The 72,089-nt window shown below is 41.3% G+C and overlaps 1 protein-coding gene across 4 annotated transcripts; it reads left to right on the forward strand.

Annotated features, from left to right (window-relative positions):
- The first annotated feature begins 6,960 nt into the window (after nt 1–6,960).
- Nucleotides 6,961–57,490, forward strand: BDNF (brain derived neurotrophic factor). 4 transcript variants are annotated; one of them, XM_050955506.1, is made up of 2 exons: nt 6,961–7,071; nt 53,153–57,490. In XM_050955506.1, the coding sequence occupies exons 1-2, from the start codon at nt 7,069–7,071 to the stop codon at nt 53,912–53,914; spliced, it is 765 nt and encodes a 254-aa protein (XP_050811463.1). In that variant the 5' UTR covers nt 6,961–7,068; the 3' UTR covers nt 53,915–57,490. The 4 variants fall into 4 exon arrangements, with proteins under 4 accessions (XP_050811463.1, XP_050811465.1, XP_050811464.1 ...); XM_050955508.1 differs by lacking the exon at nt 6,961–7,071 and adding an exon at nt 7,965–8,145; XM_050955507.1 differs by lacking the exon at nt 6,961–7,071 and adding an exon at nt 27,934–28,209.
- The last annotated feature ends 14,599 nt before the right edge of the window (nt 57,491–72,089 follow it).

A 72,089-nucleotide genomic window follows, 5' to 3' on the forward strand; every position in this document is an offset into this window, starting at 1 on the left:
TAATCAAGTTGCAATAGTAACAGATTACTGCTGTCATGTTTCTTTTTTCCCCAGGTTCTGATTTCTCTGCCTGTCTCTGGTTTTATTCTAGTAAGAGATACCTACTGGCTCATTTTGCTCAGGTCATCTAGGAGAACTTACATGGGCCAATAGTTTCCATTACATTTAGCTCTTCTCTTGTCTTTTACAGCTAAACGAAATGATATGGTCTGAACTCCACTGGAGTCAGTGAAGTTACACCAGGACAAAATGTGGCCTGTTATTTAAACTGCATCATAGAAGTCTGCCATCTGAATAACAAAAAAATAGTTTAATCAACAGCTTTATAATGGCTGGTAGGCAAATAAATATTTGATATAAAAGTATCAGGCCAGCTCCTAAACCCTCACTCAGATCCCTTTGTGCTTCAGGAGCAATTCAAAGGAACCTGAAGCCAGTCATAGGTGGGCAGCTGAGGATTCCCCTACTATGAGCAAATTCTCAGCTGATGCTAAGCCAGCAGAGTCGCTTTATACCAACTGCTCTCCCTCTCACTCTAGCATATAGGGCTAGATCTGGAGTGCAACAAGCCTAAGCCAACAGAGCAATCCCTAAGAGACTGTCCCAACCAATCTAGGTTAAAGTGGCCCTGAGGCTACTCTGACATTTGCCAGTGGCTATTTTGGCCCCCGGGCAGTCCCAGCATTAGGAGAATTGGAAAGGTAGCCTAACATGAGCCATCTTTGTGTGTCCCCTGCCCAGCTGTGCCAAGTGTCAGCATGAGCTTGGCAGCGGAGAGCAATCAGACCATACAAAATAAAATTTTAAATGAATCATGGAACATATCTCACTTCCATTCTGACACTGAACTCCCTCTTACACCAAGTCCAGCTGAGACTGGCTCAAGCTAAGATCCTGGTTCTGTATTGCTTGCTGAAAGTTTTGTCTGGAGAAGGATTACAGAAACAGGCACAAAATACAGCGATTATAAAGTCTTCCTGAAATAGCTGAAGATATATTTTGTTTTTAAATAACAGAACCTAACTTCTCTTCAAACTATGAGTTAATTGTGAGTCCATTAAAAGGTGTTCTCTATGTAACCCAAACTGTCAAAGTAACAAGTGCAGTGCGTGAGGCTTGCTAAATACATAATATTTCCTGATATTCAGGGAGACTACAAGAAAACAGAAACATTCTGGTGCTTTGAAGGAAGACTATGCCTTGGTGGGAAGGATAGCTAGTTTCTGAGTGGGATTAGGACTCCTGTCTATTTTCATGTTCATGGTACAAAGATGGAATGTAAACGAGACTGGTTTTAAGGCTGGTACAAAAAAGAGAAACTACATCAGGGATAAAAGAGGAGCTAGAGAATAAAGAGCATAGTAAAGATGAACACAACAGCACAGGATAGACTATGGGGAAAGGCATCATTGAACAAAATCCTGTATGGTGTTGGGCAACTACCCTTATAGTGGAATAGGATACAGAGAACTTAGTCCTCAGAACAGGGCAAGATTCCAAATCTATTACTGAAAAGAAACTAGGTTACCACCCTAATTGGGGCACTGTGACTCCAAGAGGACGTGGTCTTCTACCTTAGATACCTGTCAGGCTCTGACTGTGTGGTGCACATTGAAGAACACACACACGCACACACACAGCTTTACCAAAATGTTAACGTTTTTAATCTTTCAAAATATGTGTTCAGTTTAATCAAAGGTTTAGAAATGGTCTAATTGTGAGATTTAAAGCTGAAAATGTGAAAGCATGAAGATTCTTTATGTATTTGGAGTTACAAGTGAGATCAAATCAGCACTCTAATGGGACTGTAGTTATAACCTTCACTGTGAAAATCTACCTCCCCCTGCCAAACTCTACCCGTTTCAGCCCCAAGATCCTTGTCTTGGTCCAAAAGTGCTACAAAGAAGATCTCTGTTAGCTATCAGCTATAGAATGACACTTTATGTTCTTTCTAAGCTGCAACCAGCCAACAGAGGGTAATATTCTCTCACACACAGAAATAAGTGTCAAAGCCTGCTCCCAAAGAAGTCAATGGCAAAAACAAACTCCCATTGACAAAAATAGGAGCAAAATTGGGCCTATAACTGCAGCTTAAATCAGTCGGAGCATGATTTTGCCCCAAACTATCCACAACAAAAATGAGTATCTTTGCTTTATTACAGTCTAGTCTCTTGTGATAGCTGCACACGAGTTTTAAAGGAGAAATAACTGTTCGGAAAGTTGAAGAATTAGCAACAAGCTACTTTTGAGCTAGAGGGAGACAAAGAAGGGTTGGCCAATTTCAGACTGTTAAATCAGAGGAATTTCTAGAGACAAATAATTCAAAAACAACTGGAAGTTTCCTCATCTTTGAAGAAACATTTTCTTTTGCCTTCAAAGTAAATGTGGCAATTCTCAGGTGAAACTAATTTTCTAAACCAAAGAGACGCAAAAATAGGGCTTTCTAATAAGGGTAGCGTTTTCCTCATTAACTCTGGAAATGTTGCTGCATATGTGAAGGATGAAAACAAGGAAGGACAGCAGTTTCAAGGAGGTATATGTATGAGCAACTGGATAAAATAAAGAGAAAATTGTCACTGAATAAGAGGAGAAATTGGTAAGATAAATTAGATCAAGGGGAATTGAGGGAACCCTCATAGCATGGGATATTTAAATTTAAGCTAGACAAATACTAGAAGAAGTGCTGCATGGAACAATATTTCATCAGCATGGGGGACTGGATAAATGTTCAGTGATAGCTGTTTTCTATGTTGAATCTGTGCAATCAAGCAATGTAACTGTAAAGTACTCTTTCCTGGCAAATATGTCATTAGTCTGCTGGCTTCTAGAAAGTCCTCAGATAAAACCTTTGTTGCAGGGAACTTTCTTAACTTTCTATCAGTGATTCACCTATACCATTTTAACATTTTGAGATAAAGTTGATCTGACCCATATGCCTTACTGATTTCCAGTCACCTGTTCTAATGTGGCCTGAAATTTCTTCACTATCTTTCCTGTGGTAGAAAATGTGTATGTCACAACAATTTTGGCCAATATATGTCCTGTGAACACTAAAGCAAGGAATTTATTGCAATTTTTTGTATTCTCTTGCCTTCTTCCTCCTCCTCCTCTTCCTCCATCACTAAATAATTCCTGTTGCCTCTTACAAGCATTATTGATTCCATCAATGACCTTTTGCTCTTTTATATACTTGAGCAGCATTCTCATTACTGCCTTGATTGTTCTGTGTGATCTGTCCTAATTCTTGGGGGCTGACAGGATTGAAACATTGTAGACCAAATCCTGCCTTCAATTACCCCATGCCTAATTTGGCCCAGAGAGAAAAGACCACACTCTCTGCTAGTGTAGATCAACAGATCTCCATTGAAGTCAATGGGACTATGTTGACTTACCATAAATAAAGGCCTGGCTCAGAAACTTTTCTAGATAGCTTTCTAAATGAGTATGTGTGTGTGTTTGTGGCAGCATACCTTATTAGTTTGCCTCAGGAAATAAAAAAGTCAATGGCTGAAAAAAACAAGAATATCCAAATACATTCACTCTATGGATTCTTACTGAAAGAGTTGACACTTGGGGTTTTAGTCTATGCTCTAAGGCCGTGTTGGTTTCATCTGTCCCACTCATGGGGCAGGTTTTCTTTCCTTCTCTGCTAATTAGGAATTCTCTCACTTTTAACTTTACTAAACTGATAGAATCATGTGATCCTGACATTCCAAATGACTAAGACCTTAAAGAGGAAATGAGGCTACCTACCCATTGATGAGATGAGAACTGAGAACTGAATAGATGGTCGGAAAATGTTGTAGGTGCAATGTGTCCTTACCAGTGGTGTGGCTGGAGCTTGCTTAAATGAGAGACTGGATTTCTAGAGCTGGGAAGTGAGTGGGAAATGGAAAGAATTGCTAAAACTAATACTAATAATATTAATAAAACTAAAACTAATACTAATAAAATCCTCCACCAAAGGGCATGGAGAAATTTATCATGTATCTATAGTTGGGCTAGAACTTTTAGGCCTATACATAGTTGCATGTAATCAAAAATAAGACGTCTTGTGTTTTCATCTCAAATGTAGAAACTACTGAATCAAGATTCCATGGTCTAAAGATATTCTCTTAGTAAACTGAACATCAACACATTCAGTACAATACATCAATTTTCGAAAACTGAAGCTCCCTATCAAATAATCAACACTGCTTATCTTTGAAATATGGCTTGGATTTTTGAAAAATAAATGTTTGGCACTTCAGAGTATTTTATGGGTGAGGTTTACAAGGCAAATGAGAGACGTGGGTATAGTCATAAATTGACCATAGTTTAATACCAACACAAGATTTTATGCATAATTTCTTCTAGCTGCATACTATGTAAAAATCATAATTGGCTCTTAAAGAAGAAGCTCAACAATGCTATTCTGGACAACTTTGCTAGAGACCCCTGTAGTTTTTCCACAACATCTTGTACCCAGAACAATGGAGGAGGGAAGATGCCAGCTGTACCAGTCTTAGGGCAGCATCTGCTGGTTATTCCACGGATCAACATAAATGGATGTCATGGAAGATGCTGTATGCTTTGTCTTCCAGACAAAGGTAACTGTTGAATCAATGACTTTCAGAGCTGGGTTGGGGATGGAGGGAGGCACAGAAACAACCAAACAGAATTCATATAACATCCCATGATGATAAATGGGAGGGGGAGGCCCAATGAACCTTAGATCAAATTAACACCTCTGCATCTTGCATTTGGATATTATTAGAGAATAACAGCCATAAACTTAGAGAGACTGTCTATGGATCTCCAACTTAGTCTGATCAGACTGTAGTTTAACTCCAGTACTCCTCCAAATATAGAGAAATATTCACTCAAGCTATCATTTTTAGGAAGACATATATATTTAAAAGGGGTTGTATTTCCCATGCTTTTTGAGAGCTAGGATGGATTGGAAATTACCAAATAAATAAGAAAACAGCTATGGCAGGAAAAATAATGAAACTTTAACACATGCAAGCCTTTGTAGAAATGATAGTTGGGATTTATTTTCTACAGGGAAGAAATTGCACTTTGATCAAGCTGCTATAAAGAGTAATTCATAGCCTTGTATTGTATATGATAATATAATGTAACAAGGTTTCTTTCCTTAAATAAATAAATAAAAATGAAACATAAAAGACAACAAATTTTCTGTTCTGTGTATCCTGGTGTGAATCAAGATGAATATGTAGTTTACTAATCAAGTTAGCTTTGGTTAAAGAGATGTAACAATTTGGTTGTACAGTGGGCACTGGTTGACATGGCAGGCATTGACAGTCACCACAATCTGCAGCTGGATTCCTTTTGCAGTACCAGAGTGACCAATGGCATCATAGTGGAAGTTATGTATTTTTTAGGACCCAATGAGTGAAAAATGAGAAGAAAAGAAACCTATCACCATTTCTGCTGAATTAATAGAATTCCTTAGATTCATGCCAGACACTATGCTGTTCTTAAACTATAGGGGTTTGTCCTGGCATACCTTCATGATGACTTTTTAAATTAATCTAAGGTATCTATCTCTGTGGGGGGGGGTGTTACATGGAGCAGTGTGAAAGTACCTTGGCATGTATCCACCACATCAGCTGCAATATACATCACTGGAACTGTATCTACGATTGTGTCTTAAGCAACTCTCCATCAGTGAATCCACCTTAGCATTTGGGGAGGGGTGTATTCATTTCAAGTTACTATTCCTGTCGCTTTAAAACTATATTAATGTCATCTATTAGCTTGGATGCTTTTCTACCTTTCTACCTTCTGACTAAAGCTTTTGTAATCTAGCGCTCATTCTGTTCTGAGACAGATAGCCACCAGCCATCCGTGTTCAGACTCAACATGCTTAGTAACCCTTATTTCAAACAATACACATAACTGGATTAACTAAATTGCAGTTAATCAATTTACGGGAAGAGGAGACACTGAATGATGCGAACATGTTTCTCTGGGTAATTCCACGGAGCTAGCTCCGAGCGCCAATTGGGTTATTTCACAGCACAAGACGCCAAGTTGGCTATACCAGTGTCGTTACTCACATTTAAAGCCATTACAGTATCCTAGATGCAGCGATAACTTCATTCAAACTCAGTCACTAGACGGAGGCTGAATTCCCCATACTTTTGGCTGTAACTTTTTTTTTTAATTAAGAAAGCTAAAACACTCAAGATCAAGGAAGAATGTTTCTAGATCAGTTGAAAAACAAATCTAAACCCCCGCCCCCCATGCTAAAGTCCTGTAGTCAGAGGTGTCTTATCCAGACGTTCCCAAGGAACATCAGACGCAGATCTTGTTTCACAAAGCCGTGTCAAAAGGAGAGTAGGAAAGAGAAGTTTATTCAGAAGTTCTGCTTTTGTAAATTACAATGGTTTCCAAGTGATCTAGTCTTGACAACTGTACATATTCCTCTTTTGGCTATACTCTGCGGGAACTAGTATGCAACAAGTCCCTGGAGTGCTTTCCGTATTAGCTAGAGTGAACGTGACATTAAAAAGCCAAATGTTTCCTTACCTGTCACCGATGCAAATCTCCAGAGCCAGCTCATCTTGCACAGCCCCAGATGCGAGCCAGGAGGTTGTAGGAAAGTGATCTGGAGGCTGAGTTTGTTGTATAGAGAGTGTCCAGAAAAGACTTTCCTCGGGAACTTTCTGTCAAACTCCCAATTTACTGGGAGGCGGTGAGAGTCACGTTTTATACCATGTTAGTTTGTAATCATTGGTAACCTCTCTCATTCATTAAAATCACGTAAGAACTCAAAGGGAAACGTGTCTCTGAGCTAAGGCGTTTGCGTAAATCTTTAGGTTTTTAAAAATCCCTGCCAGTTGCATTCTGTCTTCTGTAGTCACCAAGGTGGTGGAGAGTTTAAGCTTGCGGATATTGCAAAGGGTTATTAAATTCATAAGTCACACCAAGTGGTGGGCGATCCACTGAGCAAAGCAGAAGTTCTCACATGATGACTTCAAACAAGACACATTACCTTCCAGCATCTGTTGGAGAGACTGGATTTTAAGGCACTTCTGTCTCCAGGACAGCAAAGAAACAATGGTGAGTACCAATAAAAAATCTCTTTCTATAACTGCAAAAAATGTTTGATATGTTGCTTAACAACAGTATCTAATCTCATGGCTCAGCTTTCTAGTACCTAATAAGCCAAAGAATACAGCCCACTGAGGCCAGATGAATTCTGTTTTAGACAGTATAACTTTAATTGAAATGCTCTTTGATTTAAGACTGCGATGCAAAGACTGCGTATAACAAACTTGGAGCTGGGGACCTGGAATATCTGAGTGTTCAGTGCTGATGGCTCTGTCAAGTTCTGTCGTTCACTTTTTCTATGTGGGCATAGAGTCTGATATATGTGTGGCATATGTGGGTATTTCCTTGACATTTGTATGCACCATTGGTAGTGGGTTAATACAAGGAAATATAATGGCTACAAGAAGCAGCATCCCAATATTAAGAACCCTGGGTCTATCTACAGATGCTGGGGGGAAGGGGAGGAGAAAGAAGCCCATAAGTGAATATAACCGATAAGGAAATTGGAGATTCTCTTTCAAAGCAAAGGGTCCAGTCAACATGTGATCATCTATTAACAGGAGGGTTTTGGCAAGGCAATATTCACGTGACAACGCGTGGGAAATGAAAGGAACTGTCTAAAGCGGTATCAAGTGTCACTTAATTAAAGTATAGGTTTTAGCCCTTTTCCTCCTGGAGCACCCTGTGCAGTCTTGGGAGCGCTGGGGGGAGAGGGGGTTCGATCAGTACCTTGGACAGGGGCAGTGGGTTAGGCAGAGGTGGGAGCACCCCAGGTATCTGCCTCAATCCGGAGTGAATCCTGTAGCCCTTAAAAGGCGGCTATCCCTGAACATCAGCTCACACTAAAAGATCAGGCTGAAGGAGACACTCTCGTTTAGGAAGCTGATCGCACTTGTAACCAAGCCCCAGTTCTGTCGCCTCTTTGGAGCTGGCTGAAGTTGAATTCCTAGCGGTGCAGGCTGGAATAGGGGGCAAAAAGAGTCTTGCAAGCTCCGGGGGTTGGTATAACGGTGTCAACTTTGGGAAATGCAAGTGTTTATCTCCAAGATCTAGCCACTGCTTGTGGTGTTAGCTGTGACTAAGGTAAGCACAGGGGTGCTAACCCCCTAGCAACAACACCTCTAGCTGCTGTCTATTATGTGGGGATTGTTTCCTGCTCTTTGCCTAGTTTTGTTACCTTTGTTGCTGACCTGTGTGTGGAAAGGAATAGAAAAGGTAGGAGAATCTTTGTGAGATTTCACTGAGACTTAAGTTAACTTATATCTGATTAAATCTAAGAATCTCTTCTCTCTCTCTCTCTCTCTCTCTCTCTCTCTCTCTCTCTGTGCATGCTTTAAAGATTAAACTGATCTTTAGATAATGAGATGCCGCTGATTTGTAGATAGAGATGCAACTGATTTTAGCTGGAGATGTAACTGATCTTTAGCTACATAGAAATTAACTGATTTCTAGATAGATCACTGATGCAGCTATGTGTGTTACATATGATAGTATGCAAGAACTGTGCATGTCGCTTCTAATGTTGCTAAATCAAGATCTGTGTCTACTTTGCTATAATTAAACTGGGAGCTTCTGAAATTAACAACACTGAAGCCTTAACGCAAAAAAAACAATCGGAGACCATTCTGGTGAGCCTTCTGCTCATCTCTCGCTCTTTTTTCCCCCCTTCAATCCTTCCTACGTAGAAATGTAGCTAATAATATTTAGTCTCCGGGCTAAAAATAAGCTCTGGAAAGTCAGCAGTTTGGAAAAGCAGCAGCAGCAGTAGCAGAAGCTTCTCGCAGGTAGCGAGGCTCCCGGGGTCTCTGGCTCTTTAAGGGGGCTGTTCTCTCTCTCACACACACACAGAGTTTATTTGTCTTTCCCCCTCTCGAGCTTCCACCAGCACTTGCCGGAGCGGAGTGGGTGTCATTCCACCAGCGCACGGGGATCGGCTCGGAGGAGACTCGCTTTCCCTGCCTTCTCTCCCCCTAGCCCAGTTTCAAGTCAGTGTGCCCCACTTGGTGCAAAGGGAGTCCCGTTGGTCGGGGCTGAGAGGGTAGATCCTCGGGGGTGGCGTAGGGAGGGAGGCAGTGCAGCTGGGGAGAGAGGGGTGCAATGCCCCCCGCCTCCCCCGGAGGATCGAGGTTCTACACATCCAGTAGGTGTGCAATGGCTTTAAATGGGGAGGCAGAGCCTCGCTCGGTGGAAACCTCTCGCCTCGGCTTCCCCCGCGCGGTTGCAGTGCAGGCTCGAGGCGCTGGGCCCTGGGAGCCGGGGGCGGACTGGCGGGCGGGGAGGGGGGGGTCTCCGGGAGTCACGAATCCGCTGCGCTGCGCGGACGCTGGCGCCCTCCCCAGCCGGAGCAGAGGCGGCTGCCCGGGCCCTGCCCCAGGGGCCGATCCGCTCTCCCCTGCAGAGCGGTGATTCCCCTTTGTTCTCGGGGCACCTGCGGGCTCCGGCTAGGTGTGAGCCCACGGGCGGGCCCGCTCTCCCCGTCCGCCCCTCCCCGGGGACTAGACGATTTCCTGCCCCCTCCGGCAGCACCGCGCTCACGTAGCTCGGGGAAGAAGGGAGCAGCCCGCACAGGCTGGACGATTTCACAACAGGGTGTGGTTACAACAAACAAACACACACACACTGCAAGGGCAGGGAGGCACGGGGCGCCCAGGTCGGCACGCACACGGGGGGGTGACAGTGATGGACACCCTCCACCCCCCCAGGAGCCCTGCAGGGATCGAGCCAGCGAGCCCTGCGGGAAATGACTCCTCTCCTCTCTCCGCCGTGTTGGAGGGGGGATTTCTGCTTCAGCTGATGCAATCCCAAAGCGTGCGGCGAAGGAACTCCGAGGCACCAGCATCACCGCCACCTCCCACCTGCCCAGATGGTGCTGCTTTAAATACGGATCTGCAGGGCTTGCAAGCTTAAAGAGGAGACTCATGACGGAGGGGGAGCCATTAAAGGCGCAGCGCTCCCTTTCCTTTCCCTCTACCTCTGACTGCCTCCCAAAATCTAATTCACACGCAGGGAAGAGGAGTAAATATTGTGACACTCCGCACTGCCTGGATTGATATGAAAAAAATCAGCTGTCAGTCTAAATTGCAGAGTTCACTTGCCTAGTGTGCTGCAAATCCCTGCCTCAGACTAATACAGTTGCTAAGGTTTCCAGTGAATGCACCGTTAAGGGAGGTATTATCCAGTTAGTGTAGTTGCCAATTTATCTGACAGTTGAACCGAGAAAATTGTAGGGCTGCTGCGGTGTTCTGGGAGGAAGGAAATGTTTTACTCCATCAGGAGACATAGTTCGCCGTTCTTGATGCGATGAACCTCAGGCTAATCCAAAGCAGTGTCATATAACTCTTCACTCAACATCTCTTGTCGCTTGTGATACGGGGACTTGATAAACAACCTCCCTGGAAAAGTACTGTCTACATATTACACCGACTGTTCAATACTGACACCGAATTCAGCAAATAAAGCTAAAATGGAAATAGGTTGTTCTAATATACATAAGAAAACAACCAGAGTTTAAATGGTTAAAACACACACACACACACACACACACACACACACACACACACACACACACACACACACACACACACACACCTCACTTCCATCTCAGAAAACAAATACAGCAATCACCTCAGATGTCAGGCATATTATTGTTTATTACATTTTCAGTCATTAAAGTCTAATAATCTAGCTCCCCTACTGGAGAAACACTTATGAGAATCCTGGACTTGGTTGTAGAGGAGTTAGTCAAAATCTCCATGTTCTTCCATAGCATAATGACACAGGGAACTGGCTGCTGAGGTTACTATGCAGGTTGTGAGTTGAGGATGGGCAAGTGGGGAGATTTGTTGTGATCTGCATGTTTTTCCCCATTTCCTGCACTTACTTCTGAAACTTAACCTTACTTGGAATGCCAGTCAACCCAAAATAAGAAGCGTTTATTAACCAAACACAAGAAGGTGGGAAACCAGACAAGAAGAGATCAATATCAAAACTGTTCTCTCTTTATCAACTGTTTTTAATGAACTCCCCTAATTTGCAATTTCCTTGAACGTAAAATCATCATCAACCCCCGTTCCCAACTCGAGTTTTTCTTTTGTCACCCAGGGATTGATCTACTATATGATATACTATATGAACACCTCTATTATTAATTAGTTGCTGTGTTTCTTGCTAAAACTCATCTAATTCCAAAAATAAATGATTCTTTCATATGTTATGTTGCCACGGAGTTTCTATTGATATGCTTCTTCTACTCGATGGATAATTTTATTTATCTCCATCTATTTTAACTGTACAACTGTTACTTCTAGCTCTTGAATGTTCTTTTTCCCCACATTTCTCTCTTGCTCTCCCTCTCTCTTCTTTTAGCAAATTCTACCCATTCCTGGTAAAGATCAGTGGGCATGGGATATCTAACAAACAGGACTGGGCCAAATTCAGATACCCTTGCTCCCATTGGGCAATATATTACTCTGCAAGTAGGTTTCTCACTCCGTATTGGTTCCAAATGCCCTTCCATCTTGTGGCAGCCCCATCATCACACATACTGAGAAGGCATCGTGGGCAAATGGACACCAGACCTTATATGACTGGACATGCCACATGTCTCTGGGACAGGCTCTGACTAATACCAGTGCAGTGCAAAAAACATGAACAACGTCTGTGACTTCCTACACCCACATGCCAGAGAGATACCTTGCAGTGACTGCTCTGCTTAACTGAAAATATCTCTGAGAAATTCTCTTGCAAATGTATCACCAGAAAAATATACTATCCAGCATGGAATACACATAAAAACTGCCCACCCATTTTCATTATTTCACAAATGTGTGATGCGTGCTTGTGAGTGTCAGCATTAACATTTCCATCTGTTTCTGTATTGTTTCTATTCTTAGTTGATATATATTGGGCGTAGGTGTCTGAAAAGGATTTTTCCCCTCTCTGGGTTTCATGAAAGAATAAATGAGAGCCAAGTGCTAAAATAAATTTATTTGTGAATTTGACTAGGGCAATGTGAAATAGAAAAGATTCTAGACTGAACCTGTGAATTAATAGGAGTCTGCATAAGTAAAGACCTCAGGGTTTGGGGCCTTTATGTTCTGCTAGGAAGTCCTCTGCTGAGCTCACTGATATAAAGGGTAAATAAGTTAGAAATACTATTCCTATGCCTGACTTTCTTACACTTGCAGAATGTGCAGTATCAGTTACTAATATTTTGGCCTCCTTCTGCGCTTGCGATTTTCGGGCACAGTTTTGCAAACCATTTATGCACATGACCAACTTTCTTTGTCTGCTTAGTCCCACTCAGCTCCTTAGGGCAATCTCTATGGGACTACTTGCAGGAATAAAGCTACCACATGTTTGTGTGTTTGTAAGATTAGGCCCTTAGCTGCATATATCTTTTCAAATCTTCAGTTGTCCATGTACTCATAACTTCAGCAAGCAGAAGACTCTACATACTATATATAACTTAAACTCTGTATGGGTCTTCCTCTGTGGCAAAATTGAACATGGCTCTGTTGCCACTAAAGTTAATAGAAGTTTTGCAATTGTCTGCAACAGGAGTACAGCCTGATCCCATTGACTGTATATTGCAATTTCTATGTCCACTTGAACATAGTAGCAAAGGACAGAATCTTCTAGGTTACTTGGGAAAAACTCCTCTTATTGACGTCACTGACAGACATAGGCCTGATTCTCACTTTTGAGCTATAGCTGGGCTCCCCTGCTTCCCAAGACAGCTAGGGGTCATTTCTGTCTGTGGCAGACCTTAAAGCAGCCTCCTGGCTGCTTCTTTGAATAGGGCTGATTTCTTATGGTCCCACACTGGCTGACAATCACCCTAATGCAGTGCACTCTGGCTGTGCCCCTTCCAAGCACAATACACTTGCTGTGTGCCAGGGGCTAAAAGAAATTTCTGTAGAACTAGCTTTATGGTAACTGTTGGGCTCCCCGCATTTCGTGAAGCTTTATAGCCCCTTTGTGCCCCTGGAGCATTAGTGTGGGACATTAGCAAAGGGGCATTAATGGCATAGGATCTTTCCCTGTGAATTTGCATTTATAATTCCTCCCCAGCCCCCCTCACCCATTCTCCTCCCCCACATTTTATGTGGTTGTTGGAGAGGTCCAGTCTTGCTGACTTTCTTCAGACATAGCACACACAAACAGAATTTAACAAGCTGGATATTTAAGCCATATATTGTAGCCTCCAAGTTATTTTGACATTCAATAAGAAGGCTTAAGTAACATGTTCATTAAGTTATAACTTTCTCACTAGTTTGCCATTTAAAATCCTTATTGAATGTACCACATGTGGAAAGAATGAATTCCCTCTTGAAACAGTTAGTAGACTACAAACATCTGAAGTGAACGCATTGGTTAGTGATGCTGGAAATACAGAGACTTTTAAAGACACAGATCTAACTATGATTGTAAAAAAATAATGGTTCATTTTTGGAAGGAGCAGGGAGTCTGTATCAACTACAACATTCATATGTTTTGTGCCACAAAGGAGGTCTAATTATGCAAGTTGTTTCCTTTTTAAAATAGAAGGCATTATATCTTGAAATTCACTGTGTGTTATGAATAATGCATTAAACAGCCATGGCACTAGATAATTAGATGGACCAACTAAGAGGAATATGAAAGGGGACTGGTAGCCCAAGAATTACAGGTGTGTTGATATTTTGAGATCCAGGAAACACTAAAGATCTGGCCTTAGCTGCCTTAGCCTCATGAAGATAATTATGAGGAAATGTGGGTGGAGAAACCTAGATGATTGCAGCTGTTCAGAACACAATTGGCACAGAGGCCCACATTGGACATGATTACCCTTTGATGAGGCAGTTATTGACTTTTTACAGATGCCATAGTTAAAATGATGTCTTAAGTTTATTGGATGACAGGCTTCTGTCTAGAAAGCTGTCGTTGTCGTTACAATAAATGTCAAAATACATGCTGAAGTATTCAAGAAACCTTTAAATGTTGGTTCCCTCCATCAAGAGTTGAATAGCAAATGACCTCTAAAGTCACCATAAATGTGAATATATCTGAGAATGTACCTTTGTTACAGAGCCCCTGTGCAATGTGAACCTGTGCAGTTTGTAAGAAGTTTGTTTGGGCTGCTTTAAAGGAAGAATGGAAGGAAAGGCAGGCAGTATGGTCACAGGACTGGGCATGATAATATCTCAGTATATTGCTACTTGAACTGCTGTTGACCCTGGGCACATCACAGCATCTCTGTGTGCCTCTGTTTCCCCATCAACAGTCCCCATAACAATACTTCCCCTCCTTTGCAAAGCATTTTCATATATAAGTTGAGAAGTGATACATGAGCCAAGTATCTGTCAGATTCTTTTTTTAAATGAGGATTTATTAAGAAACATTCATGAATGTTGAGATTGGTGACACTGGAAACTTATATCATCTAGTCACAGAGCAAGTAGGATGTAACAATGTAGGTTTATTTATTACCTTCTCTAGTGTGTTGCCCTAATATTATAAAGCTTTGGGAACTTCAGCATATCCACATCAGACCCGATCCTGCATACAGATGTCTATGTGGAATTATTCCTTGCACATCCTGTTAAAACAATACTCTGGAACACTGTCCAATGTGCAAGCAAGTGGAGCAGTGGCTAGTAAATATTCTTACTTGTGCTAGTCTAGGATCACTTACCCCTTACCCAACTCTTATCCAGCCCCTCCCTGCTGAGGAGGGATTGGCTCAACCCTACTTATGCCACATACATAGTGGGCATGCAAAACCTGAACTGTTACTCCACTCTCATAACAGGAATAAACTGCCCCTTAGGCAGTTACTTCTGTTGAGGATCTGGTGTCAGGGTGTAATGTACCTGAAGATATACAAGTACATTATAGCTGCAGAACTTGAAGCCTGTCTCAACCAGTCCTGTGGGTTAGAGCTTTTTGTCTAATATTTATAAAGTTTGTTATGCTTAGCTTGTTATGTGCTACAGTTTCCTTTCCAGCACCCAGTAAATATCCTTTACCAAATGGTGTGGGAGGGTGGGGGAATCCCAGGTGTGCAGTTACAACAAAACACTCAGAAAAAAATAAATTTACAACAAAACATGTTCACCTGCTACATTCCCACAATGTAACAGTTAACTATTGGTGCAAATGTACCTCATGCATGCATAGTGCATAATATCTCCCTTTGCCTGGGAAGTTTTCCCAATTTCTTCCACAGACAATTACACTGTTTCCATTTTAGAGTCTTTTTTTAAAGAAGGCCAAAGTCTGCATGCAAAAATTCAATAACAATTTATATCCTATATTTGTGTGTGCAATTAATACAACTGTATGTGCAAATGGCTTGTTACACATCTCAATAAGAATGAATCTGATTTCTGCGTATAATCAGTTATAGTTTACATCTGTGCTTGCATTTGTGTACACAGCCCATGGACTTACAGACTTCTTTGCAAATTTGGCCCTTAAAGTTGAGGATTAGAGCTGGTCAGGAAATGGTTATTTTTTGCCAAAAGATTTTAAATTTCAAAGTTATTTTTGTTTAGAAGAGCTCAAAACAGACCCATTATTCATTTTTTAAATATTTTTCCATATCTCTATTGAAAACATTATAGAAAATGCTATAAAAATGTTGACAACCAAATGTTATCAAATTTTCAAAATAAAATACTACAAACCTGTTAAATGAAGAATGTCATATTTAAATAATATTAATTAAAAAGTATTTAATTAAAAAAACACAGCTGTTTGTTTGAAAAATCTGACCAGCTCTATTGAGAAGGTGATGCTAGGCTGAGATAAATTCTAGCACTGGTATTTTCCTGTGGATGTAAGGCTGACCAGATCTCTCAACTAGCCTTCATTTCAAGGGATGTCACTCATTGTAGTCCAGGGGATACCTGTGTTACACACACGATGTCCCCTCATTTTTAATTGTTGAAAATTAATTACATCTGAAATAATGAAACCAAGGTTACAGAAAGAGTCATTCATACCAAAGGAATGCACCCTACAGCATTTTATGTTTTCTTCATAAATAATTTTGTGCCCCTCATTTTGGGTCTTTGTCACATTGTGTGTACATTTGGGCCATGGCGTGGTGAGAGAGATGAGCCCAGCCATGAATCTCTGTCTGTCGCCTCCTTTTCCCCTCCCACTCCATATCAAATCCATTTGTTTCTTATCCCTCAATAGTTGCCTTACACACAATAGTTCTTCCCAATCCCCAGTTACGTCTGATATGCAGTGACAATAGCACTTTCAACCCACCATCTGCTTTTCTGTTCTCCAATCCTTACACTTACCTAGTCTCAATCATCAATCTCGCACCCATGGACATTTTCCAGAAGCCTCATGGCTTATCTTGGTGGTAGCAGAGCTCTCTCCTAGATTATCATTCTCTTAAATGTACAGAGGTTTCCCCCAAACTACTGTTCTTGGCACCAAATAATCATTCTGTGCTACTCTTTCCCACCTACCTTCCTACTGAAGATTTCGTGCAGGGCTCACAAACATGTATCAAACAGCTCTAAAATTTTAGTGAGCCTATAAGACATGAAGAGAAGACCAAGCCTCGATTTTTGAGGCGTAGCTAGAAAAATGTGTTTGATACAGCCAGCATTGTGCATGCATTTAGCTGTAGACCTTTATCTTAGAGGATGGGAAGAAAATGGGATCCAGTTTGAGGCATGGAACTCAGGGCATCAAGAAAACTAAAGGAGGTGAACATTACCAAATTTCTTTTCTTCTAGGTTCATACCAATCTCTGACAATATGAAATTGGCAAGCCAGCCTGACAGAGAGTAATAGGAATGTGATGATATGCCTCCCTGCCCACAAGTGGCTATTTCACCAGATGCTATTTCTGTATGAGAGCTGCCTGGCACATTGATTAACAGAATAACTTCTTGGCTTTCTTCTGCCAGTGCTGTTCACATGGTGATTGTGTGTTACGCCTATTCCCTCTTGAAAACTGGAGGTCAGCTAGAGTTCAGTACATGTTCCCTTAGGAAACTATTGGGGATGCTACAGCCACAAAGCAGAAACTCTTTCAGCTCAGTTTGCCCATGTTTCCTGATCCTTCAGGGTCACTGTCTCAAGCTAGGCTTCCCAAATTGTTTTTGCAGGCCAAAATGGCAACAATGTGTCCATGCTCAGCAACTGCAAGGTTCTACAGTCAACTTGATGATAACTTTTGAATGCTATGCTACGTTTGATGGCAGCAATTTAACACCCTCCCTCCCATTACAGATCTGCCCATTGTCTCCAATAGAGTTTAAAATATTGTCACCTGAATGACGTGTCTCGCAGACAGAAAGAAAAAGAGGGGGGAGCAGGAAGGAATAGGGTGCTAGCACTGGGGGAATGGGGAACAATGATGTGTGGTGAAGGGAACAAACAGAACCCTGGACAAGTAATGGATGTGGGAATGAGGAGACACAAAGAGCTTCAACAAGGATGGGGAAGAGGGAAATGAGGCAGAACACAGACACCCTGGCATGTGAGTGGGGACAAGTATATGGAGGAGGGTGATGTACAGAGCTCTTGACATGGGGATGAAAGGAGAAATAGGGAGGTAAGGGGGAATCTAGGGCACGCAGAGTTGCTGGCATGGGGAGAAGTTGGAATGGGAGATAAATAGAACCCCTGACATGAGGAAGGAAGGGAGTAGGGGATTGCAGAGTCCCTGAAAGATGGGAATGTGAAGGTGGCACACAAGTGTCTTGTGGGATGGAATGGAGGAATGCAAAGAGCCCCTGGTGCATGCAATGCACTCGGCCTACAGAAGCAACAGAGTGTGCAAAATTTCTAATAGCCTTAATTCAAACTTTGGAATGCAAATCAGCCCATTCTTAAACTTCTTCTAGAAAGAGGCTGCCTAATCTCTAGTACAAAGAATGACAAAAAACAAAAATAGCACAACAAAAAATACCCTCCGTGCAGCTACAAATATTCCTTAACCTTACAGTTTATAGTCCCAGAACACAGACACCAGCATTGCTGTGAAACAATCCAGCTGTGAGGTAGAAGCACCATGCAAATGACTACACCCAGCACTTCATACACCTAATGCAGCAGTAAGGTGTAGATTATAAACTGGAACAGGACTTACCTAGGCCACAACCACTGATGAGCTTGTTTCACTCCACTAATTTTCATAAGTGCCATTGCAACTTGGCATGACAGAGAGTGTGATACAACCCAAGCAGAACACAGGTATAGATGCTAAAAGAAGGGACATCATTCCAAAATATGACTTTCCGCACATAGTGAAAAGAGTGCCATATACTCATAAGCATTCCCAAACCTTTCACATTTCCGTACACTAGTATTACTACAAACAAGCTTTGGGTGGGAAGAGCATTTTGACTATTTGCAAGTTATTTAATTCGGGTGCCATTGGGAGATGGAGATGGGGTAAAGCAGGGTAATTAAGAGGATTTTTATGGATGGGAACACCGGGATGTGACCAGCAAACTGACAGTATTTAAAATAGGCCCTCACCCACAGAGGCCCTCATCTTGCAGTCAATACATGAGGAGTCCCACTGATGTTAAAAAGAATCCTGGTGTGAGGGAAAAGCTGAGAATTGGGCCCAATATAAGGTGAACAAACCCCCAACAAGTAAAAAGTCAATGTTTTTTTGGTAACTGTACTATCCAGGTCTTTGATGATGTATGAGTCTCTTGTGCAATTCAATAGCAAATAACTTGGTGAGAGCAGTTGTCTGCATTTTTATGAGTCAAAGCTTCTTCTGGGCTATCAATAAACAGTATCCAAAAATTCATGGGCCAAATTTGGCTGGTGCAGCAGCTACTTATACCAAGTCTATCTTTTAACCAGCGAGTATATTTTTTCTCATAAATAAGTCACATTTGTTACAACTTTACTTTATTGATATTTAAATTAGACCCTCTTCACAATGCTCTTTCTTTAAATTAATAAAATCATTAACAAAGTGTGAAGAGCATGCAAGTTAGGGCTCCTAAGAACAGTACTTCCAGCTCTCTCGAGTAATATTTATTGACAGTTAAACTTCCTAAAAGAAAAAAATGGTGCAATTTTATTTTTAATTGCATAAAATTAAGAGCCTCTAGTTAGGAAACTAATTGAAAATATACCTTTAAATTATATTAGTTCTCATTTACTTTATTTGACATTGACATAACTACTTATAAGGTGCTTATTTAACACAGCTATTAAACATTAATAACAAGAAGCAATAGTCAAAATGTCATAATTTACATATGAAGAGATTTCCCTCAGTGCAACTCCTATCTAAAAATGACATAGTCTGAGAGTCAAAGTAACATGTTCTGTTGCAATGAGTTTTGCAACAAAACTATTTTTTTTTAATATTTAAAATCCAATGAAAAAATGTTGAATATTTAACATTCTGTATCCTTTTTTATTTTAATTCCCATCACAGAAGAGATCTTTAGGCCTCATCAATGTGCTCTAGGTACAGTATCAGAGTATATTATTCATATTATGAGATGTAACCCAAATTAGTAAACTGAAGGGGAAAAAGCTATACATGCCTAGAAGGGTAAAGGCTCATGCTTAGAAAATACAGCATGGCAAAGCAATGAACGGAAATAAAAATACATCCATAATTGTCTACAGTCTCTGTAGAAGAAAGTAATGTTTAAAATAAAATTCTCAGTTCTGCCTCAATTTACACCCCATGCATCCCTGTTGACTTCAGTGGTGGTTACATTAATGTAACTATGGACACAATGAGGACAGTGTATTGCATATAGCAAAAAAAAATTATAGCTAAAAAGAAAGCAAAAGCTAACAAAAATCACAAATGCAATACGAGGAAAGAGTATAAAACCAAAACCCAGTTCTTGAAGGCATTCACATTACAGCAGTATAACAACAGAACGGAAAAGAAACGGTGTCCATGGAATAACCGTACAAGATATTATTTACAAATTTGCACTTCCTGGGTATTAATCCTTGAACCAGCAAACAAAATGCTTGGTCCAATGTCCCCTCAAGTCAATGGGTGCATTTCTAGTCTCTTCTGTGGGCTTTGGATCACACCCCAAACTCAGACTAAAAGAGGTATGGTTAACTGAAGTTGCACTGAAATGCACATCAGGGCTGAAGAAGGGAATCCTCCCCTTCATCAGATGTTCCAGGGCCAGGGTAACTGTTGCAAGTTTCAGATGGGCATGGGATTATGAGGAGTAGCATAATAGATGTGCTTTAAAGCCTTGGTTCTGTGTGGAGTGGTGGTCATGTGGTTCCATACTACATGTAAGCACACTGGCCACCCCTGATTGGCAGATCACATGCTTACTTCCCCCTTACACATACTCATCGCCCTGCTGAGAACTAATACAGAAGGCACTTCCATGGTGCAGCTTCCTCCTGTGAGGCTCTCCATGGTGAAAAAATGCATAGTTTAGGCCTTGCACACCCAAGCAGGGCATGTCAGGGTTTGGTGCACAGAAGTGAACAGGTTTCATCCAGGAAATGGTATACAGCACAGGGAAAATTATTTTAAAATATATCTTAACAAACATATATTGGTTTTTAAATAGAAATCATATGGTAGTTACATCTGAGAGTTGCTGATTGGGGTCTACAACCTGCATTAGCAGAGGGGTGGGCTAGACTACATCTAACACATCTTTTCATTTCTGATTTCTATTAATCTAATCTAGCTCAAGGAATATACTTGTCATGAAGTGCCACATCCAGAGAGTTATTTGGTGGCCCATACAATTAATTTATGCACTAAAGTTTGAAAGTTTGAAGCATGATATATTCAAGCTTGTGGGGGGTGGGGGGAACTAATGAGAGCTTCACAATTACAATTAATAAAACAATGAATTATACAAATTGCTCTCCCAGTGCAAAGCTGCCCATAAATCAATTTACCCAGAGAATCTCCCCAGTATCCTCACTAGGCATAGTGTTGCCATAGTGGCTCCTACACCAACTACCCCACTCCTTGGCCAGCACTGGAGGTGTAGCTGGAGGAAAGAGGTTATAGATAGACTATCCCCTACCTCCCAGCTAACACCAGCTGCTGCAAGGACCCCATGGAACCCTACAAGGATATGGATACCCATTGCAGAGACATTGGCATCCTTCTGGCTGTGGTAACATGCACCAGGGAATGGACTGACACAAAACATACCAAGGATCAGGAGTAGGGGTGGGAATGCATAGACCATTTACAGTCATCTGTGCACACACAGCATCCCCTCACGTGTACCAAGTATTCTTCAGCCTCAGTTGAGGGCTCAACTCATTTTATCAAGAAGAAAAAGTTAAAAAGATTGGAAGACTGACACCTGTCTCTCTGTTGAGCTCAAATGACGAATGTTTTAAGTCTACATACACAGTGGTGCCAGTTATTCAGTTAATGCTAGATTTACAATCCCAAATATTTGATAAAATGAAAGACAGCAAACAAAAGTGTTTTAAGGACTATCTTGGTCCTATCCACAACTCATTCAATAAAGGTCCGTCTCACCACAAGCCATAGGTATTGAATGAGAAGAACAAGGTGTGGTTTGGGGTTAGTTTCTAGTACAATATTTAATTTGTCTCAATGCATTGACATTTATGTTCCAAAACTAAACCATCTTCCACAGTTTTTCAGATGTTTCATTTTCTGACACTTGAACATGAACAATGTTCTTCATGTGCAGAAGTACCTCTCTGATGAGCTATTTGAATATGCTATTCAAAAAAACACTGACTAGTTAAAACTGAAAGGACTGTGCATCATAGATGTACCTGTGCTTTAAAGAGGTGAGCCAAACCCCTGGAATTCATTAGAAAAAAAGATCAAGACTCATTGCTGTGCATGGTATTGGATGCCTCAGTCTGGAAATGGTGAAAGGAAGGATTATTGGAAATAATTATAATAGCTGACAGCTATACACGCTTTTCATTCTCAAGAATCTTAAGATGCTGTATAAACATTTACATGTACAGGAATCCCCTAACTCACTTCTGAGCCTGGAATGTGGCAGCTGTTTAAAAGTGCACAGCAGCAGTATAAAACTAATGGCATGACATCCTACATAGGAAAATCTAGTGGCAAATTCTGCTCTCAGACACACACATCGATGCTACCCCTCACACACATAACCCCAACTCTGACCCCCCTTAATATCAATGGGACTCCCACACCTGCAGGATGTGTGTGTTTGTTTTTTAAATACAAATAACATTAGCCCGTAGAAGAGTTTTCTAAGGTCTGTTACAGATGTTTCATCCAATGGTTTGCAGCGTTATTTTTAAGATATCAAAAAGACAAACTATGAGTAGATGATTAACTGGTTAAGTTTTGGTAAGAAACATACATGCTGCAGGGGCTGACTAGATGCTTGGTTTAGTTTATTATACTGCTATAATCTGATCCTTTTAAAAATTAAAAATAATTCATTATAACACGTCTAATTGAAATACTCTGAACACTTACAGGAAAGGGGAGATGAGTCAATCCCAACACCTTTCACCCTCACGTGCAGCAGCAGTTTTCTGATCTCCCTTAACCATAGAGCTCCAATAGCAGGATTCATCTCTGAAGTACGTCTCTCTCTGTCTAGCTAATCTACCTGACTATGGCTCATGTTTCCCCAGCCCTGAGGAATCACATACAGCCTCTTTTGGAGGGGGGAGGGAGAGGGATTTTCTTTTTTCTTTACCGTGTCTGCAACTGCTTTTGATTCTCCTTTTTGTTATTTCATCCACTCTTCCCCATCATCGCCAAGAGCTATGCATTCAGGACCTCTCTTTGTTAGTCATGAGAGTCATGCAGTGAACATTAGAATTGCTCAGGTACTGCACAGTAGTCACCGGATACTCCGATGCACAACCCAGGCCTGGTCCACACTACAGCGTTAAATCGATTTAAACAGCGTTAAATCGATTTAATGCTGTACCCATCCACACTACAAGGCACTTAAAATCGATTTTAAGGGGTCTTAAAATCGATTTCTGTACTCCTGCTCAACGAGAGGAGTAACCCTAAAATCAATATTACTATATCGATTTAGGGTTAGTGTGGACGGAAATCGAAGTTATTGGTCCCATTCTTTTACTGAGCTACCCAGAGTGCACCGCTCCGGAAATCAATGGTAGCCTGGGACCATGGACGCACACTACCGAAGTAATGTGCCCTAATGTGGACGCGTAAAATCGATTTTATAAAACCTGTTTTATAAAATCGATTTTATTAATTTCGATTTTACTCTGTAGTGTGGACGTGGCCCCAGATACTTTGCTCTCTGCTCAGACACTAACTTTTTAATGCCTGCAAGAGCACATGAGAGTAATGCAGTGACACCGATTAAACTAATTCCCATTTTCTATGTGTACTGTGAGTGCAAGACAGGTATAGATACAACTTTGAATTTTCCTTCTGGAGGGGGCTTACTGTATATCCTCCTTTCTCTGTGCATTGCCATTCGAGTGTTGTGCTGCTATATTCAGTTGTGGCCTTTGTTCCTGCTCTTCTGCTGACTCCCAGTCCTTGCCTCCTAAATCATGCCTTCCTTATCTTGCATTACGCTGTACTGGTGTCTTTGACTGTTGTCCTCTCATGTCAATCCTTGTACAGAGCAGATGCAGTACTACAAAACTACTCTAACTTCAGTAGTACAGTACCGCAGGAGTCAATACAGACAATATATTTATTATATTGGATACCGTGCCAGTACTTTCTGCATATTGTAAAGTGATTTCATGCCCTCCTTAGAAGTTACCAAGTACATTCTTGCAATTGCCTAAGCAGTAAATTAGATTATTTTAAAATACCAAAAAGGAGACCAAGAAACCTTTATATACACGCTGGACCACATTCTAATCCAGACCCTGGCCACTTTCCACACTTTTAACAGGGCAGCTACTGATGCCTCTGCCATGGCAATCTCTAGTTGGCATAGAGCTGGTACAGCCAACTTTATGCTTCTTTCTCCTGGCATCCCAGCCATATAGGATGTGCCGAAAATGTGAACAGAGCACAACAATCCCTGGCTACTGTAATGGATCCCAGAGATACTTACAAGCTGGCACTAAGCAGCACTAACTTGCCTTACCTACCAAACCAACTCCCAGAAGCCCCAGGGGCGGAGAAATGCAAATATGGCATGCTGCCAACTCTCCCCACCCTTGTTTTCTATACTGAGTACAGCTTGGTCATTTCATTTGCATGAAGTCTGGTTGCTCAGAATTTATATAGCTAAAACAAATGTAGGCTCAGTCCTGCAGGGTGCTGTGCATGTGCAAAGTGCAAAATAAGGGCGCTTAGAACCCTCTCAAGCTTTCAGGATCAAGCTCTGGAACCCTAAATTGCTGCATTTTCTGTGCACTGATTGACACGTAGTCATACAACAGAGTCAATATTCAGTCATTCGATGACAAATGTGGCTTGTCTGCGAACTCAAACTATGTCTACAGCCCATTGTGATTTTTAGCATCACTTGAGTTGATTTTGATCAACTTTCCATTCCTTTATTCTGAAAAAAAGTAGCAAAGATAGGTAACTAGGAGACGTGAATAAACATAATTAAACATAAAATACTTGTAGTGATATTAGTACTGACCTTAGCCAATTAAAATTATTAATAGAAAAAAATACTCTGGTGTCAAAACCTGAGTACATTGCCATCATTCTCATTTGTATAATCAGGATTAGTTTATGTTTCCTGACAACAAGGAGAGATGGAAATCCAAATGGTTGCTTCTTGACCTTTTGCTCTTTGAAAAACAGGTTGGGAGAATGTTACGCTAATAAAACAGATGGTATAAAGATAGCAAGAAAAGTTTTGTTACAAAAAAAGACTCAAAAACCTACTGTGTTGGTTAAATACAGAATTTTTGGAAAAAGATTATTCCTTTTAAATATTGGAGTTTTTCTACTTCCGTTAGCATTGTGAAGGGGAAGTTTAAGAACCCTGCAAACTACTGTATCATATAATTACAGTCTTTTAGGGTTTGGTCCTGATAGATCAATCAGTTTAATTCAGAACCCCAGCAGAGACAGAAACCAGAAGTGCATGCTTCTGCTTCTTCTATGTGGTATCTACTGCATCATTAGTGCCTATGGTATAGTTTAAATTTAAGTCAGCAAGACAGCATTGATCTTTGCAATCTCCTGTTGCTGCAGGGATAAATCAACATTACATTGATTGACAACCCTTATTTGTACTTTCTTTCTCTTTTGTTGAATTAAAAAAAGAGTTTATATCATGTACACAAAAAACCAGTTCAATTATTTAGGGGGCAAAAGACTGGCAGTTTCAAAATAAACTTTGTATCTGTTGATGTGCCATGATAATGATTCCAAGAGCCTTGGAGAACACTAAGAGATGGCAAATTGATTGAAAGTGAAATTTATCTGATATGGAAATAATTTCTTATCGCTTTGTTCCTTTCCATACAGCCTGCCTTTTTGCTTTTTGTTTGAAATACCCTCTGTATGCTGTTGCCTGTAAAACCCCACTAGGGAAAAATGTATTCACCTAACACTGTTAGGTTATGAGACATCATTTTTCAGATGATAGTGAGGTGAGAATGCAATAAGAGCGTTCTTTATGGGTTCACCTGGGAGTCAGTGGGAAATCTCAGGAGGTATAATCCTTGCAATAGGAATTTTGTAGGCAGTAGGCTATATATCTCATAAAGCTGACAGAACATCTAAGAATGATGGCTAGATTTGCCAATGGGACTGCCTTTGTATTCTGAGTGTTGTTTCAAAAAAAATCTAATAAATTATGGCCCGATCCTTTCATGCTTGCTCATGCAAAGCTCACTTTGAAGGCAATGTCAAAGCCTGGAAAATCAGGAACATAGATTGTATGGTAAACTTTAATATTGAAACCCAGATGAAGCATTATTTTCATTTCCCCATCGGGCCTCCAAAGGCTGGCTGGTAATGATCCCCAAGGGGCTGGTTATGCTAGATAAGCATTGTCAGAGCACAGTGGTACTCTGACCATGCCTTGTCCCCCAGGTATGTCCCTACACCATGGCAGAAGGCTGAGCGGGGGTGGGAGAGCTGCCTGGAGATTCCCGCATGCAGGAGAATCCTCGGATGCCTGGTTAAATCAACTTTATGGTCCTTTTTCACCACCAGAGCACAGTTCAAATTAATTTATCATGATTAATGATCCCATGGTTTTTAAATGGTTGTAACATGGTTCATTACCCAGGTTAAAAACACTGGTCCTACCTATAAAGACAAGGCTAAAACATGTTATAACAGCTGGGAATCTATAGTGTCCTATCAAACCAGCTCCACAACATAGAAAAATTGCTGTGCAGATGAGCCCTTGAACTGTTTTCAAAAATTGCTTGACTTAACATAGTTTAGCCCCTCAATGTTAATGTAGGGCAGTCAACATTTTCACAAATGTATCCCTGCTACCACCACCACTTCCAGACAACAGTTAATAGATGCTTCAGTGTCCCTAACCTAAGATTCTTGATACTGTTCATGTGCACGTGTATTGCATTTAAAGGAAGGGATCTCACTGTAGAAATAAAATAGATGAATTAAATTATCACTAATATAACCTTTCAATAGCCTGCTGCCATTATATTTGAATGGTAGATCATTCAGATTTGTTGCTCTGAATGTGCAGTATAAAAGAATGGGTGTCCTGTTCAAACCATTATTAAAAACAACTAAGTATGAATGTCCCTAATTGCAGGAGACAACCATACTAGTGTGGTTATATTTGTAAATGTGAATGGTCCCATAAAAGTGTGATCAAAATTAAAAAATAAAGTAAATGTGTTAACTGATGACTAATTTAAACAAGTTCCAATAGAAGGTCACCTGTGCAATCCTCTTGTCTGCAGATTCTGCCCTCAGTTATACCTGTGTAACACCACTGAGAAAAATATGGTTGTACAAGTGTGGCAGAGATATCCTTGAGGACAGAAATGAAGGGTGGGTTTGTACAGGTGTGGATGAGGGCAGTATTTGACCAGTGAAATTGGTATTATTGATGATTATATACCAGACGGAAAGAACAGAGCATGATTTTTAGAGCCCAGGCTGAGTTTGCAGGGCTGGCAGTTTGAAAGGCCATCCTTTTTATTTGTAGGCTGAGTTAGTCTGATCTGGAAATCATTGAGACAGTAAATGTGGAACCCTTTTCAGTATGCTACTAGATTTTTAGCCAAACCACATTTAAAAAAAAGTCCAAGAAGTCTTGTAATGTGGTACTTTACTAAGGTTTTTTAAACAATTTTAAAAGCCGTAGCAGGGAAATAAACTAAGTTAACCACATGTAAGCCATGTTGGTCCTCTTAACATACATCAAACATTGTTTTATGTAGAAGGCCTTAGGTATCCTCAAATTTCAAAAGCCTGGAATAGTCATGACTTTTCTGATCTAATAAATGCAGGTGTTTCATAGTAAAGACGCACAGATTGTCCGAAGGCAAAAATGACTTACATATCTTTGTTAAAGCAAAACCTTGCAGTGCAGGCTAAGAGCCTGAGCCTACTGAAGTTAATGGGACTTTTGTCATTGACTGCAGTGAAAACAGGTTCAGGCCTTAAGGTTTAAGGTATTTGCCTCATGAGAGAGATGATGATCTTCCCTTTGAAAATAAACTAACTCACCCTGTGCCTGTTTTGGGGGAAATGGGAGCAACTAAAGTGAGACCATCATAAACATGTGTAAAGCACTGAAACGAAACCCTGTTAATAAAAGATGCATCATTCTCAATGCATGGTATTTTGATTCTTGTAATCCATGCAGTAGTGTGTCTATTAGAGCCAGCCAGGGTATCATATGACATACACGTCAAGAGTGTAGAGCAAGCGCTAGTGTGGCTTCCCACCCACACTCCCATTCAGAGCGCTAGAGGTCTGATGAAGCTTGAGCTAACCCTAGCGAGCGAGCGAGCATGAAATCTTTCTGTCTTTACCAAGATCAAATGGAGCTATTCGGTCAGGGGATGCCATTATTACCTCCACTATGCAATTTCCACTATCAATAATTTAATCTATTTGCTGCATAAACAGAAGGGGAAACCAGCAAGACAGATTTTTGAAGGGGGAAGAAAACCATCCCCCAAACCAGACCCAATTTGGGAGTTTCGTCAGAGGTCTCACATGCAGCGCTATCGATATTGACTTGTACAAGTAGCCACTAAAAACAAAAGGTGGGTTTTGGATTTCTGTCTGTTGTTATGCCTCAGAGAAAGTCTTTAGGCTGTCTAGATTGTGCAAATATGCCCCTGCGTGCCTCCAGAAAGTGACTAGCGTAACGTTATCTGGAGCGTTCATTAATAAAAAATGCTTGTTATTATCTTGATTGCATTCTTAAAAGCAAACTATGAAGGGGTCAGTGAGGGAGCTATATTTAAATAGATCTGGTTTGTTTAACATACTGACAAGTAAACTAATATTCTCCCGCTTTTAAGAGATTTAAGTGCAGGCGCAGGCTCCTGGTGGGTTTTATTTTTATGTAATTCTTCGTTGTCGTTACTCGATTTCTCAGCGTTTCTTTAGTGAAGTCAAACAGGACTTTTGCCTTGTAGCGGGGACATAGAAGTTGCAAGCTAAGAAGCTGGCAGTAGAGCTGCATGAGCAGCTGGGAAAACCAAAGTGTGTGAATCAGAATAATAACCGGGGGAGGGAAATTCTGGGTGTTCCCCCCCCCCCCGGTATTAACTGATAGGAGAGTGTGTTCCTCAGGAGCGTAGAATAAAGGGGTAGGGGGCTGTTGATCAGACCCCTTCAGGGCAAGAAGTTTAGGGAGAGGGTGGTTGAGAGCGAGGGGCTGGCGGTGCTCTGCTGAGTGAGGGGCTTGTCCCACTAGGTTGCGATGGAAGGGAAAAGGCGCGCGGTTCCTTTAAGCCAAGCAACCCGGCGCTGGTGTCTCGGGCTTGCTGAAGCTGCTTGCTGGAGACAGTTTGACCAATAGAAGCCCAAACGGAGATCTAAATAATTCCTGAGTGAGAAGAAGCCAAGGCAGAGGCGTGTGTGAGAGGCTCCTGCACCAGCCAGAGGGGAGGGGGGGGGGGATCTGAGCCTCACAACAACTCTGCTGCCCTCCCACCCTTCATAAAGCTTTGATGAGACACTTGAGCTGCCTCCTGTGTTGCTGGGGCTGCAGGAGGCGGCTGGTGGGACTGGGCGGCTGGGAGAGGATGTGACTTTCCGGAGGGACCCGAGCAGGCTTTGTGTGGACAACAAGGTACGAGGCGTCTCCTGGCCCGAACTAACTAACTCCTCCGCCAGCGCGGCCGGCTGGCCGGGAAAGTTGAGTGTCAGGGGCTGGGCACGGGCGGGGGGCAGCCAGGGCAACTTCTGGCTGGGCTTCCCCTTCCCCTGAGCCAGCTCCTGGCGCAGCGTGAGCCCGGGGAAGGGGAGCGGAGGGGATCCCGTGCAGAGGGGAGTACCTGGAGGGGGGGAGGATGGGCAGCAAGGGGGACTGAGGGCGCGGCTAGGGGGGATCTAAAGCTGGGGGAAGAGGAGACGGGAGTCCAGGGCTCTGGGAAGCCGCAGGGCTGTGGGGTCCGGAGCTGGGCGGCCATGAGGGGAGCGGGTGGGGGATCCGAGCCAGGGCTGCGGAGCAAGGTTTAGTTAGGGGGTCCTGGGACTGGGGGTCCTTCTCTCCTCCCCGCTCAGGAGCCCCCCAGCCGCCTTTGTTCCCTGCAGGATCAGCTGGGCTGGGGAGCGCCCCGCCGGCGCGCGTAGACACCTGTCTGCCCCGTGCGCCCGGCAGTGACTGGCAGGTAACAGGCAGCGCCCCTGCGCTTGCTGGGAGGTGGGGGTGCGCGGTTCCCAGCCTGTCCCCTGCCCTGCCCCCACGGGATGAAATCTCCTCTCCCAGCGGCTGCTTGGAGCTAGGTCCCGAGCAAAGGGGGACCCGAAAAGACCCCGTCGCTCCAACCCCTGGGAGAGCCGGACTGGCATGTGGCACAGAGCCCCGTGCGCTGCAATGGAGACGGGAATTGCGCAGGCAGGCTGGCTGGGTGGGGGTGGACTGGGGACAGGGATTCCCCTGCACAAAAGCGCTGCTCCCCGGGGGCGCAGCCACGGGCAGGCTCAGTGACCCAGCCTGCAGTAGCGCGGCGGCAGGGGCTGAGGCAATGAGCCTGTGACGGGGCGGCGGCGGCAGCCACCCCGCAGTTCAGGCTGCAATACAAACAGCCCTGTGAACACACACTGTACGTGCGCTGCTGCGAAGGCTGGGAGCTAGCGAGCGAGGAGAGTTTTGATGGGAAATGTGGCCCTCTGCCGGCCGGTAGTTGAACAGCAGCTTGCAGCCGAAGGAAGCGGGGAGTGAGGCTGGCTGTCACCACCTATCTCAATTCCCTGCTGGAGACTGGAAGATCTTCCATGGATCTTCGCGAGCTACGAGCCCCTTCAGCCCGCTTGTATTTTACTAAAGCGTCGTAGTTAGCAAACGATGCACCCCTAATGAACGAGGGACGTATAGCTGCATCTGGACAGCAGGAGTGAGATGTGCAGAGTATGAAAGATCTGTCAATATTGTTAACTTAGGTGTATGATCTTAACTGAACTTGCTGTGAGGTCTTTCCCCCAGTCGGTATCTGCAATAACTAGTGAACACTTTCTGAGGAGAGTAAAGGCACGTACTTGGACAGGAATAAAGGCAAAGTGGATTTCTAAGTGTCAGAGTAATCTTCCCAGTACTGTATCTCTTTCAGCAATAATAGTTTGCTGGTTACACTGATGTAATTCTGTGAACTAGAGTTGTATTGCTAAACACTGTTTACAGTAGAACATACTGCAGGAAAAGCTGTAAAACAGCGTAGTAAATACATTTGTATTCAAACTTTTTAAATATTTTCTTCATTGTTAAAATTTGATACTTTGCATTCTCACCTTCAGGACTGGTTTTTTATACAGCCATAAAAGTAATGCATGAGTTCTCATTGTTTGCTTTATGCAACATTAGATTTCCTCCAGATTTAATTAAGGTTATTAGGCTATGACATGGACAGCTTCAAGCTATGATAGCTGTAAGGAATTAAGCAGTGCAGTTTTGGCAGTGGGCATACACAAGTGTATGTGTAACATATTGCCTGAAATTATAAATGGAGTGTTTGAGTATAAGGAGAAGAAACTCATTGACCGCAGCTCTGAGTAATGTATCTATACTATCAGCTGAGGTACAGTAAGTGAATGGAAAGATACACTTGTTGAAATGTAACCTTTACTGGAATTTAAAACATGTTGGTTTCCATAACTGGAATTCCAATGCCATAAAGTCTTTGTCCTTTTCATCAACTTTGTGTAAAACTGAAGAAAGAATATGAAAGTGTTCAGTAAATAATTAAACTGATTATACACTGTGCATTCAATGAAGAAGAGAACTCTTCAGAGTGTAAAAGTTTCTGACTTTGAGTAAATTAGGTAATAGCTGTGTGTTCTTTCTTTTAAGTATTGGGAAGAGGGTAAAATAATCGTGGTTTTTTTTCCTGTCTTCGTTTTAATTTCATGGCTAGATTGAAAATAGTTCTCTTTCCTCTGAAAAGGAATTAGCATTAAATGGTAAGTGGTTTTGGATGGTCAGAACTGAATTAATCATTTGGAATATCCTACTGATTTTCTTTTAAATATAATTTTACAAGATTAAAAGAGTAATGTGTTATAATCATGGACATCATTCTTTTTAATTCCGGAGATGCTATTAGTGTCTTCACTTGAACATTAAAGTTTTTTACAATGTACATTTTACTTTCACTTTATTATAGGTTGCTGTTTTGAGGTTATTACCATTGTGAGATCAATAGTCATTACTTATTTATGCTTCTAGTAACTGAGTTTTAATGTATGCAGGGAATCTATCCTGGGGATATAGTCTCCTCAGCAAGTATTTGTGTATCTGTAATTCATGGTTTGATAAAAATACATATACATGAAAAATCTATGGTATTTCATATATATCCACACATACGGGGGCAGGCTGTGAACCTCTTGCTTATACACATGAACAGTTAGTCATCCAGCTAGTCCCACTGATTTGGGGTGGATAGTTGTTCACCAGCTTGAGTAAGAAGTTTGTAATCTGGTCCTTTATTTGTATGTGTTTAATCAGTCACCTCACAGTAAAAGGTCATAATATTGATTTAGGGCCACTTTCTCATCCCTTAATCACATTGAGTAGTAGTTTAGTTCTTGAATAGTCTGACTGGAATCCATGGATCTACTTGCAGAGTAAGATACCACTTAATGTGAGTATGGGTATCAAAACCGACCCCATAGCATTTGCATTACTATGGGCCCAGTGGTGGCCTAGTTTGTGTAGCTGTGCATGATGTAAGTGGGTATAAGGCTCCCTGCAGCCATGTGCTAGTTATTCGAACCATGGGTAGATGTAATGCCTCTGTGAAGACTGTCTCCTTCTGCACGTCTCCTCCCACTGCACGTGTGGTGCTTTAGCTGTGCAGATAGACCAGATGCAAGATACCTGTCCCGCAGACTATGGAGGAACCTGTGAGGCACATTGAGACTCTCTTCTGGTCCATTCTTGGGGCAGCACAATAGCATGCTGCCCCTTACTCTGGTCTCAGGGCAAAGCCACAACTTGGCCTCAAATACAAAATCACTTGAAAAGTGCTAATAGTCACTGTTAGTTAACACGCCCAAGAAGAGCCTTTCTACAAGGCTCCATAACATGAACCAATTTTCTGGCATAATACTACCACCTACCACTTAATGTTCAACTTCACTGAACCACAACTGGGAAAACCCTTTTATAAATATTATGCCTTCTGTTCAGACCCACAGTATTCTTTGCTTTCTAACACTGCAGAGAGGATGCTGTCATTATAAGGCGGTAATTTCAGCTTAAAGCAAGCTGTAAGGATCAACAACATTTTAATTCTTATCTGAATAACCCTGCTGGAATAGGGGAGTCGGGTAGAGGGGTGAAGGGGAGGGCAAGAAGTGTATATTGTATTTTGTAAGGAGATGAGGAGGCTAAACTGAAAAGGCTGGCTCTCATCAATATACTTTCAAACATAAAACACATTAGTTTATATGTTGCCACAGGAGGACTGCACGACCCAGCTGAAAACACAGTACAGAGTTACATTTTTAAAATTCATCTTTCTAATGTGCAGTCAAGACACACATAGGAAAATAAACATCCAATAAATCTTTTTTAAAGTCGCACACATAATGAAGATCCAGAGCTGAAAGTAGCCTGCAGTTTTAACTTATTATCTCTACAGTACTTTCTCACTATAAACAATAGAACATAATAGCTGAAGAAGTGGAAGAAGTTGCACTGCTAGCTCAGTTAATAGGTCCTCAAGGGTGCACATAGAAAAGCAGAAGTCAAGGAGAAGTTATGGGCAGAAGAATCTCAAATTTTGTGTGTGTAAACCTGAGAGTGGATATCAGTGAGCTTTCACACTGCTATAGTGAGTACACTACTGCTTTAAAAATAAAAGGCCCTCGAATTTAAGTATCTGCCTTATAGATTTATATAAATGGCTGAAATGTAGTTTTAAGCATGTGTCGTCTGCCTACAGTGAAAATCTCATGTTATGCACTGTGTGGGGTAGTGGAGGCTCTGATGTAAGCAGATATATCCTTTTAGTAGAGTAATTATTAACTTGTCTTGACTTGTTTTCAAATGATTGTTATGCACACTCCTAAGTGCAGAATTGCTGTTTAATTGAAAGGCTCTCTCAATTATCTCTTAAATCAGTTCATATGCTGGCACTCTCTGTGATATCAAACAGTGAACTGCATTTTAAATAGGTGTTTTTAAAAATAGTTAAAGTTGAGTACTAACTTTTTAATTAATTTTTTTAAATATTACTGAAATGAGAATTAGTGGAATAAATTACAGTCTCTGGTTCCAAAAAAGGAAAAAGGCGAGTAGTATCCCCTTGATGCCTCTTATCGCAGTGAACAAGCAGTACAGGTGTGTTTTTAAACAAGCTGACTGGTGTGCAGCTAGAACTGAGACTGACAGCTGGTAAGCTGTGACCACGTGTGTTATCATGCTGACCACTATTGTCTCATTGTTGTCTTGTGCTCCCCTATCTGACTGTTTCCATCTGTCTCTTGTCTCAGAGCTGGATTTGTAAACTCTTTGGGGTAGGGTGCTGATTTTTTTGTACTGTGTTTGTACAGCACCTAGCACTATGGGATCCTGGCCATGATTGGACTCCTAGATGCTGCCACAGTAATAATGTACATTAACTACACAGTGTATTCAAACAACGTGCTCTTATACTGACTAAATTGTGTAATTGATGATGTTGCCAGATTAAATCCTTATGCCACTTGGAGGCAGACTTCTTTAAATACTAGAAGAGACAGCATCAGAGGGAAGAAAATACTTTAGTTTTTAGACTAGACAAGTGTGTTTATAGGGCAGCTGTTCTGTTGGAATACCACGTAGCATTATTTTATGTTAGGCACGTATTGCTATAATTTTAGGTCCTGATCCTTCAAACATGTATGTGGGTAACTATGCTCAAATGAGAAGTCTCACTGACATCTCTGCAAATATTCACATGAGTAAATGTATGCAAAAGTGTGTTTGCTGGTTCAGGGTCTTAATTTTTCACTTTCTTCACAATATTGGGGCAGATCCTCAGCTGGTGTAAAATAGCTGCATTGATTTCAGCTGAGCCAGATTGATTTAAACTAGCTGAGGATCTGCTAACATATTGAAGATCTGATTACATTAACCACATATTTGCTAGTCATGCTATATCAATTTTGTTAAACTATGTGTGTAAAATAAAAGAGTCCTAATTTCAGTCACAGTATTAATTCCAATTCTTTATAAATCACTCAAGTATACAAAGTGAAAAGGAAGGGAGGAGAAAACAAGTTGTTTTTGTTTTGTAGTATAAACAAAGGATTTGCTAGGATGATACTAAGTAGATGAATTGTAATCCCTTAGTTACTGTGATATTACCAGTTCCAAAATGTCCCATTCCTGCATAATCTAGGCATCACTAATTGTCTGAAGATGAGTTCCATTGGGCAACTAGGAAAAGCAAAAGAAGACTTCATGTAATAACTTTTCATTCGCTTGTGACAGCTGTCATCATGCTGCAGTAGTTGTATATTTACTTCATTAGGAATGTAGTATCTTTCCATGAAGTAATTCTCTTTTCAACTAGTTAATTAAGACTTTGTAATTTCCTACCATGGTAATTGCACACAGAATTGAAAGCATGACAATCCATATGATTTTTTTTTCCTGCTAAGTCCTCTAAAATGCTTGAAATTTAATGGCTCTTTATTCCATAAAGGTGCCTTAATTTTGGGTCCATTAAATCTATTTGCCTTTTTCTGTATACTCTGACAGCAAAATGCAGAAATCATATTACTTACTTTCATACTGTATTATAAATTTAAAGAAAAATAGGGATGTTGCTTTAATTTCAGAGTAGAATAATTACAAGAGGTAATTCTAGGGGTGAAAAAGAATACTTATTGCTAAATTCTAGAGAAGTATTTGGAGATCTGAGTAGCTCAAAATCTGAACTACTACCGCCACCTAGAGATAAATTCCCACATTTGCCAGATATGCCAACAACTTTTTGTGCGTGCAGCTCTTGAAAACTGAAATTAGTGATGAGGATATTAATCTTGACTGCTCTGAGTAGACAGAAACTAGGTTTAGCGGTGCATGGTGTCTTTGCTTTTAAAATATTTACATATTAATGTTGTGTCTATGACTTTTCTGATGAGGCAGATAACTAATCTTCACACAGTCCTCTTTATGCGGTGTAAACAAATAAACAAGAAGGATCACTTTCAGTAAATCAGATGCCTACTTAACTTTGTATTATTACTAGGGAAATATTTGCAAATTAAATTTCTCTGGGTTTGTTACAGGGGTCATTAAGACTTGATTGCATGTTCAAAGCATGCGCCAAATATATGATTGCAAAATCCCTTTAAGGATTTGATTTTTCGTTTATGTGAAAATTCATTTAAAATAATTTTATTGCGCATAAAAGTTTTTTTTTAATAGGAACTTTAAGAATTTTTTGAGGCCGTGACTCTGCACTGAAGTAAATTGCAAACCTCCCATTGATTTGAAAGTGGCTGAAATTCTGAACCCAGTCTTTAAATACAGTATTGAAGTTGAACTGGGGGAGGGATATACAGATGTCTGTTTACCTCCTCCATACATTGGACAATGAAGAGTGGATTTTTCCATTCTATGTGTGGCTGGCTCAAAGAAACCCAGAATAAAGGAGGGCAATCATAATTTCCCCTCTTAAATGTTTCATATTTCCTTCTGGCTGGTGGAAATTATAGTAGTTGCCTTCCATTTGGGAGTATGTGCTTCCCTGGTACAGCCATCAGGAGTTGTTTATACAAAATATTAGAGTATCTTTCTGCACTCCCTACCTCCTAGAACCCATATAATCTTTTTTCTGAATATTTCTCCCTGACCACACATAGAAGACTGGTTTCAGAGACTTAGAAGTAGACTTAAGATAGCCAATATACAGCCATTAAGCTAGGGTTTTCAAAGATGTCTAAGAGATTGAGGCTTCCAACTCCCACTGGATTCCAATGGAGGTTAAGAATCTAACTCTTAGGCTTGGTCTACACTGGGGGTGGGGGGGGAAAGGAGGAATCAATCTAAGTTACGCAACTTCAGCTACGTGAATAACATAGCTGAAGTTGACGTACTTAGATCTACTTACTGCAGTGTCTTCACTACGATGAGTCAACTGCCTCTGCTCCCCCATCAACTCTGCCTGCGCCTCTTGTTGAGCTGGAATACAGGAGGCGACAGGAGAGCGCTGGATCCTCGCTGGATCGATCGCTGCCCGCCGATCCGGCTGTAGTGAAGACATACCCTCAAGCAACTTTGAATGTCCCAGCCATTAGTCTATAATATTTACTTAGCATCTGGTCTTTCTAAATGATTATTCTGGTTATTTCTTAGTATCTTTAGAACCTATGATTACAGTCACACACTATATTATCGTGGATGACTTATCTATGTTTCCTAAGTTTCTCTGGGGATTCAAGGAGTGATTGTGATTAAAGAGAATCCTTTATATTCAAGTTAGGAGCACAGATGCAGGAGTCTTAAACTATGCTGTGCTACATTATAGAGAGTTATATGGTGAGTGTTCACTGTATCAGATTATGATCTCAGATATCTGAGAGGCTCTCATTGATTGCAATTTGAGCTTTGCATGCATATTTGAGAGCAGAAGTTGGTCTGTTACAGTAAAGGTAGCCATATAGGCACACATATGTATGCAGTGTTGTGTAAGAGTAGGCTGCTGGCAAAAAACGTATGTCTAAATTGTAGGGAGAACTCTTGATCAAAAATATTGTTATACAAACATATGGGTTTAAAAGACCTCAAAACATGCTTTTTTATCATGATAATTTATATAGCAGCAAGCATTGGACTAAAATCCTTTTCCTCTCACCCTAACCAATGTGCATGGGATCTTATATTAAGTGTCTAAAGGAGATGGTAGAATCAAATGTACAACCTCCTGTCAACCCTACTACGTGTTAGGTTTTATCCAACATGACTAAAACATTGCTTTATTTGAACATAAGAGCTCCTGAGAAATACAGCATTGTTTAGAGCAGGGGAGTAAACATCATAATCTCTGGATTCTTTAACCAGCTTTGTCAATGACTGTTTGAATTTGGGTACATCCTTAATCTCAGTGGGGCTGACAAATCTCACTGTTTGTCCATCTCTAAAATGGTCATATATCCTGTAAGGCAGTTCAGTGATTGAAATTCTAAGATGAAAAGTAATTAATTATATATATTTAGCTTTATTCAAGGGTTGAATTAATGAAATCAGTCACTCCCTCCCTCTTAAGAATAACTATGTCTCCAAAATATAGTTGCTAGTGTGGATATTCTTGGCAAGGGCTCCTAATCATCAGTAGGACTTGATTTTTGGTGTTCTCAAATAAATGAGAGTCTGCTGGCTTCCTGCTGTCATACTTGTATCTTCAACTGATATTTGTGCTCCTCATGAGTTGATCATCTGATCTGATTAGGACATAAATGCCAAAAGACAAATGGTTGTGATAGGCTTCACTCTGAATGTTGACAACGGAATCCAAGGGGGAAGAAAAAACACAGACAAGTCCAAGTTGGCAATGAGTCTAAACCAGTGCCCAAGATCCAAACACAGATGAATATGGTAAAGTCTTGAACTTCATGGCTCCCCTTTATCCTTGCTGTCCTTCAGCCCTAGCGGGCTGAATCAAAACCAGATCTGAACACCTCTGAACTTCTGTAGGATTTGGATCCAGATCTAAACTTTACGGCTTGTGACAAAGTCACAGATTATCTTTTCACTGCAAAATATTGGCAGCTCACCACAGGTGCATCCATGCAGATTGGTCAGCAAGGAGATCCTTGTTTTTTGTTTTGTTTTGTTTTATGAGAGGCAAAGAGAAGTTATGCGAAGTTTATTTCTGTATGAGGGAAACAACCTGGAATATGCAGGATACTTAAAGGAAACAGTAGAAAGGTGAGCTAAGCAATTGTTTATCCACATGCACTCATGTGCATGTGATGGGGAAAACATCCAGGCAATACAACTGCATGTAACAGCGCAGAAACATCCAGCCCCATAATAGTGGTACTCATAAACAAAGATATCTAGTTTCTCTTGACAGAATCTGGTTTGTTAAAGAGCCCTGTCCCATATCTCGATGACATGTTTTCCTTGGAGCACGGGCCAAATGATGCAGTGTTTTTAAGTCCCTCTTAAAGTTGCCCTATAAAATTGTCATAACATTTACCGACCTTGGCACAAAATTTACTTTTCCAGCTTTACAATGATAAAGATCAATGACAAAAAAACTAATGATGATTTATTTGCCCATTCAAAACCAAAAGTTCACACAGGACCTGTGAGAGAGTAAGATTCTGCAAGACAACATTGAATAATAATATTATATAAGGCTATAAGAGAGCTGAGCCCTAAACCTCTATGAAGTCTCTGCCTGTGGTTTTCACAAATCTATGGGTGACAGTTCCACAGAAGTAGTGCAGAAATCTTAATCACTCAGATTTGTTTTAGCTTGGTTCAACATTGATCTTTTGCTGAATAGAGCCCATGTTGTATGAGAATATTAAAATCATGCACTTGGAAAATTCTTCTATAACCTCCTTGCTAATGGGCCAGTAGCCATTATATGAGAAATGAAAAACACGACAGAGTAAAGCCATGAAGGAGTTTAAACAAAGGCTGCTCTGAAGCGAACAGATTTAGGGCCAAATCCTGATGGGTGCAGAGCACCTGCAGTTTACTTCTGTAATCAACTTCAGCTCACTGGGAATTGATTTTGCACGGAATTGCAAGTTCTTAGCACTTCTGATGATTGGTAGTCTTCAAGTGTACCCCAAAATTCGATCCATTGAGTTCTGTGATATGACCCATGGCCCTCTTACCTTGAATAGAGAGATGTGGCCTTGGAAATGATGGAATCCAATATATTTTGATTTTTTTCCATTGCTTGGATCAAGATGGAGCTCTGCATACTGGATCTCACCTCTCCCCAGGCAATGTATCTGTATTACAGATATGGCAACTCTATTCTTCTCCATTTTAAACAAATTAAGGTGTGATCCTCACATTCCTGGCAAAATATTATGCAGTCCTCCTAGGGCAATGTTTTTTGCAGCCTTTGCTATCAGCTACTTGTGCAGTAGTTGTTCTACATGTGAATAGTTATCTCCGGCTTTTCTTAAGCTGCTTTCACTTGGAGCATAATCATTGTGTATGAGCCACGGAAGCTGTGATGTGTCTCAAATCAATACTCTGGAAGAGCTGCCTCAGCATGGGAGAGCATGTTTCTACATTAGCATGTCATTTCAATTTTAACAATATATATTTTTTTATTTTGTTGTTGAGCCCTCATATTAGAAGCGCAGAGATCAGGTTAAAAACTGAAGTGTGAAGGGGGGAGAGGGAAAAAAGCCATATGGCAAGAGCAGGAGGTCTGGCCACCCCATCTTGGGCTTGTGACAACATGCCCTACATTTAACCTACAGTCAGGAACTAATTAACAACACAGATGGGAGTGAGCTAGCATATGTATTCAAAATAATACCCCTAAGGTTTTAATCAGCAGCCGTGCCTCTTTCTGAGTAAGAAACAGAGTGAATCCAGTGTTGCTAAAGAGAGTTTTGCAAAATGGATGAGTAATATGTATGGGTAGGCTATGTTCTGTAGTGGCTAGAGTGCTTCCCTCCATTTGGAGCTTGAAGAGTCTTGCAACAAGAGCTGTACCTTGGCAACAAGACCATTTCCCTCTTCCCCCAGCTGTGTTTGTGTGTGGATTTCCCAGAAGCAAAGCATTTCTAAGTGGAGAATGGAGTGTTAGTTTGGGACAGGCTATCTTTTATGTATCACTGCTTACAGCAGGGGTAGGCAACCTATGGCACGTGTGCCAAAGGCGGCATGCAAGCTGATTTTCAGTGGCACTCTCATTGCCGGGGTCCTGGCCACCGGTCTGGAGGGCTCTGCATTTTAATTTAATTTTAAGTGAAGCTTCTTAAACATTTTAAAAACTGTATTTACCTTACATACAACAGTAGTTTAGTTATATATTATGCACTTATAGAAAGAGACCATCTAAAAACGTTAAAATGTATTACTGACATGTGAAATCTTAAATTAGAGTGAATAAATGAAGACTTGGCACACTACTTCTGAAAGGTTGCAGACCCCTGGCTTACAGAGTATGTTAGCGCTACTTGTACACTTCTGCAAATAGTTATAGGATACATTTTGGGGGGAGATTCATGTTTGGGAAGCCATCTACACTCCAATCAGCCACCTTTGTTGCATAGTTGTACTGAAAATATAATCATTCACAAATATGCATCTGCCCCTGAGGAGTCTTGAGTGTGAGGAGTCTGTCTCACTGGAATCTGTCTTCTGTCTGGCAAAAGATTGTGCTGCTCTGATGCAGCTGTTCAGGTGGTAACCTCATTTAATTTCATTCCCACGAGATCAGTCCATGGAAATACTGGGCCATAGTCTCAGCTGGTGTAAATCAGCATAGCTCCATTTACCAGTATACACCAGCTAAGGATTTGGCCCCCTTTGCCCTTCTGGGATTTACCAGAGCAGTGAACCTTTTAATTCTGATGGAAATAATGTCTCAGGGTAGTAGGGAGCCTGTCACTGGATCTAGTGACAAGTATGAAATAAACCTGTGTTACCACTTGCTGAATTAATTATCATGGAAAACTGGGAGGAAAAACATAAGTTTATTAGTAAACTATAAAAAAAACAGTTGCTCAGGCAAGGGGCAAACACACTTTTTTTTTAATTTGTAGGGAAATAAATAATTTAAATGTTCCAGAAATACAAAACAGCGGAACATTCCTTCAAGAAAAGAAGTCATTCCATTTACATTTGGGAGCAAGGACAGGGGCCTGACAAAAGAGTTATCTTACTCTTGCCCTATATTTTCTGTAAGGCTACTGTTTTGTATTCACTAGAATATATTTAAACAAACAAACAAAAAACCACCTTGATTTACCACAATGATACTGTGGACTCTACTGCATGATGCTTGTAATCAGAAATTATAAATCATCATTATCAATTTTTTTAAAAAAAGATTGTGCTCCGTATCCAAATATCTGTATTGTATTTCTGGTAATATTTTAATATTGCTACTGGTGAGTAACATGTTATCTTCAAAGATTCAAAGCATGGAATCAAAGGGTGGAACACATGCAGCAATTCCTAGCATGCTGCTTTAGTGCTGTGACAAAGGTGGTTTAGCTTTCTAATGAGTATGTCTGTGTTCAACAAAAATTCCCCACCATGGCGTAGACGATGGAGGCTTTTCAAACTTCCTGAGCTCAACCACTAACCAGTTAGATTGTTACTAACAAACCAATATTGTCCTTTACATTCCATGGAATTTTGGACTCCTGCCTTTATTGGACTCCCTGAGGCCACCCTGGAACCTGAATGTAAGCTTTAACCCTTGCCCATATATGGAAAGTATCCCTACAGAGATGCCATGCTGATGAATGGACTGAGCATGTTCTGAGAGAAGTCCAAATGTGGGATGAATGGATAGAAGATGGCTCTGAACACCACTAACAAATACAGGCACAGTTTACGTTAATACCCGTCAGAGCTCTGGTAACAGGCATTTCCAGTTTTTGGATCATGATCATCACCGCAAACTGTTGATTTACTCAGGACTGGCGCCAGGGTTTCTCGTGCCCTAGGCGCACAGCCATTTCGCTTCCCCCCGCGCTGATCCCGCGGCTCTGGTGGAGCTGCCGCAGGCATTCCTGCGGAGGGTCCATTGGTCCGTGGCTCTGGTGGATCTGCCACAGCCATGCCTGCGGGAGATCCACCACAGCCGCAGGAGCAGCCGACCGTCCGCAGGCATGCCTGCGGCAGCTCCACCGGAGCCGTGGACCAACGGACCCTCCGCAGGCATGCCTGTGGCAGATCAACCGGAGCTGCCTGCCTCCCCCCTGGCAAAATGCCGCCCCCTCAATAATCCTGGCGCCCTAGGCTATTGCCTAGGCTACCTAAATGGTAGCACCGGCCCTGGATTTACTTCATTTTGAGGACTGACCATGGCTAACAGCAAGATATCCAGTCAGGTATTCTGTCACCTAGATCAAGGCCGCACACAGTCAAGACCTCAACACAGGTAAGTATCTTGCATAGAACAAATGTGTGTAGTGTCCCTATTGCTTTCTTCCTATCTAGAAAGCACACAGGGCCAGCTGAGGCTGTACAGCTTTGTCTGTCTACCCATATCATGGGGCAAATGTGTCACCTGAGCATTATACTTCTTAATCTTTAGTCCTCCTAGCAACCTGAGCCATGCATTGTCTATTGCTTACATCTGATCCAAACTGCCACCTATGTGGCCCCCTGTAGGTGGCCAGAAAGGAATTAGTGCTTGCAGCAATGTTCTTATATGGGAGGTTCTGCAAGTTTTCCCATTGCTGATAGGCGACCTAAGCACCAAACAAAACTGGAATGACAGCTCATGTGCCGGCATGCTCATGGCTGCAGTCCAGCTAGGCATGAGTTTCAGTACTAATGGCTCTTAGGGTTGCCAATTTTGGTTGGATGTATTCTTGGAGATTTCATCACAACATAATCTTCAATTAAAGATTAATCTTTAATTCCTGGAGACTCCTGGACAATCCTGGAAGGTTGGCAACCCTCATTTGACTATTGAAGGAGAGCAAATCATGGCTTTGTTCATTTATTGAGAAGAGAAAACTACCCTCATTGTGGAACTGGCTAACTTATTGACATAGATTGATTATATATATTTCACTGCAGAGTTAAAAGGAGTGATCAGTTCCATAAAGGAATCTGTCTCGTCAGGGAAGAACTGTGCAATGTTTCTGCTGAATCAATCCTTTGATGTAATATCGCAAGTGTAAGCGGTGCTAAGATTGTTGCATGCAGTTTTCAGAGCTTACCTACATTTGGAAATCAAGGTTACTTCCAGTGATCAGTCTTTGCTGATGCTTGGACATCATTCCTGGAAGTCATGCCTTTTCTGTATAGTTCTGATAGAATGGTGCAAGAAATATGGCATCCCTCCCCGCCCCTCCTCCTGCCCCTCCTCCCCCCGTACTCAGCTACTGGTAAGTAAAATGAACCTGTTGGTAGCTAAGATATTTGAGTGATGCTTCTTCCGCATTGTTAGGTATTTCAGTTTTAAGCTATTTTCTGGTTAGTACATTATCCTGTATTAGTGGATGCTCATTAGCATTTTCTGTAGCTCAGTCTGCAGAACTGCTTCAGTGATAGTCCCAATTCACATGCTCACAAGTTTCTGAAAATTATGTCCATTTTGAGTGGAGTGTCCCACCCATGGCCTCTATCGGAAGGTGAACTCCTTTTTGGAAAGCTGCTGTTGTTTTTATTCACTGTGGTAGTGCTCAGAGGCCCCAGTCCTAGGGTGACCATATTTCCCAAAGAGAAAACGGGACTCCCCCAGCTGCTCACCTGAGGCCCCCTCATCCCTCTCGCATGAGACTGTTGCCCATGGCTAGAACCCTGTAGGGGAGACCCCTCAGGAGTCTGTCAACCCATCGCTGGAACCCTGCTGCCCCTCCTATTATGGAATGCTTCCTCCCGAACTCTGCCTCCCCTGCTGCAGGGGGCTGGCATCTGCATTCTCCCCCTCCCCAATTCTGCCACACTACACCCCCCTTTTCTGACAAAAGTATTCATTTGTCCTGTTTGCTCTTGCCAACTGATCAAGTCAGCAAGAGCAAACAGGACAAATGCCTCCTTTTGAGGAAAAAAAGAAGTTGGGATGGCCAGAACAGAGTTTAAAAAAGGGACTGTCCCAGCCAAAACTGGACATATGGTCACCCTACCCAATCCAGATCAGGTCTCCAAGGTGCTGGGTGTCATACAAACATCTAGGAAGGCTGTGTGTGTGGTGAGCTAAACAACCATTTCCCATTGTAGAAGTATTAAAATAATAAGAACATTAGAAAGGCCAAAAGTCCTCTAGCCCCATAGCCTGTCTTCTGACAGTGGCCAATGCCAGGTGCCCCAGAGGCAGTGAACAGAGCAGGTAATCACCAAGTGATCCATCCCTTGTCACCCATTCCCAGCTAGCGAACAGTGTGGGCATGAACACACACACCCGCACCCCCACCCAATGGACATCACCACTCTGCTGACATGAAGGTGAACAAGAGTTGTGACATCACTGAGCTGCTAGGCTTGAAAGGCTGTCCTGCCGTTTCCTCACCTGCCTATGCTGCCATCTTCTGCATTGTCTGCACCTCTCAGAGTGGGTACAGTGGGCCTCTCTTAGGTCAGCCTAATGAAGGTGCTACCAGGAGCTCATGCCTCAAGTATTTTGGAGGGTCAGGAAGACCTTGGGTATGAGATGGAGAGAGGAGTTTGTTTTGGAACAGCTGGGCATGCTTCGCTGAAATTTGGGGGAACCATCTCCCCATCCTTGCCCCATAGCTTTCCCAGTCCCAAGAATTTATAGGACAAGTGCTACCAGCAGCACCACCAAGCTATTTCAATGTAATGTCAGGACATCATGGCACAATTGTTTTGTGGCTTTCTGAGACTCAGTTTGCCTCTTTCCTTTCCCCTCCCCTGATTACTGTTTGGCATCTCTCCTCTTTCTTGGGTGCAAGAGCTCTGGTCAAACTTAGGGACTTCACAAAAACCCCATAAGGTATCCTGCATAGATATACACTTCTCCAGAGCCACAGGTTGGCTATCACAGTCATACAGTGTATTATTGTTGTATAGCAGCTGTGATACACTCTTGTGAGACAATAAGAATGTCTCATTTTCACAAGATGTAGTTTGCAACAAACCCAGACTTTCTTGCAGCTTTACTTCCAAATAGCAGCTAGCTTGTGTAGTTCCGTCGCTGCTATCTCTGGCAACATAGCTGGTTGGTATTATTACCTGAAGAAGCAATAAGCACCAGCATGAGCAGGGAATAATTCTTCCCTCACATCATGCAACAATTTATGAACATGCTAATTCATTAGATTGTGTCTTGTGCATGTGTTTTTTTTCCTTCGTTTTCTGTAATAAAAAATAATTATAAAGTTGGATGTATAAATAGCCCTAAGGATAACCTAGATGCATCAAACATCATGCATGCGTTAAAGGTTAATCTTGTTTGTTCTCAGTACATTTAGTCTTTGCAAATCATGTGCTGACATGCATTTCATTTTGGTATCTGTTCACACGCTTCTGTAATGATACAAAGAGCAGGAACTCATGCCTATGCCATTCACTAAAATTTAGCAAATTGAACTTAAAAAAAGCCTTAGAAAATGGCAAGACAGAAATTGAATAGTTCCTTGCTGCTAATTATATCTTCCACCTGGGGTTCCATTCTGATGAATTTAAAGGTCTAATGTACCATTCACTGCCTAATTTGTTCCCTTTATTTTAACTTTCAAAACCATGTGGCTTTAGTGTCAAGATCCAGTGGAGAAATGTACTTATGCACAGCTATTGACTAGGTTTCTCTGTTGGAAATAGAACCTGTTAATCTTTTTATAATCTGCTTAAATTACGTATCTATATAATTATACTATTTTATATTTCAATGAAGTCTCATTAAATGCAAATATTTGTTTTATTGGAGGGATTATACAGATATGTAATTAACTTCAGATATAAACTAGTGCTGGCAAGGCCTGCATTTAATCAGTTACCTTCCCATTGTTACAGTTATGTGGCCTGCTTCAGACTTCACTTACACCAATATAATTCCATTGACTTCAGTGGCGTTACACCAGTGCAGACCAGGATAGGTTTATCTGAGTTTAGGACCATGTGGTGTATGACCTGACTTGTTGCTGGTTTTGCTTTGCCAAGCTGTATTGGGGAAGAAGGATGTTTCTGAGGTCAAAACACTGGGCTGAGACTCAGGGGACCTCATTTCAATTCCAAAGCTCTGCCACAGGCTTCCTGAGTGACCTCAGATAATTCTCTTAATTTCTCTGTGCCCCAGTTCTCCCTGTGCCAAAATAATACATCCTTTATCTTGGCTATTTATACTGTAAACTCTTTGGGCCAGGGGCCATCCCTTACAATGTGCATGTAGAGTGCCTAGCACAACGGGACTTTGTTCTCAATCAGGACTTCTAGCTGCTACCACAATACAAACTAATAATAAAACATGTATTGTGTCAAGCTTGTGTTGAAGCCTAACACATCATCCAAACGCATAAACGATGGAAAGATGTTGCAGCCCCCATAGAGAAGATGTAGGATGAGGCCCTGGTCTGTGTTTTGAGTTGAAAGGGGAGATTTTGCTCTGGTTAACCGAAAGGAAAAAGCAGTGTCAGGAAGGCTGTGGCAGGGAGGAATATTGAGTTACTATATCGTTGCAGGAAGTTGGCCACCACCCTCTCCCTAGCAAAATAGGCAGAGGTTCTGTCCCCAAATCCTGGAATATCCCAGAGATCCCCATGGATCTGCTACAGAAAAAGGATGATCCGCACAGGGTTCCTGTGCATCTGTACTGGCTTAGTGGTCCCGTTTCACACCTTTTGGCTCTGTGCCCTGGGGCCCTCTCGGGAAAGTGAAAGGGCATGCATGCTGTGTTAACTTCTAGGTATATTTGTCACTGTTCCCCGTGTGGGAGAGGGACAATTGTCATAGCCCAGCCCTGTGTGCAGACTCCTGGAATTGCTGAGGCACCTCCATGCATGGTTTCATTGAGGTTGTCTTTCCACACATGGAAAGGGAAAGTACCATGCACTGATTCTGGACAGATGCTCTCCCCCCTATCCTCCCCACCCCCACCGCCCCTGATACAGTAGTAAAGGGTATTTAGAAATTCTGCTAGTAAAGCAGATTGGAAGATAGGCAAATACAGCTCTCTTCTCTTTTTCCCTTCTCTGGCTCATATAGCACAGTAGCTAAGCAGCAAACAGGAGTGTATCCATAATCTGCATTGGTATTTGGATTTACAAGACATTTACTGTAATGGAACAGGCAGTAACTCTTATTGATCTGGGAGTAGAAGGGAAAAAATTGAAAACTCACATTCTAACTGTTTTCAGTGACTCTTTTGATATGGATATTACAATATTAAGGATCTGGTACCAATTCATTAAGTGAGATATGAACCTTGCATTCATCAGTAAATTTGCAGTGCCTGGGGTAATACTTTTAAAGTAACAAAGAAAAAGTCTCCAGCTTTTGAAAGTGGCTGAAAGATTTTTATCTGTGCACTGAGATTTAAAACACTCTCATTCCATTGTGACCTCATTATTACAAGATTAGCAGACCTTGTGTGACTGCATCTGTGCTTCCAATATGAGCACACTGTTGCCTATGAAATGAAAAGGTTTTGTGCGTGTTAAAAGGATTTCCCACCACATTAGCACATTTGGACATCATTCTTTGCCAGAGATAATGAATGTGCCCAAAGCACAAGTTACTAGCAGTCTCTTTTCTCTATAAAGCAATACAGACCAACCAATCTTTTGAGATGTTACATATCCATTGGTACTTGACGCATAACTCATTTAAAGGGGAGGCTGTTGAAATTTTAGGTTCCAAAAGCCACTTCTCAGAAATGTGTGTTTATGGTGCCTTAATGGTGGATTCCAGATATAGTTTTTTTGTTTGCTGCCAGGCTAAATTGCTAAAAGGGAAAAAAAGCCATGGTATGCTGACCTGTTATATCAACAAATCCACATGTGTGCTATTGTTATGCAACTCTGGCAATGTAAAAGATGGCTGACGCCATGTCTACACTTACAGTTTTGCAGCGCTGGTAGTTACAGCTGTGTTCGTACAGCTGTGTAGGGCTAGCGCTGCAGTGTGGCCACACTGACAGCTACCAGCGCTGCAGTGTGGCCACATTTGCAGCACTTGCAGCGCTGTTGGGAGTGGTGCATTGTGGGCAGCTATCCCAGCATTCAAGTGGTTGCAACGTGCTTTTCAAAAGAGGGGGGTGGGGTGGAATGTGACAGGGAGCGTGGAGGAGACAGACAGAATGGATTTTTGGAGTTGACGCTGTTCTCAGCTCCCTGCCTTGCAAGTTCTAAGGACTGGAAGACACACAGTGCCTACCTTCAATCATTTTAAAAGTTCTAACTCCCTTCCCCCACTCCTCTCTCATTCACTAAATGCAAATTATGCACTCCTAAATACCCGTCAGACCAGATAAGCAACCCCTCCCCCTCTGCCATGTGAGAGTGCTGTTTCTCTCTTCAAGCAAACAGCTGTGAACATTCCAAAGTAATTCCCCTGCCTGCCTCCGCTCTCTCAGCAAACAGGAGCTGTGTTTGTTTTTTAAATAAGCAGTTTGGCAGAACTCCGAGCTCTCCCTTTCTTCCGGTTTGTTGTGGACAGGAATTCTGGGATACCTCCTTATACCCCGGAGGTCAATAAAAGCACTGGTGGGCGTCCACACTTGCTGACCAGCGCTGGATCACCAGCGCTGGAATCCCTACACCCGAGGCTCGACCGAGTGTACAGCCAGCGCTGCAACCAGGGAGTTGCAGCGCTGGCCGTGCTTTGCAAGTGTGGCCACATCCTAAGTTGCAGCGCTGTAACCCCCTCACCAGCGCTGCAGCTCTCTAGTGTAGCCATGGCCTGAAAGAATTGTTAATAGGATTTAAAGCCTAATTGGACTTCAGCCCCTATCCCTCCAGATTACTTATGTGTGATAAAGATAATCCCATGTCATGCTCTGGGGGTAAATTGATCAGGATTGTGGATAGGCATAGGGTGGATTCTTTTCTACCAGTTCTTACTGGTTAGGTGTACTATGGGTGGTAACTGACTGAAGCAGTAGGTATCTAAAAGGGTGTCATCAGGAGGAAGGAGAAAACTTGTTCACCTTAGCCTCCAATGATAGAACAAGAAGCAATGGGCTTAAACTGCAGCAAGGGAGATTTAGATTGGACATTAGGAAAAAGTTCCTAACTGTCAGGGTAGTTAAACACTGGAATAGATTGCCTAGGGAAGTTGTGGAATCTCCATCTCTGGAGATATTTAAGCGTAGGTTAGATAAATGTCTATTAGGGATGGTCTAGACAGTATTTGGTCCTGCCATGAGGGCAGGGGACTGGACTCGATGACCTCTCGAGGTCCCTTCCAGTCCTAGAGTCTATGAGTCTATGAGTCTATTGAGCACTGACAGACTGGATGGACCAATGGCCAGCTGGCAGAGGATATCTGTGGACTAATGGATTGAACCTTTTATTTATTTTTTTTTTTTTTTTGGTCTCCCACAAGCATTGTCATGTCTCTTTTTCATGCTATCTCTTATAGCTGACTCTGGGGGAGAAAGGGGAGTGTAGGGCAATCACCTGGATGCCACCTTCCAGAGGTGCTGAACTGCTGTGCCACTCAGTTTTGGCTGGCTTTCCCCCTGCCCCTCAGCCACTCAGGGATGGGAGCCGCCAAAAACATTTTCCATCTTGACCAGCAAAACAGCTACAGCCACTACTGGTGAAATGTATAACCTAAATTATTTTTCAGAGCCACTGGTCTCTTCTCCTCTAAATCCCTTCTTAAAACCCATTGCTATCATGATGCCCACTATAAACTGCCTAGGTAGGTAGTTTGTTAGTGATTTATTCTGTCACTCATTTACTTACCTAATTTTAAAACAAACTTTGAGGCCTCCAAACTGAACACCTAGCTCATATGTGTGTCCCTATTGCACTTACCTTTGTCTCTCCCCTCCCCATCCTGTTGTGTTTTACACCCACTTGGCATGTTTAATCCTTATTTAGACTGTAAGGTTTTTGGCATAGGGACTGTCTTTTATTTTATGATTGTACAGCTCCCTGCACAATGGAACTTTGATATTGGCTGGGGCCTCTGGGCGCTATTGTAATATAAATAATAACAACAGTAATGTGTACTTGAATGGAAGCCATAAGATCTTGGTTCTGTTCCTAGCTCTGCTGTTAACTTATTGTGTGACCTTGGGCAAATCACTGAGGGCAGAATTTTCAAAATGTTTACAGATTTTTCAGTTTCTCAGTTTTGGGTGCAGCTGAACCAATAGGAGTATAATCTCTCAGTGCCATAGGTGCCCTGTCTGCCAGTAAGATAAATCTATGTTTATATTAATAATGATGCCCAGTCTGTAAGATGCTTTGAGATCCAAAGGATGAAAAACACCATTTATGTACAAAAGATTATTGTTCCTCATCATTAGAAGAAATACTATGTTCCTGTGAGTCACAGCCATCAGGTTTGTTTAATTTCAGTGTGTCTATGCCACAATGACATACTTAAACAGGAAGGATGACTTGGACATGAGGATCTCCCCAGCTCAACTCACCCCTCAAGTAAATTCCTCTTGTAAGAAATAACCCTTCACTAAGTGAATGTTGGCCCTAAAACCTGGGCAGTGTCCCTCTAGCATGTGAGCTTTTTAGTTTGGTCTTTTCCTCTTGCAAATTTGGGAGTACTGGTTTCCCACAGATTATTTGTAGGAGATGAAGTAAGACTTCTACAGAGCACCCTGTTGCCAGACAAATACAGCATTTACTCCAGTGTGCATGCCAAGTATGAGGTACTTCCGAATGAACTTCAAAAGCACTGAAATGAACATTAGCTGCTGCTTCAAAAATGTGAACAATGCCATTGCTTTCTAGCAAGCAGTGAACTGGCATGAGCAGGGATCGGAAGGGGGAAAAAGTAACAAGTGGACTTAGAAGATGTTGTAGCAGCACTTTCAGATCAGCAAACACAGCTCTCTTTGTCACTGAGGGGTTTCAAGGATTGTATGGATTTCTTATTAAAGGAGCACCTAAAATGTGCAATGTAGCATCTAAAATGTGCACTGCACAGACAGACATAGCAAGAGACAGTTCCTGCTCTGAAGCGCTTATAACCTGAAAAGACAAAACAAAGGGGAGGTGGATAGACATCCTATCAGATTCTGAAGTGCTGATAGGAACAAATTTTGTTAATTCTACTGGGTGTGTGTTGTGGGTTTTGATAATATATAAACCACTCCCTCACTCTTCCTCTTCCATACTGCATGCTGTTTCCCTTATCACACACTCTGCCTGCCTCACACCCCAGATTGTGGGCTGAATGTGAGAGACAAAAGGCAAACCAGACAGTCATGATATTTAAAACATCTGAGGTGGTGGCAGGGCCCTAATGGCTGGTTCATGCTAGCTCTGCTGTGCTCAAGCACTGGAACCAAATGTTGCCATTCTTAGGGTACGTCTTCACTACCGGCCATATCGGCGGGTAGCAATCAATTTCTCGGGGATCGATATATCGCATCTCATCTAGATGTGATATATTGATCCCTGAACGTGCTCCTGTTGACTCTGGAACTCCACTAACGTGAACGGCGGTAGCAGAGTCAACAGGGGGAGCTGCGGACATCGATCCCACACCGTGAGGACAGTAGGTAACTCGATCTAAGATACTTCGACTTCAGCTACGCTATTCACGTAGCTGAAGTTGCGTACCTTAGATCGATCCCCTCCCCTAGTGTAGACCAGCCCTTACTCAGGAAAACTTTCATTGAAATCAATGCTGAGTTCGACAGCTAGCTTGCCTGAATAAAGACTGTAGGATTTGGCCCTTCCTAGTTACCTTACAGCGGTTTTATTATTGTCCTTTCAATATAACATGTGTTGAAATATTTCCATCACATTCAGGTGATACAAACAATTTATTTACTTAGGCTGCATTTTAAGTGTTTATTATAGTATTAACTCTGTGATGGTTTGTCTGGTTGCATAGTCAATTTCTGTACACACTTACTCTTAGGCAAGAAGTAAGCCTGCAAACACCCAGTAATTGTATAGCTTCTATTGGTGATTGAAAGTATTTTTCAAACCATAGTTACAGCTTATGGTGGTTGTGTCCACATGTGCTATAGACAACCTCAGGCAGACAGGCTGTGACATGGTTTGGGCCACAACACTCCTCAGAATAAAATACCTGTGGGGCACTCAGAATGGAAATCTTGTTTGACCCACATGAGCAACAACCGCACAGGAAAACAGCTGCTGGAGCGGGTTCTGGCAGAGCAACTTTTATTTCGTATGACTGTTGCTAGCACAGTTCAAGCTGCAGTATGGACAGGGACTAAATGCATAGCTAATTACTTTTTGCCCAGAATGTTTATGTTGTGATGTACACAACCTCAAATTTGTTTTAGTAGCACAAGAGAAGGTAGCCCAACTTTACATCTCAGCTTCAAGGTTAAAATACGTTGTCTGTTACAAGTACACAGCTATCTCTGACACTCTTCAAATTCTTACTTGTTCTGTATATGTTTAGTGCCATTTCTAATCTGCTGTTACACTCGCACCACAAATGGTAGATCATTAAATTGTAAACTGATATAGTATCTGAAGTGTGGCATTTACTAGTGAAGGACCTTGGGCAGGGTTGCCTATTCGTTGCCCTATGTGTTAGCTGAAGATATAAATCAAAGGACAAATGTTGAGTGTCTCTTTATAAAACAGAAACAATAATGCACCATTGATATTAATCTGCACCTTTGTGCAACTGATGTTCATAACAGCTGTTACATGAGTAACAGGTCAACTAAATGGATATGGATTTGTTTTGGCCCCTATGAAATTTTAAATCTCTGTTTTTCGTCTTGTCCTTAACAGTTCCACCAAGTAAGAAGAGTGATGACCATCCTTTTCCTTACTATGGTTATTTCATACTTCAGTTGCATGAAAGCTGCCCCTATGAAAGAAGCAAGTGTCAGAGGACTAGGCAGCTTGGCTTACCCAGGTCTTCGGACCCATGGGACTCTGGAGAGCCTAAGTGGGCCCAACACTGGTTCAAGAGGACTGACATCATTGGCAGACACTTTTGAACATGTCATAGAGGAGCTTCTAGATGAGGAACAGGACGTCCAGCCCAGTGAGGAAAACAAGGATGCCGACTTGTACACATCTCGGGTTATGCTAAGCAGTCAAGTGCCTTTGGAGCCCCCATTGCTCTTTCTGCTTGAGGAGTACAAAAATTACTTGGATGCTGCAAATATGTCCATGAGGGTCCGGCGCCACTCTGACCCTGCTCGCCGAGGGGAGCTGAGCGTGTGTGACAGTACTAGTGAGTGGGTAACAGCAGCAGAGAAAAAGACTGCAGTGGACATGTCTGGGGCAACGGTTACGGTCCTTGAAAAAGTCCCAGTACCCAAAGGCCAACTGAAGCAATACTTCTATGAGACCAAATGCAATCCCAAAGGTTACACAAAAGAGGGTTGCAGGGGCATAGACAAGAGGCACTGGAATTCCCAGTGCCGAACTACCCAGTCTTATGTGCGAGCTCTCACCATGGATAACAAAAAGAGAGTTGGCTGGCGGTTTATAAGAATAGACACTTCCTGTGTATGTACATTGACCATTAAAAGGGGAAGATAGTGGATTCGTGTTGTATAGATTATATTGAGACAAAATTATCTATTTGTATATATACATAACAGGGTAAATTATTCAGTAAAATAATAATTTTATGGACTGCATGTATAACTGAAGTTTATACAGTACAGTGGTTCCACAGTCTATTTATTGAACATATCCATGACCTGAAGGGGGAACAAATGTCATTTGCGCACAACTAAAACAAATAAGTCTCTGCATTACATTCCTCGATAACATTGTGGTTTGTTGCCGTTGCCAAGAATTGAAAACGTAAAAAGTTTAAAAAAATAATAAAATTGCATGCTGCTTCAATTGTGAACTGATGATAAACTGTCCTCTTTCAGAAAAAAAATTTGAACCAAAACATTCCGTTTACATTTTAGACAGTAAGTATCTTTATTCCTGTTAGTATTATATCTGTTTACTGCTTTTAACTTCTGATAGCATTGGAATTAAAACAATGTCAAGGTGCTGTTGTCATAGTTTTACTGTTTTATTTTTTTACTTTTAAATTCCCTCGAGGTTGGAAAAGGAAAAAAAATCATTATGATATATGTTCTGGATAAAACAAATTTGGGTTTTTTTTTTGTATGTTGTGAAGGTGTTTGCAATATTGAATCAGGCTATTGACAAAATAAATAAAAAAAAAGAGGCAACTGAAAAAGAATGCTTCACATTGCTGAACTGCAGGCTTAAGGACATACTTGTGTAACTGTCTGGCTCCATGCTTTTTTTTTTTAAATATATATATATATATTGGAAAAACTGCATTTGCTTATATCACATTGGTTTGTGTGGGGGATAAGGTCTGGGGGAGGGGTTGTTTGGAGTCCCCCATCCCTCCTGTCTTGGGCAGGAAATTGATTGCAATCTCTAAAATATTTCACTCCTCACCATATGACTAAGCTTGTCATATTGAAAATATCATCTAGAGTGTTGAGAGCAATTACTTAAAATGTAATAAAAGACTTTTTGTGCTTGGATCAAACATTTTGTTGAAGCACAATAAAATTTCACGATAATGTGGTCTGAACAGAGTACAGTAAACGTAGATCAGAGCAGCTACAGGGTTGGACAGTGTGGGCCCAATTCAATTATGAGTTACAACGCATTGGTTTGAGTGGGGCTGCATGAGTGTAAATCTGCAATGAATTTGGCACCATGTGTTCAGCAGCAGAACAATGCCATTGCCTTGCATACTGATGTATGTACTATAGCCTAATTCTCCACTGATGACAAAGAAAACATCTAATATGCTCTGTCCCTTTTGTTTCTGGGAAATATAGCACTTGAGAAATTGAGAGAATTGAGGCCTGAAAGACTCTGGAGGGGTGGCTCTGGAATGAAATCGAAAGAGGGCTCTACCTCTACCTTTAAGTAGCGAATATATTTGAATACGTTCAAGAGGTTCTATATCTTAAGGCGCAGTACATGGCAGCTTTAATCTATTAAACAAATAGCGACAAAAATGGTAGGTGTGATAGTCACTCTTGGGATAACTAACACCAAATCTAGTTAGATGTGAATATCCAATTGCAGCAATGTTCTAGTAGTCCAATAGCATGAAATCCGTATTTTTGAGTTAGAAACTCAAAAACAGAGCAAAGGTGATTAAACAAAGGATAAATGTAGGTAAGGACTAAGTACAGCAATTGCAGTGAATACAGTGAGGGAAACATGCATTCTAGAGTGAGGGAAAGTAGCTCACCCTCTGCTCAAGTAACCAGTAGTTAATGAGTCCATTAGCCCAATATTTCAGCTTTGTAGGCAATTCAGGTAGGTGTGAGAAAAGAGTTAAGAGAAAAAATAGGTAAAACAAGAACACTTAAGTTTTGCTATACTTCATCCAGAATTTAATATTAGCAAAATTTGTGCCCTATTTTGCATCTCTATTTTAAATCACCAGCAATCAGGCTTATTGTAAAATGTACTCCTTTCTCACAAATTATCCCTGGACATATGTTCAACACCCAATAACCCACCTATTTGATCAATATACAAATAGACATTATCCCCTAAATTAACCCAATTATCCTTGTCAGCCAAGATTGACTAAATAAATGGTCCTTATACTAAAGGTAAACAGACCCTGGATCTGTCAGTTCAGCAGAAGAAATGACTACCAGAATCTAGCTGCCCCACCTGCTCAATGACAACTTCTTCCTCCATCCTCAATATGTTTAAGCTTAGGGACTGCTAGCAGGAGTGTGCTGCTGCAACTGTGGAAATCCACAGGGATAAAGAGAGAGACATTTGTCTGAACCTCTTGAAGCTTCAAACTTCAGGCTTTATGGAGAGATTTCAGGCATGCTGCTCCCAGAGGGAAACTAGAAATAAAGTACTTACCTTTCTGAAGATCTGAAAGCTCCAGTTTGAGTTTGCTTTATACAGAGTGAAGGGTTGGGTGGAAGAGGATTTGATTTTGTTCAAATCAGTTGGTCCATCATCAGTTTTGTGTATGTTAAATATCCTTATTTTTCATAGCCCTGATAATACTGTATGAAGCAATTGCAACCTCAATAGTATTTCCATACTCTTTCTGTAGACAGAAGGGGTTTTGCCATTTACTTTAATGAAGCTGGAATTTCAGCCAAGAAGAGCAATTGACTCTACTGAGATCTAACTTTAGATGTGACAATGGTTTTATTTTGTCATATTTTTCAAACCACAAAAATTAAAAAAGGCAGCCAAGTAGAAAACAGGAAGGGGTGAAATTAAGCAGAGTATAGGTGAATTACCTATTTCTTAACTTAGCAGTAGAAGGACACAGAGAACATGAAAGGAATCTAATTTGGACATAAGATTAAAAATAATAAATTCTATAATAAGTTTCTATGAGAGAAGTGACTTTCTTTAAATATAATTTATACTAGAAAGAACAAAGATAGTGAACTTGCAAAATTATCTATAGATATGTCTTTACTTAAAACTCAGCCAGGATTGGGCCAGATGTGGGGACTATATGTTGTAGAGTCTTAAAAATACTGTACATTGATCTATGTCCAAATTCTGCCACTCTTACTCTTGAGTAATTGAAATTAATGGGTCTACTCATGGAGTAGCTTATTAAACAAAGTGAGTAAAGGTTGAAGAATCTGACTTCTATTTTTCTTTAATAATTGTACATTTAAAAAAATCCATAGATTCTTTTTTTGGGACAGGAATAGCAAATGAATCTTCTATGCAAGTATATTAATGTGGTACAAATTATTTCCTAAGGTGTTGGTATTTACAATTTCTGTAACATGAACCAGGCAATTAATTACAATACGGTTCCATGGCTGTCACATGCCAGGCCTAATACATACATGATCCCAGGCGTGGCAGTTTTAGTTGAAATGAGTTTTTTTTTTTAAAAGTCACTCAATTGAAGTCTTGCTGTGGTCTGTTTGTGGCAAAGGTATTTCATTCATGTCAGCAGGCCTATTGCTTTGTTAAAGTAAAGACTTTCGTGCAAATGTAAGTTAATGTCTGTGGAACGGTTCTCTATTATTCACCATGTGTAACAAATATTTATTGTATATTTATATAATGTTATGTTTTTTGGGAAACATTGAAGTTGGCATTAAAATTAAAAGTATCTGCATCATACTGTAAATATAATTTAGCTATATTTAAGTGTACTAATTAATATATGTTTAAGTATAATATTTTGTATTCTTTTAAAATATTTTCTATATATATATAAAAAACTTGGGTATGGGAAGGGTTGGGGATCATGTCACTTTTCCTTAATTGTAAAACAAACTTGAGTTTTACTATGAAGATGTGTGTTCCTTGCTTTAAAACACCGTTTACTTTATTTTAGCAATAACACTTCATTTAGAGAGCAGATAGCCACCTGTTTCATAGCTGAGACAAGGTGAGTGATGCAGTATATTTTATTGGGCCAACTTCTGGTGATGAAAAAGACAAGCTTTCGAGCTGATAAAGTGCTCTTCTTCATAACTGGGGGAGGGGTGGCATGTCAAGATGTCATTTTCCACAAAACTTGAAGATTCTTTTCAGAATTATGTATTTCCATTTATTTCTAGACGATGAATGCTAGGAACATGAGTATCCATGAATCTGGCACAACTGATTTTATTCAACTATAAAAATGGTTAAAATTGACATAGGGTGGTGGGATTTTTTAATAAATCAGTTAATAAATAACTGAACAAATGAGACATACATTCAATATCTATAGTTTGGTCATGTACCTGTTTTTTGGAAATGGTGCCATGTATATTCATATCCATTACATTGAACTTGTATATGACCCTGCAGAGTTCTATCTCAGATTGGAATTTCCTTGGGTTAACATATTGTTAGCCTTTCTAAAAGGATATGCCTCTGCTATAACTGCCAAGTCTTTGTATGCTTAATTATACCATAGTCATAGAACGATCAATAAATCATCATGATGAATGGAAAACTTTCAAATAAGTTACAAAAAAATTCTTTTTAAATTCCAGTGTTGCAACTTTCCCAAGAGATCAGTGCCAATAATTCCTTCACAGAACCTAGTAAATTGTACTTCTGCAGATTATCATTTATATTAAACACGCATGCATATAACTCTTTAGTGTTGTCTTAAAAATAAGGCTAACGAAAGCCATAACAAATATTGAAACGGTTACAGTGGAATAATGGTAAGAGAGAGCTCTTACTGCTATGCCCTAATCCTGCTGCTGGCAGTACGTTCTTTGCAAGAGGTCCCTGGTTTTGGAACTTGCTTCTCCCCCTTTGTATTCCAGAGCTGAGATTTGTTAACTCTTCAGGCAAGCTGCAATGCACATTCCCCCAATGCACGCCTTTCCAAAGGCTGTTGAAGAGGGGGTTGGGCTAAGGTGAATATATTTATAGGCTTATTTCGTTATTTTAACTTATGGCCTAGGCAACCAGGGAACAGGATGGGTACCTATAGTTACACTTTAGAAATCTGAAGGTATAAATATTCTAGTTGATAGACTAGAAAAGCCAGTCTTGAATGGCTGATTATAATAAGACTGCAGAGACTGAAATGCAGTTTGGCAACCATTATCCAGTTTTTTGTTTTTTCTAGTAAGAGACAAAAGATTTACATAACTTGGAATCTTGGAGTCACACTAAAGGGATTTTAAATTATTCAGCCAGAGAACCATGGCAAAAGGAGGTTTTGAACTGGACATAAATGCAACATTAAAAAGAAATGAGAAGGCCATGGCATTTATTTCATGCAGGCCAGGTATGTGCAGTATATTGCTTCCCCTGCCTACCTCTTCCAAATAATTTCTCATTAGGATGCAAATTAGCCAGTAAAGACTCATTCAGTCAGTACTATGGAATTAGAAAGGAATGCACTGGTTTGGATAAAATATAAACTGAATCAAACACTCACCCAAATCACAAACCGTCTTTGCAATTAAAGAGTTCATCTTATTGTTTATTTTTGCAGACTAACACCTATTCATCAGAGATGGAAGTATCATAATAGAGCAAAAGGGGTTGCCATAGTGGTATTTCCAGCAAGTCCTTAATGAGGAAGTACCATGAGACAACCTGACTTTGCAAGAGCTTCAGAGGAAAAATGTGCGGATTAGCACTGGGACTTTGGGTGCTTCTCCAAATCAAACTTTATAAAATTAATTCTTGCAGACTGGGGGACAGAATTGTTCAGAGGTGATGCTAGAAAAAACAATTCAACTCAAAACTAAGCTTATATTTGCATTCCCAGCACTTTGGTTTGACATAGAAACATCATCCAGCTGCTGCAGTTTTCTTTTACTAAAGGACTATACAAATCAAGGGTAAAGAGTGAGTCACTGGACCTTCTTTGTAACCTGAGCACACCTCAGACCTGCCCACCCCAAAGAAGCAAATCATGAAAGCTTTACTTGTATTAAAAACACCATTGGCATATATCTATATATATTTTTACTGGCTTGGTTTGTTGCTCTGGTGTGGACAGAACATCGGTACAAGCAGTCAGGTTAGCCAAAACCCTGCAAAGGCAACCTCCAGATGTATATGAGCACAGACTGTTCTTTTTGGGGCCCTATGCTTTGATACTATGGCAATGAGCACAGTATAAGAACTAAACATAAGTGACCTGATCCAAAGCCCACTGAAGTAAAAGGAGAGACTGCCATTGTCTTTAGTGGGCTTTGCACTGGGCCCATAGTTACATGGGTAGAACTCCCGTAGACTGATCATGTGAGAATAACCTATGAGGGGGAACTAGAAACTTTCTGAGCTTGTATCTACAGGCTTCTCTGCTAATTTTTCCACCAGTGGAACTATGCAGAGGGCCTGTGTCAGCTCCTCTATGGCCCTTGACAGTACAGCTCTGAAAGAACTAGACTGCCAGAGGTTCCCTGCTGCCAGGAGGTATCCCCCTTGAGTGTGGAGGAGGAGGGGCACATGTCAGTACATGGAGGAGACTCACACAAGAAAATGCTAACCCAGACAGTGTTAAGTGATGCCAGCATTATTGGGAGATAGAAACAACCTGGTGGAGTGCTGCCAGTCCTCCTATCCCAATCCCACCTTTATTCCTCAACTAACCCTGAAGTGCAAACTCTCCAGGACATCCAGGGAGAGCCACTGTGGGAGTGGAGGCAGAGAGGAACACTCCAGCACACTGCCAACTTGCACCCCACTCCCAGCCAAGAGAAACAAGTTCAGGTTCTCATCTGCTCACATAAGGGAAGAGGAGTCATGTGGTTTGTAACCATGCTGGTTGTAGATTTAAACATTACAGATGCAGTTAGGAGTAGCTGGCTTTATCCATGTTAAAAGACAAGGGATTTAAGAGTTTCCATTGTCATCTCAGCACTCTGATATAACGATGACAAGAGCCATAAAATCACCTAGATAAAGATTGATTCATAGAAACAGAGCCAGCAATCTGTGTTTAGTGTTTGAAAAAGAAAAATCATTTGTATGAGGTTATAGTAGAAAACAAACACTAGTCCTCTGCAACAAATTTTATTCTTATCAATCCATTGTGTTTTAAAAGTGGAAAGCCCAATTATCTGACTTTAAGCTTCTAGGAATTTTAAAAGATACAGGCAAGCTGCATGAATAAAAATATTTACCATAGATGCCTTAAAGCTGCAACAGTATTTCCAACTTGCCTAAGAAGGAACAATTTTCCTCCTCATTGCTTTGAAGCTGAGGTACTAGAGAATACATTCAAAAACTGCTTTGGCTTATTTGATATCAACCGTCTCTCTCCTTCATGATATTGCTGTGTGACATGGAATTACAAAGGCTGGGATCACTATTCTGAGGGGATAGTCTCACAAGAACTGAAAGCTTTGCAGGTTCTATAGACTCATGAACAGTGAGTCCAGTAATTATGTCACATCTGACATCAGAAAATGTTTAGCTCTTGATAAAATAAACCCTCATTCATACAGAAATCTTTACTCCCCTCTGCCCCCAACCTCAAGATATAGACCTTGTGTAAGCAATCAGTTATGACTTAAGTCCATCAAGAACTGGAATTTCAAAGCTAAAATTCCAGCTCATAAATGCAGACTAAACTATTTACCCCTCTCCCCTACTGTATTATATTTGCTCAAATTGTATCATAAACTATATGGAGAAATCTGCACCAAGGATCCGCTCTTACTGGCATCCCTCCATCTACAGTGACTACTTTAAATTACTCTTTGAGGTTTTAAAATACATTTTTTCTGACCGTTAGTTAAAGAACATCTCTGTTGGCGAACTCATTTTTGTTCATATCCTGTATTGCTTAATACAAGTTTCACTGTACTTTGATTGTATCATAAGAACTCATCATATAAAGTCATTGTAAAGTTTGTATGGACACATATGAAGAAAGTTACTGCTGCTAACACTGCTATTTACAGTTACCAAAAAATGTCCAATGCAACTATTCTATCTCAAATTCCCTTTCACACATATTCATATCACTAAAAAATGGCCAAATTACATTTTGAGGAAATATGTATGAAGTATTAATTTCCATGTTAAATTCATTCTGGCCAAGATTCTGCCTGGAATCAATACTTGTGAACAAATTATAAAAGGCCTTATCAAAACTCTAAAACAGGAGTTCTCAAACTGGGGGTCAGGACCCCTCAGGGGGTTGTGAGGTTATTATGTGGGGGATCACAAGCTGTCAACCTCCATCCCAAACCCCGCTTTGCCTCCAGCATTTATAATAGTGTTAAATATATTTTAAAGTGTTTCTAATTTATAATGGGCATCACACTCAGAAGCTTGCTATGTGAAAGGGGTCATCAGAACAAAAGTTTGAGAATCACTGCTCTAAAAGACCCTTCAGAATACTCACTTCATCCATGTGTTTTATTTGCACAGAGAGATTTACGTGCATCACTCCTATGGTGACCAGATGTCTCAATTTTATAGAGACAGTCCCGATATTTGGGGCTTTGTCTTATATGGGTGCCAATTATCCCCCTCCCCGGTCCCGAATTTTCACTTTCGCTATCTAGTCACCCTAATCACTCCATAAGAATTACATAGGTAAATTTTGTACACTAAGTTAAAAACCTATGAGACAATGTTTCAATTTAATTGTTTTATTCTTCAGAGATCTAATTGAGCTTTGTCCAAATACAGATAGAGTAGCATAAGATAGTAATACAAAATGTATTTCTGCCCCTTTGCTGAGCAGTAGCAGAATCTGAGGCCTACAGGCTTGGTTTTCCTTTTGAAGAAGGAATCAGTGATGTAGAAAAGCATTTTCTTAGTGTAATTTGCTCATTTACAAAATTTTCACATATCCTATTTCCTTCAACAGGGATGATAACAAAGAGTACCCAGGCAACTCCTTTCTTGCAGAAACCTCATGTAAGGGCTCTGTTCAGGATTCACAGAAAATACAGACAGATCCAACTATTTAAACAGATGGCCTTTTTCCTCCTCAGTCCCTAAACTTTACAGCTGGGAAACCCCTAGTCCAAAGCTCCCTCAGACCACATAGTGCAGAAAGGTGGCCTGGCCATTAACCCTCTGTGATGGGGTGTATCTACCCCACACTGGCCCCACAGGGGTTAACTGTGCATTGCAGGCTGAGGAAGCCACACCCCTCCATCCCTGCTGGGCATGCTCAGCCTGGAGACAGGGTATAAAGGGAAGCAGCCCAGCTCAGTTGGGTCAGACCACTGAGGAGGATGGATACATATTGTGGGTGCCTGCTATGGAGCTGTGGGAGCCCCAGTTTACAGAGGCCACTCATGCCAAACCCCAGGTAAACATTGAGTCATTGTGGACTTCACCAGCATATGACCCTAGAGAACCAGAGGGCCCATGGACTGCAGTACTGGGAGACCAGGTAGGAAATAGCCCAGGGGAGATAAATACTGGTCCAGTTATGGGACCAGAAAACTCATCTGTGTTTCTGTGGGAGCCTCGCTGAACTAGTGGTGGGACCCTCCTGCCACTGTTAGGGTCCAGGGCTGGGACCTGGTGGAGTAGATGGGCACAGGTCCCCCTACCCCCTGCTGCCAACCCCACACCAGCGTGGCAACTTCTTCCCACCTTAGGCCTAGAGGCTTGCAGTTGTCTACTGCAGTGGTTCTCAAACTAGGGCTGCCGCTTGTTCAGGGAAAGCCCTTGGTGGGCCGGGCTGGTTTGTCTACCTGCTGTGTCTGCAGGTTTGGCCGATCGTGGCTCCCACTGGCTGTGGTTTGCCGCTCCAGGCCAATGGGGGCTGTGGAAAGGGTGACCAGCATGTCCCTCAGCCTGCGCCACTTTCTGCAGCCTCCATTGGCCTGGAGCAGTGAACTACGGCCAGTGGGAGCCGTGATTGGCCGAACCTGTGGATGTGGCAGGTAAACAAACATGGCCTGGCCTACCAGGGGCTTTCCCTGAACAAGCGGCCGACTGGCTTTGAGAGCCACTGGTCTACTGTTCACCTGAGTCAGAATGATAGACTATTGAGACTGAGCTTGCTGTTCTGCCCTATCAGAGGGCCTATGCAACCTAGACTTTGATTTGATGCTCTACTCTGCTTGAGAGCCTGAAACTCTGGGGAGCAGCCAATCTACTTTGACTACTAGGTCAGACTGCCCTCAGAGCAAGGGTAGCCCAAAGGATTCTGACAGCTAGCTCACTCTCTCCTGTTTTTAGGCCATTGGAGAGACTCTAGCAATCAGGACACAAGCTCCCCGCTGACCATATGTGACTGGGCACTCCTTGATGTATCTATCCTGTGACACCCTCCTTTTGTGCTGCTGCTCTGCAATACCAAGTCAGCTCAAAAATGTCTAAAGGGCCAGACAAGGAAGAGTGCTTTAACCCACACAATACCCTTAAGGACTTTCTGAGGGGCATTACTGCATGGTATCTAAGGGTACGTCTACACTACAAATTACTTTGGTATAATTTATGTGGCTCAGGAGTGTGAATAATCCACACCCCTGAGCGATGTAAATTATACTGACTAAAGCACTGGTATAGACAGTGGCAGAGTTTCTCCTGTCAACACAGATACCACCTCTGAGGCAGTATTTATTAAGCTAACAGGAGAACTCTCTCTCCTGGACTTAGAGCCAATAGTGCTACTGATGTAGTATAGACATAGCCTAACTCTTTCCATGGAGAGGTTCATCCTGGGTTCTTGTACAGCTGTGATCATAAATGCACACAAAATTAGAACCTTTCACCATAATAGTATAGTTCAATGCATATAGTAACTTGTGCACAACAGTCAGGGACACTAATAATGAAAACAGGTTTTCATCTGGGTAGCCTTTCTGTGTGTTTCTGTTAATATACTTTTAGATGTGAAATGATTAAACTTTCTTGAATTAAAGACAGTACAGTAACACCTCACTTAATGTTGTAGTTAGGTGCCTGAAAAATGCGACTTTAAGTGAAACAATGTTAAGTGAATCCAATTTGCCCATAAGAATTAATGAGGGGGTTAGGTTCCAGGGAAATTTTTTTCACCAGACAAAACACTATATTATATACATATACACAGTATAAGTTTTTTTTTTTAAACAAACAATTTAATACTGGTACACAGTGATTGTGATGCTTGGTTGAAGTGGAGGAGTCAGAGGGCAGGATATTTCCCAGGAAATGCCTTACTGCTAAATGATAAACTAGCAATTGGCTGATCCCTCAAAGGTTAACTCTCAACTCTACAAGGCAGCAGGACTGGAGGAGGGGAGACAGCATCACAGACAGAGACACACACCCTGTGTGTGTGAGAAAGAGAGAGGCACATTTACCCTATAAGTACACTGCCTTGTTAATTAGATCAGCTTGCTGAGACCGCAGCTGCTGCCAGCAAGCTCCCACTGTCCTGAGCCCTGTTGTATGTCCCCCCCTGCTCTATGGAAGATGGGGTTAAGCGGGGTGCAGGAGCAGGGGGAAGGGGGACACCCTGACATTAGTACTTGTCTTCCTCCCATTCTCCACTGCCTTCCCCTCCCCCCCCCCGCGCAGCAAGCAGGAGTCTCGGTGAGCAGCTCCAGGGCAGGAGGAGCACATGGCAGTAGGGGGAGGGATGGCTGCAATTGCTAGTCTGCTGGGTGGCTGCCACACAGGGAACTTACGGGGAGCTGATAGGGGAGCTGCCAGTTCACCCTGGTTCCAAGTCCCCACCAGCTAGCTGCAACTGGCTGCTCTTCCTGCAAGCAGTGGACAAAGCAGGTGGCTGCCAAACAATGTTAGAAGGGAGCATTGCACAACTTTAAACGAGCATGTTCCCTAATTGATCAGCAACATAACAACGAAACAAAGTTAACTGAGACGACTTTAAGTGAGGAGTTACTTTTGGTAGCTACTAGGATTAAATTAAGCAATTTTCCTGAATTAAAGACCGTGGCTAGCTTCTAGGATCAGGACTGGTTCTCCAAACATAAAATGCTCAGGAGCTACAAAAAAAAATCCTCTCCCCCTGCTTCCTCTCATTTATTTATGTGTGTGTGTGTGTCTGTCTGTGTGTAATAGTTTTTTCCCAATAGTGTTAGTGAATTTACCCCATATGACAAATGCCAAACTATATTTGCCCTTTTCCAGTCCTCTGGATTCTCTCCTGACTTCCATGACTTTTCTAAGATAATCACTAAAGGCTCAGATATCTCCTCAGTCAGTTCCTTGAGTATTCTAGGATGTATTTCATCAGGCCCTGGTGATTTGAAGACTTCTAACTTGTCTAAGTAACTTTTAATTTGTTCTTTCCCTCTGATCCTACCTTGTTTTCACTGGCATTAACTATGTTAGACATCCAATCACTGCTAACCTTTTTGGTGAAAACTGAAACAAAAAAGTCACTTAGCACTTCTGCCACTTCCACATTTTCTGTTTATTGTTTTCCCCACCTCCATTGAGTAACTACTCTGTCCTTGGTCTTCCTCTTGCTTCTAATTTATTTGTAGAATGTTTACTTGTTACCCTTTATGCCTCTAATAATCTCGTTTTGTGCCTTGGCCTTTCTAATGTAATATAAACAATAAGAGTGTTAAATACAAGTTCTTACTGCTTTCATTCAAAGTACAACAGAATTCAGGCAACCAGTGGTTCAAATAATGGTGGTCAACAGTGGCCTGTCTTTGCTAGTATAGTTGCCTTTCCTAACACACTAGTTGGAGCCACACTAATGGTCGCAAGGGGGGAATTAAAAACAAAACACATCTAGCACTGAGAAACTGGTGGTCAGGTTCTGTAAACCATTTAAACCTGGTATAGGGCAGGCTCTCCAGGAAGAGATGTGTGAATTGTCATGTGTCTGTTACCTACAGTCACATGTGCAATCCTGGATGATATGTCAGTTTGTTCTACTGAGGGCGCACGGTCCTGTGTTTAAAAGGAAACACAGGCTGTAAAATGGCAGATCTCATAAAAGAGCTAATACTGCCCAATTTAAATCACCGGTCATGCAAGTAGCTCTATAAAAGCACCAAAGTGCAGATGGAAAAAGGTACTGTATGTGTTAGGACCTATCCCTGACCTGATTCCCTTCTGTACCTTTGCCCCTGCATTCTCAGCACACCAGCTCCCCGACCTGCTGGGACACCTCTTTTCCCGGGCAGCTCCAGATCCCATGTACTTCTCTCAGATTCCCATGGGAAACAGGGAGACTTAAACAGGAAATGGGGATAATAAGACTTTCTACCCACAAACACTCCTCATCTCTACATGTCTTCATGGTGTCAGCTAGGTTTCTGCAGTCTGTGTGAGTAGAGCATCTTGTCTCCTGTCAGGCCTTGGCTGTCACGACTACAGGTGCATTGGAGTAGAGCCCCTCATGCTCCCTGTGTACAGCAAGAAGGTGCATTCACAGTGGGAGCTGCTCCAACAAGGCCATCAGTAATGGCAGGGCAAGAGCTGGAGATGACCCCCTATCTCTGGGAGCTGGTCCTAAAACAGACAGACAGTCCCCTGAAAGAACCAGGCCCTCAGGAATCTCCCTTCCTGGGGTTGATGTGGGGCCTGTAACATCAATGAAGTTAACATGGCTTTTTCCTTGGTTGGGCAAGACAGAGCATTTCTCCTCCTGCCCCTCATCAGGGCATCTGGGCTCCTCGTCCTCATCCTTTATTCTAATAGATGAGGCCCCATCAAGTGGCCAACAAATAATATTTTATTAAATCATAAATAAAAAATGTTGTGTAACTTATTTTTATTTCTGCTTCACTATCTCCAGGACCTAAATGTGTAGTAACATAAACTATTTTTATTTACTTTGATAGCCTGCTTGTCACTGCAGCAGAGCAACAGACAGTGCAGGAAGAGTAGAAAATAAAAACAAGTTTTCAGTTGAAAGTAAAAAGAGAACATGTAAATGAAAGAATGAATATTTAAATATGCAATTAATGCATTGCATTATTTGCATAAAATCTCCAGATTTCTGGATATTCAGCCTTATCTATGAATCTCATTCACTTAAAAAAAAGCTTGTTGTTAAATACTTGTTTAAAAAAATAAAAATTCATAACAAGAAAATATTAAATGAAATCTTGCTTCAGTTTCCATAGGAAACTGAAACAGCTTAGTGGAGGCTACTAAAATCAGATGCAGCAGCAACACTGCTCATACACTAGTTTTTACTTAAGGAAATTCACCTAACTTTCTGGAACTTGAAGTCTCTCCTCTGCCCTAGGAGGCTTAGGCATGAACTTTGATCTCCAAGCAAACTGAAATGTTTTATGTAACATATGACATAGAGCCTATTTTTCTATTCCTTGATTGAAATTAGAGTTTAGAGAGCACAAATGAACCCATACTGGTAAGATTCAGCTTACTTTCCACTGAACACTTGGGGGGAGGGGAGAAGCAAATCACTCCCAAAAGCATCTGCATTAGCGTTGTTCCTTTATAGACCTTTCCTAAATTAAAACATAGATTACAAACATAACTACGTGCCCTTAGGGCTTTAGAATGATTGCCAGCAAAAGAAAATCTAAAAAACATTGAAGATAAAAGTACTGCAAACAATAACTACACAAAATATAAGATCTGGCTGTTACTGGAAATAATGTAATGAATAGCCTGACAATCTAAAGGCTTTCTAGTAACTTTTTATGCAGGAAGCTGGTATGACAAGACATTAAAACAAAGGGTGGCTGAAGCCTTAGATGTTTTCAGGGACCTGCAATCGATTAGTCAAACAAGGGTCCCATCACAAAGTTTCCTTTACCACAATAGTATATTGCTGATATGGATTATAGTACAGTAGGTAGGTGGTAGGTAGTACCAAAATCCTATGATTTGTCTCAGAGTCCCCAGTAAAGACAGTATCTGATATTAAACACTTGGTTTTAGCCACATGACCATGAAAATCTATAGCAAGACCATTTCACAACTGGTACTAGACAAATATGCCTGTCAATACTTCCCGATTAGCCCCAAGCCACTATGACCAATGTATGGAAGACTTCAGATCTTTCTGCAGATCTCAAGTTTTTCTTTCCTTCATAAAGCCTAATTCTGACTTTATCTATAAAAGGATCAGGTCGCAGGTCCATTGACTTCAGTGAGCATTGTACCCAAGTATCTGAGCACTGAACTTAGCCAGTAGTGTTTCATTTAATCTGGCTTCTGATTTTGAACTTTAATAAAATGCTATGATGTTTTCCAATGTTCTATAAGGGTAGAAAATTAGAAACCAAGTGTAGACACTAGTGACACAACATATTTGGGGTTTTATTATCAATTACTCTGAGGCCCTGATCCTGCAAAGACTGACACCTGTGCATAACTTTGTGTTCTGTGAGTGGTTCCATTGAAGTTAATGGACCTTCTCACAGTTTGTAGAGTTACCATGGAAATATTGGGTCCTAGGCCATTCTGGCAAAGGCCTTAAAGTGATTGCAACTGTAATTTATGCCCTCTTTAACTCCCCTTTATTGGCCTTCCAGTAAATGAGAATACAATCCATTAGATTCACTCACATTGTTCATAATCTATTTCTGATTATTACAAGCAAAACATTCTTGCACTTCAAACCATCTCATACTCCGCATATATATATTTAATTGAAATGCAGAGTAGTCTAGTGAATTGATCAGAGGGATAGAAGCTAACCCTTCCTCAGCTTAGCCACTGACTTGATGTGTCATCTTGAGCAAACTTAAACTCTGCTTTTGTATCCCTATTTGTTTTGGGATTTTTTTGTCTAGGAGTTTTTTAAATAATTAGTTTGTTTTTTAATAGGTTGCTAAAATGTACAGTTCTGACCTCCAGTGCCAGGCAGATGTTTTGCAGCTGTTACACTCCAAGGGTCTCCAGCTTGCTTTAAAGCAAATTAGTTGGTTCCAGCTAGCAGATGCAAATCCCTAGCAGACCACACTCAGATCCTCAGCTATGGTTAGATGCTCCTAAAAATGATTACATATAACTAAATCTATTATTATATATAACAAACAGTTTCTCCATTTAAGTGAGGGTAATAATACTTAACCTACCACATTCACAGGCTAAGGCCACTATTCTGGAAGATAACTTTAACCACCTGAAGAGTCCCATTGATTTCAGTGGAATACCCACCTTACATGCTTCAAGTTAGGCATATGCTTAGATACCTTCCTTAAATAGGGGGTTTTAATTCTTTAAGGAGTGTCTAGTGCTTTGAAAATATGAAATGATGTATAGATGTTAAGTAATATTGGTATTACCTGATCAGCATGCCAGTATATTGCTTTCTCCAGTAGGGGAGGCAGAATATTTTTGGCCTCTTGGACGTCAGTGAAGGGAAAAGCATGTCTCAGTCTGACTTCCTTAGGCAACATCTCTCAGCCAAAAAGCCAGAGCGTCACATGCCATCTACTTTGCTGAGAGACTGCTTGCCACATTCCATAGCATGTAGCACCCTCTCACACACTATACAAGCAGCTTGGATTTTCTTGTGTCCTGTCACACACACATGGAGGCCTGAGAGGGGATACAGAAAACAGAATATTTTTAACATGCAGTAGTCATTATTTCTATTGACTTATATCTCAGTCTCTTAATTAAAAGGCAAATCCTATCCACATCCTACAAGGGTGGGGTGCTGAGGTGAGAGGGTAGGATGCTGGAATCCTATCTAATATGCAGTATGGATCTTCTGTGAGTTCCCTACACCTTTATTGGGACAATGGAAAGAACTGGGGGTGATACTCAGCTATCAAGGTCCACTGACTGCTCTCCCCAGGAGGGAGTAAGAAACGTCAGAGACATGGGGGTTGCTTCTCTACAGCCTAGGGTTGAGGATTCCTTCTTCCAAGACATTCCCCATAACACAGCCAATTAATTCAAGATCAGGATTTGTTCACCATTACTATGAATTATGTGTTGCCTTCAAATGAAGCACTTCTTCTATATTGTGTCCATCCCAGTTGGGGGGGTGAAACCTTTCACTGGTTTTATGGGCACACAATCTTCCAGGAAGTTTCACAATTCAATTGATTAAAAGAGTGTGTGAATTAAAAGAACATACCTGTGTGTTCTAACAACAGAAGTCAGCATTTGTGCTGCACTCTACTCACTTGAATTAGTAATCATTCCACGTGATGTGCTCTGGTCTCTCCATAGGCTCTTGTATCTCTGTGTAGCTTTTGATTTATTTTATTTTTTTGCTTTGTGTCAGGTTCTTTCTTCAGGCTCCTTGTAGTAATTTTCCTTAGCTCTAGTGTACTAACTAATATTGTTCACTGACATTCTTTCTAGCGGCATAGCAGGACATCATGTTACAGGATGGGGTGGATAAGGCTGGCCAATGCTTTAATCTTATTTAGTAGGCTCTCTTCTGAAGATATTAATGTGCTAATCCCACTGCTCAGCTGTCAGTGCCGTGGACTGACAAGTATCTCATCTCATCCATTTGTCCTGCACAAAGGCCCATAAAAAAGCAAACATGCTTGGTGCCTGGAACAAAAATCAGGTACCAATGAGACAAGCACTTGGCACCAGCCTAATGGTGAGGAGGCTATTTTAGTTCTCAGAAGCCTAACTACAGAGGAAAAAGTTTTGAATAGTTAGTATCCAGTCCAAAATGTTAGAAGCTCATCGCGTTTCACAAAACAGTATTCAAAATAATATGCATTTCAGAGAAAGCAATCTTTTTAAAGAGATGTAACATGACATTACTGATGTGTTGTATAAGCCTGTGTGTGGCAGGCATCTTTCTTAAACCTTGGTATTTTTTGTTTTGTTTAAAGCATGTTTTTCTATTGGGGCTACTGAATGTTCTAAGCAGTTTGTAGCTTGACATCTTTATGAGGAACGGATCTATGTGGGTTCAAGTAGCAGACTGTCTACTTCTGCAAATTTCAACTGTAAATTTGCTATTGGTCTAATGTAACCAGAATTTTTAAAATTTCTTTATAAGTTGTAATTATCCCTTTTGGGTTAATGATGCACTAACAAATCTATGATTGTTGAACCTGAATGTTTCCACCAGGTGAGGATCAAATTCTACTCATCTGGCTCACATAAGTAGCCCCAGTGAAGTCAGTTTTATTGGGCCAGATTAATTTACACTACTGCAGTTCCAGAATAAATTCATTGACTTCCTAGATTTACTCCACATGTGCACTGTGCAATCTGTACTAGAAACTGGCCCAGTCTGACTACTTGCTTAAGCAAGTTTAACAGGATTTGACCTAAACATTAGTGTGAAGTAGGGTGATGGTTTTTTAAGCAGTCTTAATAAATAACTGAACAAATTAAATATACATTCAATATCTATAGTCTGGTCATGTTCCTGTTTTTTGGAAAT

The sequence above is a fragment of the Gopherus flavomarginatus genome, chromosome 5 (genome assembly GCF_025201925.1).
Source record: "Gopherus flavomarginatus isolate rGopFla2 chromosome 5, rGopFla2.mat.asm, whole genome shotgun sequence".
Taxonomy (NCBI): domain Eukaryota; kingdom Metazoa; phylum Chordata; order Testudines; family Testudinidae; genus Gopherus; species Gopherus flavomarginatus.